This window comes from Rhinoraja longicauda, chromosome 4 (assembly GCF_053455715.1).
Source record: "Rhinoraja longicauda isolate Sanriku21f chromosome 4, sRhiLon1.1, whole genome shotgun sequence".
In the NCBI taxonomy this organism is placed as follows: Eukaryota; Metazoa; Chordata; class Chondrichthyes; order Rajiformes; family Arhynchobatidae; genus Rhinoraja; species Rhinoraja longicauda.
The window spans coordinates 78,273,251-78,345,339 of NC_135956.1; the positions used below are offsets into that span (position 1 = coordinate 78,273,251).

The following is a 72,089-nucleotide window of genomic DNA, read 5'->3' on the forward strand; positions in this document are numbered from 1 at the left end:
TACCTTCAATCAGAATGGCCTTCCCAATGTTGCTTGCAATGCTTGCCTAAAACTGCAGAGTGTTCCCAGCATTTTCTATTTTTATTTAACTTAGGATATTTTCAGGACAGGAAGGATGTGGGGATTTGGGGAATTGTCCATAAAGGGCGATTGTGATGGCCGCTGGGCCTCATTTAAATGGGTCTACCTCTCTTTTATCTAAAGTAAATGGGAATAATGTGGAAAGAGATGAGAAACTGAGTGGGGAGCTGATGCAACTGGGAACCAGTCTCTTACATTAAGTTTATTGCTGAGAGATCATCACAAAAGAGATGTCCACACTGGAAAGAAAAGGGAAGGCTGGATTTTGAACTGGGCATTTGGACAGGTACACGGATGGAAAAGGTTTATTTGATATAGGTTATAAAGAGATTGGAAGGAGGATACGGGAAATTCTGTCTATCAAGAATTGTCCAGTTGGACAGCAAAGTGTTTTTGGTTTCTGGTGAGTGTGGGAAGGTGAAATGTTATGAGGCTGAACGTGACAGGCGACCGACAGAATGAGCAAATGGATCAGATCAATAGACATCATATGGAATACTTTTAGCTTCTGTGATATCATGAGAGGTAGAGTCATAGAGGGGAGATACATTTCCTCCCGGTGGATGCAACAAGGACTACAAACCATCATGGCTGCCAGCAAAAGACTACAAAACCCATAGTCAGCAGGGCTGCCTGCCCTGCTGACACTGATTGCTGCTGACACTGATTGCTGCTGACACTGATTGCTGCCCAGCTGAACCAGATGAGCTGATTGCCTCAGTGAGAGAGCTAAAAGGGAAGGGAAGCAGTGTATTTAAAAAGAGAGACAACGACTGGAGCAGAGGGGGAGAGAAGCAGTGTTTGAGTTATATTTTGTAAGAAGGCAGCAAGCTACAGTTTTGATTTAACTACCTGTTTTGGTTTTGTGTACCTGTCTGCAAACAATTAAGTCTACCTGTTTTTGGAAAAGACTAAATATATGGAATTTAAGTTTGAAAACAAGAACTTTTCTGTCTTCATTTCCGGCACCCACCTTCAAGAGAAAAGCTCCCGACCTCTCAAGACATCACACTTCCAAATATTCATTCAACCTGAACTGGCAGCCCTGGTTTGCTAGTCATTTTGGTGTGAGGGCATGCAATAATATCAGGTAAAAATCACTTGGATGTCATCAAAATTCAACAACGGCTCAGCAAGTAGGCCGTTGCTTTTCTGGAACAGGTTGCTTAAAATCCTTTGTAAATAACAAAATTAGGGAATACATCAGATCATGTCCCAATCACACCAATCGCTACTCTGCTGCCAGAACAGGCTCTGTGGGATGTGTTAAAAACGGGCTTTCATTTCTAACCTACGACTATCCATCAAGTTACTTTAGTTTATTGAAGCTTTCAAAATATGTTCCCAATTAAGATAATCATAGTGGCATGTCCTTGTTTTGATAAGAACTGGATCATGAAATAGCAACCAGTAGAAAGAGGAGATTTTAATTGGGAGATTTTAATCATGCTTTAAAGCCCAATAACATTTGGAAGCAGTTACTGTAACTGTCTGAGCAAATGCAGTGAGTGTCCTTACCGCTTAACATTTTGTGAATGTATATACTCTGCATTACTAATCTTTGTATGATGAGCTAACAATGCACAGAAAGGGTTTAAGACGTCAAGGGTAAATGAGAAATGCATAGAAATTGGATTCATTTGCATCTGATTTTCATGGGCAAATCAACAAAGGTGATTTAACCCCTGGGCAGATCGCACATGTGATCATGTCTAAGTAAACTCACACCCATCAAGAAACTGGCCTGGGCTCTTCATGCACAATGTACTTCAAAGCACTTAATGTTTTCCTGGTAGACACAAAATGCTGGAGAAACTCAACGGGTCAGGCAGCATCACAGGAGAGAAGGAATGGGTGACGTTTTGGGTCGAGACCCTTCTTCAGACTGAGGTCATTTGGCTCAGGTGGTGACAGCACAAGTCGCACGTGGTACATTTCCTCGCTTACTGGCTAACATTGGAGAGAGTACGGCCTATGACCTTCATTCAATTAAATAAACCTCAAGATGCATTTTATACTGAGATCACCAAGGAAATGTCAATTAAAGACTCTCCATACTGACAATGATGTCTTACCGAAGCCATCTGCCAGTCTTGAGTATAATGCTTGGGATATTTGAAGCCTCCTCATTGTTTGTTCCATCACAAACTGTGTTTTCTTCATACAATGCACAAACGGTGAGCAATATGCTGTGATCTCAGCTCCATCCATCGATCATTCTTCGCCTTGCAATGATGAAAAACCAAACACAGCACAGATCTCCAATGGGATAGAAGGAACGGCAGATGCTGGTTTACACTGATGATAGACACAAAAAGCTGGAGTAACTCAGCGGGTCAGGTAGCATCTTTGGAGAAAAAGAATAGGTGACATTTCTGTTTGATACCTTTCTTCAAACTTACATAGTCTGAAGAAGGATCTCGATCCAAAACATAACCTATTCTTTTCTTCCAGAGATGCTGCCTGACCCCGCTAAGTTTCTCCAGCACTGTGTCTAAGTCCAATGGGATATTGATCACACAGGAAGCGTGAGGCATAGGAGATTGCCGTGTTTGCCCCCAAGCCCCCTCCCCAATAATTTTTTGTCTCACCCTCCATGGTAATCTTTACGTAATGTTTTTGTGCTGTCGTGGGAAGAGTTGTTACAAGGATCGTCATCCTTCCCAGTAATCAGCATTGCTATGAACGGCAGTTTGTCATAAAACTTTTCATAAAATTCCCTTTGGGATCTGCACAGTACCATTTCAGCATATGATTTTCATTTAAAACATTACTGTGCTGTTTCAAAAAAAGTTATTGGGTCTAATTTCACGTATTTTTCAGGCGGATCCAATTGAGCGTTACTACAATAAGTTCATAGGTTCATAAGTTATAGGAGCCGAATTAGGCCATTCGGATCATCAAGTCTACTATGCCGTTCAATCTACCTTTCCCTCTTAACCCCATTTTCCTGCTTTCTCCCCAGAACAACTGACACCCGTACTAATCAAGAATTTGTCAATTTCCGCCTGTAAAATATCTAATGACTTGGCTTCCACAACCATCCGTGCCAATAAATTCCACAGATTCACCACCCTCCGACTAAAGAATTTCCTCCTTATCTTCTTTCTAAAGGTACGTCCTTTTAGAATAAGGAGGCCATGGCTTCTGGTCCTAGGCTCTTCCCCTAGTGGAAACACCCTCTTCACATCCACTCTATCGAAACCTTTCACTAATCAGTATGATTCAATAAGGTCCCCTCTCATGCTTCTAAACAATATGTAGCACAGGTTCAGTGCATCAAAAAGGATGAAATCCTGAGTATTCTTCTGTAGAGTTTATTTAAGTACTTTGTCATATTGTTTGCTTTATGTACACAGTTGTGAAACAATAAAGCAATGAATTTTGTGTCGTAGCAAGGTATAAAAAATATTCCATATGAGGAAGAATTATATGTTGTTGCTACACTATGATAGATTTTAACAAGCAGGAGGCCACATGAAACAGAATGTGACTTATTCTGAGTGGAAGCAGGAAAGTTCCATCACAAGGCAAACTGGATGTTTGACTAGAGTTAAGGAGTGCCATCTGCTGCTGAGATCTGTCATGTCACCTTGCAGCAGCATCTTATGATTTGTTGCCACAAGATGGTGCTCATAGAACATCGGATAACTCATTCATTCACTAGAGGTTGTCTGGTGTATGGAAGATCTGCAGATGCTGGTTTACAGTGCTGGAGTAATTCAGAATGAAGAACAGTCCCGACTCAAAACGGTCACCTTTCCATGTTCTCCAAAGGTGCTGACTGACCCGCTGAGTTACTCCGTAGCGTTACGGTTCCTCGCTTGCCTGCTGTATGTTAGGATAGATTTTCGAACCAGCTGCAGGAAATCGGCTGTGCGGCATCTGGGAAATAATAACCTGTAAATTGGATTTTAGCCTTTTTTTAGCGTGCTAAAACACCTTTATATTTAAAGCTAATGATCATAAAGGCAAACTTGCCACAGCAATCGGTAAGAGAAAGGGAATCTCCCAATGTTGTAGAATTTAATATTGAGTCCTGAATGCTGCAGTGTTTTCAGAAGGAAGTTTGCATTGGATCTCATTGCAACAGTGCAGGAGGCCACAGACAAATAGATCACAATAAGAGTTGGATGGAGAATTACAGTGAGATTGGTGCTCCTCAAAGTGATCATCCAATCTGTGTTTGGCTTCTCCAATGTGGAGGAGACCGTATTGTGAATATACCAAATACAGTCAATTAGTCTGGACGAAATGCAAGAGAATCATTGCTTCACCTGCATGATGGGGAGCATAAGGATAGGTGTGGCATTTGGATGAGGGAATTGAAGGCTTTGTGGCCAGGTTTGCAGATGATACGAAGATAGGTGAAGGGGCAGGTAGTGTAGAGAAAGCAGGAAGTCTGCAGACTTGGACAGGTTAGAAGAGTGGGCTGAGAAGTGGCAGATGGAATACAATGTAGCAAAGTGTGGAGTTGGGCATTTTGGTAGTAGGAATAAAGACATAGACTATTTTCTAAATGGGCAGCGAAATCGATGCAAAGGGACTTGGGAGTGCTGGTGCAGGATACCCAAAAAGTTAATTTGCAAGTCGAATCAGTAGTGAGGAAAGCAATTGCAATGCTAGCATTTATTTCAAGAAAGCTAGAGTACAAAAACAGGGGGGTAACGCTGAGGGTTTATATGGCACTGATCAGACCACATTTGGAGTATTGTGAGCAGTTTTAGGCCCCATACCTGAGGAAGGATGCGCTGGCGTACGAGAGGGTCCAGAGGAGGTTTACAAGAATAATCCCAGGAGTGAGTGGGTTAACATATGATAAGCATTTGAGGGCACTGGGCCTGTACTCACTGGAGTTTAGAAGGATAAGGGGGGGACCTCATTGAACCGTACTGAATAGTGGTGGGCATTTACTGCAGGGTGACTCTGAACTGGTACAAGCTCTGGAACATTATTTATGAAGACTGATTGCAATGATTCTGTCACTTATGTGACTCTTAAGGGCCTGTCCCACTTAGGCGACTGCCGGCGACTGTTAAAGTCGTAGCAGATCGCCAAAATTTTCTTTTACCCTACGACAATGACCACGATAATGCCGAGTCAGGTCGATACAAGTTTTTTTTTTGTGAAACTAGCACCTGGCTAAGAGATTACACCGTCTTCGGAAACATTGCGAAATTCCCATGCTTATCAATGCTTCTCTGGTGTCCTAATTTTCGCTGAAATCACTGACAAGTCTTAAATTACTTGAGAGTTTTGAAATATAACATCTTGCCCGGGTTACTTGAAAACCAAGCTTCACGGTAACAAGGCATAAACCGGATTGACTTCCAGTTTACTAATAGCAGTATTAAGAAATTTTATTTTAAACGTGGTTAAATGGATTTTTGTGCGAGTGTGGGCATTCTATGAAAATGTACGGGAGATGCATATCTGGTTTCTGGGTTGCATATCTGGGTTGGGAGCCTACTTTAAAAGTAATCGCTGATGGCCATAAACATCCCAAAATTCCCACGCTACCTGACCATCAAACTGTCGCCTCCAATCTACCTGTCAAATGGCCTGACGGTAAATAAATTGGTTAAACACAAATATTTTATGGTATCTTCAAATGACTTTACTTAATTTAATATTACATGCTTCTAAATGTATCTGAGACAACCTAGCAAACCTGGGGACAGCATGCGACAGCGCCCACAAAAAAAATAAATACCTGGCAACAAGCCAGCTGTCGCCGAGAAATTTCAATCCGGTTAATTTTTCAGCAATGCGCCAAGATCCACTGCGATTCTTTGAAGACTCCTCACGATCATGCCCGTGACACCCCGGCGAACTGTCGGCGATAGCCTAGTCGCCGGCAGTCGCCTTAAAATCGCCTAAGTGGGACAGGCCCTTTATTGTACCTAAGCTAAACATGTAGGAATGAACTGCAGATGCTGGTTTAAATCGAAGATAGACACAAAATGTTGGAGTAAATCATCGGGACAGGCAGCATCTCTGGAGAGAAGGAATGGGTGACGTTTCAGGTCGAGACCCTTCTTCAGTCTGAAAAAGGTCCAGATTATGGCAAGCTAATAGTTTTCAGAACCAAATGTTTGATGTAGAAGGTCAATTTTCGTCAAGGGTCACAGAAAAGTTCAACTCAATTTGGCAGAGTGACGTGCAAGGAAATCAAAGGACATCATTTTCAACGTGGACAGTGAGCTTGCCTGCATCAGCAGCTCTGTGGACTGACTCTCCATGAAGCAATGTCATATATTCAATGTAAAACAAATTGTTCCAACTGCAGCAAAAGCAATTTTCACCACACATCTGAGTGCTGGATACAAAGCTAACTGCTGTCACCATGGTTCTGGGTACCAGGAGATTGTAATAATCCATCAGCTTGTTATCGCATACTGCAATGCGATTGATGAGGTGCCATCATGTAAGCAACATTTTTCAGCACAAGATTAAATGAAATAATTAAATGAACAAAAATGTACTCTCAGAGCAGCCAGACTAGTCTGGTTTTCACTTTTTTGCTAAATATAGAAAGGTTGCAAGATTACATTCGTAGTTAAAATAACTATTCCAGGAACTAAGTTGAATACCTCAAATGGTTCAGGGAAGGGTGCAATGTGATGCTCCTTTATCCACAATGTCAGTTTAAAACAGGAACAGGGATGCAGATAAGAAGTTGAAAATGGCACCTGCAGCATCAGATCACAATCTCACATTGTTTAGTGTTGTCTTCCCTTCCCTGTGGCAGAGACTTCCACACTCCCAACAATTCTTTGTATAGATAGACATCTCTCACTCTCTTGATGGTAAATTTAAGTCAATACCTTCTCCTCGCAGGCTCTCCAGTCAGGAAAACAGCAAGTTCCTTCCCATTCAACCTCCAATTTTTTTGTTCAATATGATGTCTCCTCTTAGCTTTCCATTTTGCTGTGGAAATAGTCCTGTCGTCTTATCTCGCTCTTCATATTTTTAGTTCCCCATCTTGCATTAGCCATTTATTTAATGTTCTTTCCATCAAGACTACATGTCCACTTGAAGGCTCTTGACCCGAAATGGCCACATTCCATTTCCCTCCACAGATGCTGACTGAAGTCACGCTGAGTTCCTCTAGTAATTCACCTTTTTTGCACACGGTTCCCTACATATTACCTAGCCATTAATTGCACAAGTTTATCGTTACACTTTATAACTGTGTGCCACAATGGTATTAATGTCACCTAAGATGTTGTAGGCCTTTTTGTTTCCTGAATTTTTCTGTCTGTCCCAGGATTTCAGGGACCTATCATTGTTCTCCTGCATCTCGAGATGTCTCGGTAATTCTCCGTTGTTGAGAGCATATTTTCATTTTTTGCTTTGCCCCTCAAAATATTTTGCCTCGCACTCCTCACACTCATCCACATTAAAGTCCATCAACCACTTATCTGCTCGATTCACTATTTAAATATTTTGGTAATAATTACTAAGTGGAAGAAAGTGGGAAGGATGAGTAGAAATCCTAAAGTGAGCAATTTCCCCAGGTCATTACAATTTGTTTTTGGTATTTACATTCTTATTGGTTTATTATTGTTACATGTACCAAGATACATGTCCGCATAAGGGCATTGAATGTAGAACATTGAATAGTATAGCACAGAAACAGGCTTTTGGCCCACAAAGTCTGTGCTGAACATGAAGCTGTTAAACTAATCTTTTCTGCATGCATTCGATCCATATCCCTTCATACATCCCTGCATTTGTTTCCTATCTTTTTGCTCCTGGTTATGATGGAGACCTGATGGAAAAACAATGGAAGCACAGTAGGCACAAGTAAAAGGCAGCCTGGAGTCACATTCCCTGGTTCGAACAACAAAGGTAACCAAGACCAGAGAATATGTATTTTCAACAAATTATGAGGGGTAACTTAGCAGTAATACAGGGAGACACAGTGGTGCAGTGGTACAGTTGCTGCCTTACAGCAATGTTCAATAACATAACATAACATAACAACACTTTATTGTCACTCGGCACAACACCGAGCGAAATTTCAGCAGTCACACAAAATACAGCAAAAAGAAAAGAACACAGGACACCCGACCCCAACACAAACATCCATCACAGTGACTCCAAACACCCCCTCACTGTGATGGAGGCAACAAAACTTCCCCTCTCTTCCCCCCGCACCCACGGACAGGCAGCTCGACCCCTACCGAGGCTAGTGGGTGCTGTCTGCATGGAGTCTGTACGTTCTGCCCATGAACTGTGTGGGTTTTCTCCGGGTGCTCCGGTTTCTCCCACACTCCAAAGATGTACAGGTGTAGTGCTAGTGTGCGGGGATCGCTGATCAAAGTGAACTCAGTGGGCCGAAGGGCCTGTTTCTGTGCTGTATCTCTAAACTAAACTAAACTAAACATACAGTAAAACGTTACATGGTGAGTGATGAAAATTTGGAATGCACTGGCTGAAAATTTAGAGGATGCAGATTCAATTGTCAATTGGAAAAGGGAATTGGGTTAATATCAAAGATTTAAAAATTCACAGGACCTGGGGGGTAAGAGCAGCTGAAAGGAAGTGAATGAATTGCTCTGTAAAGAATTGGCACAGACCTGATGGTCCAAATGGCCTCCTTCTGTGCTGTTAGGATTCGACATTTCCAGCTAATCTGTGCTACTGAAGAGTTGTTTTCTTGAGGGTGGTCCACGCAGAATATTAGTTACATATCGTGAAGCATTTTGTCAAGGAAAACTTGGATTGAGCTATATGTGGAGAATGATATCGCCCATGTGTATGATGACATGCCAACACATGTAGAAAGGTGTGCAATTTAGAATTATGTAATAAGATATGTGTGCTTCAGCCACAATCACATTTGCAATTAATTTTATGACTCAATTCAGAAACATAATGAATAAAACCATGTCCCATGCCATTGAATTTCCAGGTGTTTAAGTTGCTTCATCATGTCCCCGAACAATTTAGAAACAAATGGGTTGTTTTTCAATCTTCTAATTGCGCTTGTTCTCAGATACCTGAGGTTCCTTAAGGAGGTCAAAAATACACAAAAGAGTTTAAATATATAAATTCCACAAATTTAATTTATGTTTTGAAAATGTTTATCTATCCATTTGCAATTGGCGTCCTCTTATGCTTCTGAATTGGGTGATGAAATTAATTACAAATGTGATTGATCACCTTTGATTAATTATGAAACTTTTCGGGAAGTTGATATTTTATGTGGCCTGTGCTTCTCCTATTGCAACTTTGAAAAGCAGTAATAATCTTCACCCCCGTCAGCCAGACTAATTAGGTTCAAATGACAGAATGCACACCAGGTTTCCATAACTTTCTCAAATAAGTAGATCACTGTCACATGAGAAGAAATTGTGGGTATTGGTTTTGAAACAATGGAATAGTTCCTTAACCACGACAAAGCAGCACAAATGAGCAGAAATCCAGGGAGTCCAAAAGGTTCTGCTGGTTTCAATGTCACTTTCCTCTGCTGCCCGATCTGCGGCCGCCCAGATTTGTAGTGAGGAGCTACAGCTGATGATCCCTGTGGATTCTGTAGCATCTTGGGACCCATAGTGTTTGTGGCACAGTGGCGCGGCGGTAGTGTTGCTGCCTTACAGCACTAGAGACCCGGGTTCAATCCTGACTACAGGAGGTATCTGTGCGGAGTTTGTACGTTCTTCCTACGACCATGTAGGTTTTCTCCAGCTGCTTCGGTTTCCTCATACACTTCAAAGACATACAGGTTTATACGTTAATCAGCTTTGGTAAAATTGTAAATTGTCCCTAGTAGTGGTATAGTGTTAGTGTATGGCATGATCATTGGTTGGCGTGGACTCAGAGGGCTGAAGGGCCTGTTTCCATGCTGTATCTCTAAAAGTTTAAATGTTTGAATGGTGGGAGTGGGGCTATGGAATGGTTGAAGGTAAGGGACTGGGTGGGTAATGGTGGGCCACTAGTGGCAGTGAGCAGTTATCAAGGTTCACAAAAGGAGGGAGAGACTCTTCCTGCTCTTTCAAGTTCATCACTGTGCTCTGAAAAGCATCTCACAGCTGTAGCCAGCTGCTCCTCTTGTCGTTTGGCTGCTGGGAAAAAAAGCAGCCTTCAGCTGTTAAGTTTTTAGCAGGCTCTGAAGGGCACTAGAGAAGCCTGATTAAAAAGTTACAATAAAGAGTTTTGTCATTCCAAGATGGGACCCTCACACTCTACTTGCTCCCCAGTTTTTCACATTAACCCAATCTTTCTGATTTATCTCACCTGTTGGAGGGGAACATTAATATTGTTCCCAATGGATGCAAATACATTTTTCACATAAGACCACGCACTGGTTTGTTACAAAAATATGTTCTAAGAAAACAATTAAAACTTACAACTTGGAGTCCTTTTCAAGGGTACTTTGTTGAAATGTTAGAAATTGCCTACAAAAGGTGTCTTAGTGCATTCTTTTCCATTTTGATTTTTTTGCTGATAGAGATTCCAAAACCTAAGTAATCTCAAGGCTTAATCTCAGATGAACACATACATTTCTGATGCAGAGTTTTGCTCATTGAGAATACAGGTCAGGCAGTCAGACATGGAGGGCAATGTGCTCTATTCATGTCTCTTCTGATTTTTGTATCAACAATATTTATTATCCCAACATTGGGAGGACCACAGAACAGACACACTGACATCATTACACAGTGACTAAACGATTCTCCCATTAGGTGGAAGCAAAGAATCGTAAATGCCTCATCCATTCATATGATGTTTACAGGCCAAACTCGTTTTATAAAGCAATCATTTTTATTCTAGCTTTATCTTCATGTGTTTCATGAGTCTAGCATCTGCATCAGTATCTGGAGTTATGCTTTGTCTACTGGCAGATAACTGGTTCCAAATGGTGTTAAGATATATACAGTGATTCAAATGTCCCATTATGACTGGAAAATATATCACACGTGTATTATATTCCACATACCAATTCTGTCGAAGCTTCCACTCTCACGATTCAAAATAAATTTGTTCATGCATATGTTTGGATTTCCCAGACTACAGAGACATGTTTCAAAGAGGATGCTCTGGAGTTTTACCAGTTGATCCATCAACAATATGCCAAGTACCAGAAGCATTATTTGGTCAAATAATTGACAAAAATTTACATTGACAAATCCGCTCTATCAATCCATGAGGCAGAATGTTATCTCTGCAGTTAGCACTGAACGAGTAAATGGACCTGTCTCAACAACCTCCCCCAGCAGCTCGTTCCATATACCTACCACCCTTTGTATGATAAAGTTGCCCCTCAGGTTCCTATTAAATTCCCCCCCCCCCCCCCCCCCGTCAACTTAGAACTATATCCTTTGGTTCTTGATTCCGTTGCCCTAGGTAAAAGATTCTGTGCATTTACCCTATCTATTCCCTTCATGATCTTCATGATCTTTTACACCACTATAAGATCATCCCTCATCTTCCTGCGTTCCAAGGTATAAAGTCCTAGCCTGCGCAAACTCTCCCTCTAGCGTAAGCCCTGTCCTGGCAACAGCCTCGTAAATCTTCTCTGCACCCTTTCCAGCTTAACAACATCCTTCCTATAACAAGGTGACCAAAACTGAACACAATGCTCTAAATGTAGCCTCACCAATGTCTTGTACAACTGTAACATAACCTCCCACCTTCTGTACCCAATACACTGTGCATTTACCCTATCCATTCCTACCCTATCTGTGGATGAAGGCCAATGTGCCGAAAGCCTTCATGACTACCTTACCTCCCTGTGATGCCACTTTCAAGGAACTATGTACCTGTTCTCCTAGATCTCTTTGCTCTACAAAAAAAGGCATGTGCTCCACCCGTTTCCTAAAGTCAATGACCAGATCCTTCATTTTGCTGACATTAACGGAGAGTCAATGCTCTGATACCTTGACACTAAGCTCTCTATCCTCTTCCTGCACTCTTCCTTGATGTTTATGGTGTGGTCCACTAGTGTTATCTGCAAACATATAGATGGAATTGAAGTAGAATTAGGCCACACGTTAATGAGTCTTTAGGCAGTATAGTAAAGAGCTAAGAAAACAGCTTGTGGGGCAATAGTTGAGTCCAATTGAGGACTATTGTAGAGAAGGCGTCGTTGCCTATCATTACTTATTGTAGCCTGCAGGTGAGGAAGTTGAGGATCCAGTTGAAGAAAGGGTGCTAAGTCCAAGGTCCCAGATATCCCTCTGTGTTGGCCTCAATTCCTCCTCTGTGCCAGCTCCCCATAATCCTCAATTCTTTCATCTTTTAAATAGTTATCTATCTCCACCTTAAATGTATCTAATGGGCTGGCATCCACCACCCTCGGAAGCAGAGAATTCTGGAGATTCTCTACCTGCTCAGAGAAAAAAGAAGAGTTGTAAATGTGCGGCCCTTTATTTTGAAGCAATGTCCCACATTGACGACCCTCCCACTGAGAAAATATCAGCATCTACTCCATCAAGCCCCCTTACATGTTTAACATGGCTGTTATTCCTGCATCGGAACTGCTAGATCTATCTGAATTTCACTAATTTACAATCCATCTCCACCACCAAACGTTCCCACCATCCTGATCTCCAACATCCTGTCCTCTCTGTTACTGATTCTCTCATACCCTATCTCTAACCAAAACATCAGATTCCCCAAATCCCCAACACCTCAAACTCATCGAAGATAGACACAAAATGATGGAGTAACTCAGCGGGACAGACAGCAACTCTGGAGAGAAGGGAATGGGTGACGATTCGGGTTGAGACCCTTCCTCAGAAATGTCACCCATTCCTTCTCTCCAGAGATGCTGCCTGTCCCACTGAGTTGCTCCAGCATTCTGTGTCTATCTTTTGGTGTAAAATAGCATCTGCAGTTCCTTTCTACACAACTCCAACTCACCAAACCATGCCCTCAGTGTGATCTCCAGCTTCTGTGATCTCTCTTGTGCGAGGTTATTTAGGGCAGAAGAAAGGAAACTCTGCTTCATGCAAAATGTTGTTAAAAATCTGGAATTCTTCCTCTTTATGGGATGTGGCTGCTGGGAAAATTATGAGTCAGGCACATCAAGAGAGACGGAGCTCAGATGGGTAAGTGTAGCTGAGCTATCCGTCAGCTATGATCTCGCTGAATGGCTCATGGTTGAACAATCTGCAGCTGTTTCTATGTTCCACTACAATTTGCGGCACAATCTTTCATGCTGGTCATCAGAATAATTATTTATGTCTTTTGTCATAATACACTGAATACTTCTCTCTAATCGTATATTAGATATTAAATTTATACTACTAGAATGAATTTGGACATACCTAGCAAACAATTTCTCTGAGTTAATTTTTTTTAAAATAGGGGTTTGTAATATTGATATAGCTTGAAAGGTTAGTACTATTTACAATATAATAATTTAACTGATGGTATGGAAAATACAGCATTGAAGTTGTAGACAGTAGCAAATATTTACAGATAATTTACCCTATTTCGTTTCTGATTGCAGACTGATATTTAGTCATTTTTATTTTGGAAATTGAATTTCATTTCTTTAACTTTCATTCCACAACTGATCATTCATAAAACATTTGGAAAGTACTATATCTTCAGTATAATGTTTGTTTTATTCTGGAGCATATTAACCAGAACTCAACCAGCTGCAAATAAATACTGGATTAAGCAGACAAAAACTAATATACTCAGTTCAAGCTTCGAGCAGTTAGACAACCCAACAGGGAATACGTTTTTGTTGATGTTGCAGCTGTTTGAGTTCCCAAAACATCATTAACCAGAAAAGGCTATGGTGCTTCTTATGTACAGAATTATCAATTCGCCAGACATTTTGAAAATCTTTTTTTCCCAGCTGAGCTGTAATTGTTATTGTACATCAAAGAGAATTAGTTAAATGAAAACAGGTCTTTGCCGGTTACAATGCTTAGTTCAAACCCCAGTGAGGAGACATGGGCAAAAAAACATCTCTTCATTGTCTTCCCTTATTTTTCCTCATTGTGTATTTTAAAATGCTCTTGAGCATTTTGAAGGAGTGTTACAACTACTGGGACTAAATTTGGACAGGTCTCCTTGATCTGATGGTCTGTATCCTAAGGTTCTCAAAGAGTGGCCATAGTGTTTGTGGATCCATTCATTGTTATCTTCCAATAATTCCCCAGAGTCTGAAAAGGTCCCAATTGTTTGGAAAACAACACATGAGGAAAAATGTGAGGATATTCACTTAACCAGGAAAAAAATAGTGAAACAGCATTCACTAAATGGAACAAAATGTTGCTGCTCAAAAAGATTTAAGCGACCTTGCACAAAACTCACTGGAAGTTCTTATGCCAATGTAGGAAGTAATTAAGAATTCAAGTAGAAATTTGGCCGTTAATGCAAAGGCATTGGATTACAAGGATATGGAAGTCTTACTTTGACTGTGAGGAGCAAAGGATTAGTGTTCTTGATATGCTCACTATGACTCAAAAACAGGTTGGTACTTGGATGGGTGACCACCAGGGAGTATCAGGTTCAATGGACTTGATTCCTCCGGAAATAAATGGTCCAAGTAATTGGCTGAGCTTAGTGAGGGCCTTCGTTACGTTGTAATGTGCACGTATAAATGTATATTCTTATTCAAACCATTCTGGCCTGTCAACCACGCACAACAAAACCATAACATTCAGTTAAACTCTACACGAATGCTCCGTAGAGAGTAGCAGGGTCTCCAATAATTCCCATAACAGTGAAGGGATTTTGCATACAGTACACATTGCCTATTTTGTTAGAGTAATAATTGCTCTTTATCTTTGCTTTTCAGCTGTTATACCATTGAAATAAAAATACCTTTTCCTTTTAAGGTGAACAGTTGCCTTTAAAAGCTTGCCTGCCAGTTATTTATTCATTTAAACAACTAATTGAATTATTTACACAGAGCTTTTAATCACATTTCCATGTTTTTTTCTACGTCAGTTCACTTAATTTTCTTTTTTAATTTCACACGGTAAATTTGTTTACATCTGCATTGTGAGATGAAATTTTGCATATCAACAATTGCATACATTGTAAATTGGTTAACTAAGAAAAACAATAGTTGTGGTTAATCCTGAGCCTCTCTAGTTTAGATATAGGGTTAAGGCTTGATACGTTAACAGGACTTTGTAGGACCATTAGCTATCACACTTCATGAGGTTCATTTTATTTGCTTTGATGTCATTGTTGGCCACATCAAAATGGAGGAGGATGAGGGGTGATCATATAGAGGTGTACAAAATCATGAAAGGAATAGATCGGGTAGACACATAGAGTTTCTTGCCCAGAGTAGATTTTGATATGGGCCAAATGCAAGCAGGTGGGATTAGTGTAGATGAGGCATGTTGGTCGGTGTGGGCAAGTTGGGCAGAAGTGCCTGTTTCCACACTGTAACACTTTCACTCTATGATTCTATGACTCTATGAATGAGTATACCTCTTCAAGCTCTTTTCATGCTTCAAACCAACTCATCCCAGGAATCAACTTAGTGGGCCTCTTGTGCACTACCTCCATTGCAAGGAAATCCAATGTTAAATATGGAGATAAAAACTGCACCTGGGGCTCGAAGTCTGGTCTCACCAATGTCTTGCAATTATATATTCAAAATTCCCTTCCTTTGTACATCACAGCCCTTGCAACAAAGTCCCACATTCCATGAGTCATGCTGGCTACTTACTTTATCTGCATTGCAAGCCTCTGTACTTTATGTACTAGGACCTCAAGATTCCTTTGTACCACATCATTCTGCAAGCCCATTCCAGTTAAATAATATTTTGCTTTTTCATCTTTCCTTCCGAAGTACAAAACCACAGATCTCCCCATATTGTAGCCCATCTATAAATAGTTTGTCCAGTCAGTTAACCTATGTATATTTTTATGTCCTCTTCACAACTTGTTAACCCATCTATTTGTGCATCATTGGCAAAACATGGCTACAAGACACTTATCCAAATCATAAATTACAGAGATGTGGCTGCAGGAGAATCGGGACTGGGAAATGAATATTCAGGGTTATACGTCCTATAGAAAGGACAGGCAGGTGGGCAGAGGAGGTGGGGTAGCTCTGTTGGTGAGGGATGAAATTCAGTCCCTTGCAAGGGGTGACATAGGGGCTGACAATGTCGAGTCACTGTGGATAGAGTTGAGAAATTGTAAAGCTGAGAAGACACTGATGGGAGTTATCTACAGGCCCCCAAACAGTAGCCCGGATATAGGGTGTAAGTTGCAGCAGGAGTTTAAACTGGCATGTAACAAAGGTAATGCCACTGTGGTTATGGGGATTTCAATATGCAGGTAAATCTGGTTGGTTCTGGACCCCAAGAAAGGGAGTTTGTAGAGTGCCTCTGAGATGGATTCTCAGAGCAGCTTGCACTGGAGCCTACCAGAGAGAAGGCAATTCTGGATTTAGTGTTGTCCGATGAGCCAGATTTAATAAGGGAACTCAAGGTAAAGGAACCGCTTGGAGGGAGTGACCATAATATGATTAGTTTTAATCTGCAATTTGACAGGAAGAACGTTAAATCAGAAGTGTCAGTGTTGCAGTTGAACAAAAGGGACTATGAAGGCATGAGAGAGGAGCCGGCCAAGGTCGACTGGAAAAGGATCCTAGCAGGAATGACGGTGGAACAGCAATGGCAGGAATTTCTGGGCATAATCCAGAAGATGCAGGATTATTTCATTCCAAAGAGGAAGAAAGATTCTAAGAGGCAACCGTAGCTGGCAATGGAAGTTAGGGATGGAATAAAACTGGAATAACGGCACATTTGGATAGCAGTAAAAGGATTGGTCCAAGTCAGCATGGACTTATGAAGGGGAAATCCTGCTTGACTAATCTTCTGGAATTTTTTTGAGGATGTGACAAGTAAAATGGATGAAGGAGAGCCAATGGATGTAGTGCATCTAGACTTTCAGAAAGCCTTTGATAAAGTACCACACGGGAGGTTGGTTAGCAAAATTAGAGCACATGGTATTGGGGGTAGAGTATTGACATGGATAGAGAATTGGTTGGCAGACAGGAAGCAAAGAGTAGGAATAAAGGAATCCTTTTTCGAATGGCAGACAGTGGCAAGTGGAGTGCCGCAAGGCTCGGTGCTGGGGCCGCAACTATTTACAATATATATTAATGATTTGGGTGATGGAATTAGAAGTAACACTAGCAAGTTTTCAGATAGCACAAAGCTGGGTGGCAGCGTGAACTGCGAAGAGGATGTTAGGAGGCTGCAGGATGACTGGGACTGGTTGAGTGAGTGGGCAGATGCATGGCAGATGCATGGCAGATGCAGTATAATGTAGATAAATGTGAGGTTACCCACTTTGGTGGCAAAAACAAGGAGGCAGATTATTATCTCAATGGTCTCAGTTTAGGTAAAGGGGAAGTGCAATGAGACCTGGGTGTCCTTGTACACCAGTCACTGAAAGTAAGTGTGCAGGTACAGCAGGCAGTGAAGAAAGCTGATGGCATATTGGCCTTCAAAGTACAGGAGCAAGGAAGTCCTTTTGCAGTTGTATAGGACCCTGGTGAGACCACATCTGGAATATTATGTGCAGTTTTGGTCTCCTAATTTGAGGAAGGACATCATTGCTATTGAGGCAGTGCAGCGTAGGTTCAGGAGGTTAATCCCTGGGATGGCGGGACTGTCATATGAGCAAAGATTGGAAAGACTGGGCTTGAATTCACTGGAGTTTAGAAGGATGAGGGGATCGTATAGAGACATATAAAATTATAGAAGGACCGGACAAACTAGATGCAGGAAAAATGTTCCTAAAGTTGGGGGAGTCCAGAACCTGGGGCCACAGTCTAATAATAAAGGGGAGGCCATTTAAAACTTAAAACTGGGGTGAGAATAAACTTTTTCGCCCAGGGTTGTAAATTAGTGGAATTCTCTGCCACAGTAGGCAGTGGAGGCCAATTCACTGGATGGATTTAAAAGAGAGTTAGATAGAGCTCTAGGGGCTAGTGGAATAAGGGGGTACGGGGAGAAGGCAGGCACAGGTTACTGATTGTGGATGATCAGCAATAATCACAATGAATGGCGGTGCTGACTTGAAGGACCAAATGGCCTCCTCTTGCACCTATTTTCTATGTAATTCTATGTAAAAAATACCGATGATGGATAGTTGAGGCCCCAGCACTGATGCCTGCAACAGCACACTAGATATTAATTTCTAGTCTGAAAATGATCCATATATCCAGTCCCTTGGTTTTCTGTTAATTAGGCAAACCCCTTCCATGCCAATGTTTTAACCCTAATTCTGCGCTCTGAGTTTGTGTAGCAATCTTTTATGTGGCACTATCAAATATCTTCTGGAAATGCAAATATGTCTATTGATTCCCCTTTATTTATGCCTTGTGTTGCATGCAGATAGAAATAAATTTGTCAAGTACTATTTCCTTCTCTGGAAATCCTGTTGATTCTATTTGATTGTCTTCTGATTTTCTAAGTGTTTGCTCTTGCTTCCTTAAAAATGGATTATAGCATTTTCCCAATGTCAAATGTTAGGCCAAGAGGCCAGTAGTTTCTTGGTTTATATTTCTGCACATTTTTGAGTGATAATTGTCCAGTCCTCTGGGACCTCCCCAAAAATGTGGAGATTTTGAAAAAGTGTCAACCTGCAATGTCTCTTCAGATACTCTGTTAAGACCTAAAATGCAAGCCATCAGCTGCAGGAGACTTGCCAAACTTGCCATACTACTTTTCTTGTGCAGTAATGCCTGGGATATCCTTCTTTTCCTTCCTTTGCTGTTCTCTCTGCTGTTTTATCAAGAATCTGGGGCAAACCCCCACCATGCTGCAATGAGTCGTCCATGACTAGTGTGCGGCACGGTGGCGCAGCGGTAGAGTTGCTGCCTTACAGCGAATGCAGCGCCGGAGACTCAGGTTCGATCCTGACTACGGGGGCCATCTGTACGGAGTTTGTACGTTCTCCCCGTGACCTGCGTGGGTTTTCTCCAAGGTCTTCGGTTTCCTCCCACACTCCAAAGACGTACAGGTATGTAGGTTAATTGACTGGGTAAATGTAAAAATTGTCTCTAGTGTGTGTAGGATAGTGTTAATGTGCGGGGATCGGTGGGCGGCGCGGACTCGGTGGGCCGTAGGGCCTGTTTCCGCGCTGTATCTCTAAATCTAAAAAAAAAGCAGTGCAGCGGACGCTAGTCAGGGCTAGAGTTAGTGGACTAGAGAGAGCACCACAATGGAGGAAGCACTGGAATGCGAAGTTCGGGGTGGCTGGAAACAAACAGACCACTCGGATCCTTCTGCTTCCCACATTACCTCCTGTTGGAAGTGATGGATACTCTGGCTGCACAGCTCTCCCCAGCCTGGATATTTATCTATTAGACAAGCTGAACAGTGATCGCCAACCATTGAGGTTACCATACAGGAATCTTCAGTTAGGGATAGATAAAACAAAGGGAATATCTGTTTCCAGAGTTGTCATGGGGATAAGCTGTAGAGGATAACAGGGCGGCACAGTGGCACAGCGGTAGAGTTGCTGCCTTACAATGCCAGAGACCTGGGTTCGATTGACACAACAGGTGGTGTCTGTACAGAGTTTGTACTTTCTCTCTGACCGCTTGGGTTTTTTCCGGATGCTTCCGTTTCCCCCCACTCTAAAGACGTACAGGTGTGTAGGTTAATTGACTTCTGTAAATTGTAAAATGTCCGCAGTGTGTAGGATAGTACTAACATACAGGGTTATCGCTGGTCAGTACGGACTTGGTGGGTCAAAGGACCAGTTTCCATGCTGTATCTCTAAAGTCTAAAGTTCATATTGTAAATAGGAAGAATAAGAGTGTGAGAATTCAAACTATGCAGAAAGTAGTGAAATGCATTGCTGTAGGATATGCAGTGCAAGTGAGGCTGTGCTAGCAGTGGAAAAGAAAACTGAACCAATACCACAAATGGATAACTTCAAACAGAATGGCCACTTGGTATGGACAGCGAAAGTTGGATAATTCATGATTAAGCCTGGAAAGATTAAATGTGGTCCGATTGAAGATAAGATGCTGAAAGAAGACCTCAACATAACATTGCAGGAGACCACAGGACAAAGGTATTTCATCTTTGTGTATACCATCCTTGCGTAGGCCAAAGTGGGAGATGTAGAGAAAATTTAAATGCCTAGCACAGGAAGATCAGGGTTACTCATGCGAACTGTACTAGGCTGCTCTGAACCGGAGTCAGTAAAACTATGTTTAGCTTCTCCAACATATTAAGAAGGTTTGGTCCAAACTACGAGGTCTGGAATTGGAGAATGCATGAAATCAAAGAGTCATACATCATGGAAACAGGCCCTTCGGCCCAACTTACCCATGCTGACCAAGATGCCCCATCTACACTAGTCCCACCTGCCCACGGTTGGCTAATATCCCTCTAAACCTTTCCTATCCATAGTTGTAAATTGCATCATTCATAGTCTCAGAACATCTCAAAGTACTTTACGTTCTGTGTATGATATTTGAAATGTATTAGATAATATCTAGTATATAAATCTGTATTTTAGTGTTATTGATTGGCAAGAATACTTTGAAGAATTCCTTGCTTTTTTTTAAACAATGCTATGGGATTTGTAAATCAATCAGAAAGAGTTGAAGAGGCTTCAGTTAAGCATATCATTCAAAAATGTTAGTGCACCAAAATATCAATTGATTTAGATGCTCAATTCTCTGGTTTGGTGTTTGAGTCCCGTGGCCTATTGACCATGGAAACAATGCTGTCCAACCAAAGACCAACACAAAAGAACATAGAAGCTCTATAAGAAAATAACTGCAGATGCTGGTACAAATCGATTTATTCACAAAGTGCTGGAGTAACTCAGCAGGTCAGGCAGCATCTCGGGAGAGAAGGAATGGGTGACGTTTCGGGTCGAGACCCTTCTTCAGACTGAAGCTCTGATGCCTACATGGTTTATATTTGGATAATACTTTTAACTACTACTTTCTTGGCATAATGATGTATTGGTAGAATTTAATTACCTAAAAATGTAATATTGTGTGACCAAAAATACATATTTTAGGTGTTATACGCAATGGGACTGAGGGAAGAATTTTTTTGTCACACGTTGGAAATGAGGCTTGCTGATGGTGACTGCACTGCACCCATGTTATTAGCCATTGCAAATCTGTCTTCACCCAGATTATAGAACACTAGTAAAGTGCAAAACGATTTCTAATCATGCTTACTTACTGCATTTAAATTTAATCAACTGGCAACGATATGATTGCAAATGTAAAAAAAACTACCAACATGGTTCACTTCGTTGTGAAAAAAACCCCTAGAACAGAATGTAAAATGCAGCAAAATATCAATACTTGATATAGTATTTTGGCTACAAGATTTTAATCTGTATACATATGATTGTTTAACAAGACCAGTTAAGGAGACACACAGTTGTTTGTTCTGTTTATACAGATACAAATACTCGGCTAAGGTTGCTGCACTTTTTGGCTGATTTTCTAATGTGAATTTGTGCAAAAGCTGTCAGAAAGTCATCGGGAGAGTGCAAGTGTCACAAATTACTGGCACCATTCAGTCTTCGCTGACAGTTATATCCAGCCTGTCATTTTAAACAGTTCAAGTTGAGGAGCTGTAAATTATAGTTTAATACTTTATTTGTAATCCCCTTCTCCATTGAATAAATATTTGTTTATCTTCCTACTAATTTCTTGATTGCAATCAGATTTATGACCAATGAAATAAAAAAATTCTTCTTGAGGCAACTACCTGCATGCCCATTAAAACAATTGTCTTTCATCTACAAAGTCTGTGGAAATTGGTCTTTCAAGCTAAGATATCACATATTAGAAATACTAATTCTTAATAATTATTTTCATAACCACTTTTTATATGATAAACCCAGAATATTAATAGGGAAAGGAAACACTTCTTTAATTAAATATTTGACAAATCATAAAATTACCATGTCCATTAAGCACATCTTACAGTCACTATTGCATTAGTTCTGGGCATACATTGATAACTTAGGATAATGAATTGCAATGGAGTGAAGTGCATTCTCTTCTGAAAGTGTATATTTTACTGCTTTATAATTGTTCATAGTACTTGTTTATTATTATTTTATCTCGCTCTATTATATAATTCAATTCAATGTAGAGCCTTGGAACAACTTTTCATACAGCATACCATGCGGTGGTTAAATAAGGTGATTTACTACCACAAAATGGTTAATCTAATAAACACTGTAGTTCAGAAGCATACTTACTGTATTATTTGAAATTTGTGACCAACATTTAACTTGTTCAGTGCCACCCCTGAGTATACTTGGGTCATGACCAATAGTGAAAAAAAACTTGGCAGTGAACAGGTTAAGGTTTATTTATACAGAACCATTGAAAAGAGGTTGACTTAGGGTTCCATTGTGAATTAATGTTTCTTTTAACATTGATCAAAATTAAAATAAGTAGCAAGTGTTGTCATTTTAACTAGCTTATTTTATTCATGCTGGTGTGTTGTAAATAAGTTGTGATGAGATAGTATTTTTATGGGATATTGCATTAGCAGCAGTGTAAGAGTTGACGATGGGTTTTATACCTTAAAAGTAAATATTGTATTAGTTTAATTCAGGCTTGAATAAGAAACCACAGATCTGAGAATATATAATGGAATTGGGACATAGTCGGCACGGTATTGGGACATAGGGCGGCACGGTAGCGCAGCGGTAGAGTTGCTGCTTTACAGCGAATGCAGCGCCAGAGACTCAGGTTCGATCCTGACTACGGGTGCTGCACTGTAAGGAGTTTGTACGTTCTCCCCGTGACCTGCGTGGGTTTTCTCCGAGATCTTCGGTTTCCTCCCACACTCCAAAGACGTACAGGTATGTAGGTTAATTGGCTGGGTAAATGTAAAAAAAATAAAAAAATTGTCCCTAGTAGGTGTAGGATAGTGTTAATGTACGGGGATCACTGGGCGGCACGGACTTGGTGGGCCGAAAAGGCCTGTTTCCGGCTGTATATATATGATATGATATGATATGATGATGATGATAGTCTCTTGGTGAAAGATAACTTTAATGATTTTGTTCCTTTTACACATTAAAACATTAATAATGGGACAACTGGCCATGGGGACATGGGGTTATTTTTGCCTGTGGTTTATTCCATCTACTTTAACAGAGCGCTAACACGTGTTGCTACCCTGTTGAGATGAGTTCACATTTACACATTTGCTAACTTCATGAAGCAAAAATGAGAAAATATAAGTGCTAGGGCATAGACTGTGGTTGATTTTCCAGACAGCGGTAATTTTAACATCTTCTCAGGTTGTGGCTAGCACCAAAAGAAGCAACTTTTAAAGCATATCCTAAGACAACATTAAGAAGGACAGAGTCAACCTTCATCTTGCACAATGGAAGTCCAAGTGGTGAAAATACTCCCACAGTGTGTTTGGTAGAGAGTTCAAGGACTTTGACTCAGCAGCAATGAAAAGTCCACGACTTGTGTCTTAGGATGATGTGTGTCTTGGTGGAAAACTTGGAAGTGGTAACATTTCCATGCAGCTGCTGAGCCTGACCTCCTTGATGGAAAACGTCGTCAGTTTGTGAAATGCTGGTCAAGAAGCCTTTGGGCACTGTAGGTCTAATGGACAATGTGCCATGCAATAACATCACCATGGTTCTTGCATTAATTATTTGCACCATATAACATCCATAAAATACACACACACACGCTCAATGACAGTGAAGTCCTCAGTTGTGCTCCAAAGCTGAAATTTAGTTTCATGAAACGATGCAAGAACAAATATATAGGCTAGATCTCTGAAACTCACAATATACAGGTTTAAATTTCCAGAGTTTTGAGATTCTGTGGACACAAATTCAAACCATTGCGTTTAATGTGAAAATCTTACATAATAAGCAATTTTTTGATGGACAATATGTAAAGTGCTATTGTTTCTTTTTATAAAGTTAATTAAAAAAAAATAAAACAACAACAAAGACCTTTTTTACATAAAAGAACTCAAACTGTACATTTTAAAGAGTAAACCATAACCATACAATATAAGGTTACGTGCTTGAGCACTACTCAAAATACCAATTTCTAACAAAATACTGGAGGCAATAGTGGCGCCTTCATCCAAGCAGTAATATACAAGAATACAAAAATAACTACTATACTGTACATTGCTATACAACTATACAACTACGATACATTAAGTGAGACTTCCTTCTCCTCCGTGTTGTCATGATTAATCAGCATTGGTTAATACTGCTAAGTCTTCAACTTTTAAAAAATTGGTGAATGTACTTTCAGTGCGTGGAGTTCAGCTTCCTGGTATCTTAACCCATGGTGTGTGTGAAAAAGATCATCCATAAATGGAACAGGACTGGAAAATGTTCTGGACGGTCGGTTGAGGCAGGCGTTCAGTGCACTGTAACTTTCCTCATCCTAAAACAATTACATTTCAACAAGCAATAGCTTTGTCCTGCAAAGCGTGCAGTCAAAACACATTTTTTTTAAAAAGAAAAGGAAGTAGTGATGCAATCCTCCATCATTTCCATGGAGCATCCGCGTGATCAGTTTGGCCAAACTTTAGCTGCTGATGGGGGAGTTAAGATGGAAGGCGCTTATTTTGTTAAGCTGTCGTCCCACACAATCTGGAGGTGGTAGAGAGATCTTTGCTATCTACCTCTGATCTTCCTGAGACCACAAATGGCCAGGTCTGAAATTTGAAACAAAGTAGTTAGAGTAATAATCCACTTTTTTATAATGAGATTGTGAGAAATTTCCGCGAATTGGTTCTATGAAATAGGAAATCTAGATTTCTTCTTGAGATCTTACCGCAGATTTTGAATTGAATTTCATTAACTCAGATAATGTAACATCCACCAAACACAGATTGTTACTCGATAAATCTATACGAGACGGCAGTTTCAGTTTCAGTTTAATTTATTGTCACTTGTACTGAGGGGCAGCATTATCTATTTTTAATATAAGATGGGAATTAGTGATGGAATAGTAAACAACAGCCTTGTGATCTCTTTTAATAAAGTGGTGGATTGGAGACTGATGGTTTGTTACTATCTGGACCAACACTGAAGAAAGCCCATTCATCCTAACTAGCATTTTTTTCCTGAATCCTAAAACAATTAAAACAAGCAATTAGTCAAAATTCAAATGCAGATGAACAATCAGTTTCTATATGTCTGTATCCATTAGTTTGTCCTGAAGGGAAAATGGACCACATCGGTTTAACCAATATCAGGCATATATTATCTTTATTTTGAACCTTAACATGAACTTGCTAGGTAATTAGCTGGGTTTGTTGTTGACCATTCTGAAGCAATTTAAATACAAAAAAAACCACCGATCTTTTCAATGTAAGATTCAGACAAAGCATTCCAGAAATGCAGTCCACTTGCTGCTGTTGGGTAAAATACTCTGCAAAATTATAATAGCTATTCAGAAGCAGCAGATCTTAAGAGTTCCGCACATAAAGCTCCATTTATCCTATTTTTTCCAGAGAATATCAGAAAACTGTTTGAGTTGACCAGTTGTCTTGTAGCTCCGTAAACTAGCTTACAAAACACTCCTCTCCTGTTGGATCAGTCAGCGGCCTGAGACAAATGGAGCTGGCACCGCACAGTTCAATACACAGATTATAATGCCACTTCCATTGATTTATCCCGCATGTTGACATTTTAGAAGTTAGTAGCATGATTGCATTTGCAGAAATAAAAGGAAGAGAAAATAGACCTTATTTGAAATATGTATCTGAACTTCAGTGCAAATGAAATAGTTCCTTTTGTTCAGAGTCAGGTTAAAGGTTAGTTGCGTTAACTGCAACTATAGAAAGTTATCTTAATATTAATACTGTAACATATATTAACTTATTTGATTAATTTTGACTTATGTTTGCCATTCCGGATTTGTTAACAAGTAGGATCTACCGATCCAGGGCAGGACATCTTCGGTTTGTTTTAAAGGATCATTGATTTCACCTTATTTACAAATTCCTTTAAGAATGAAGACTGCTCTTTTATTCAGATTTCGCCAGAGAAGAAATTATTATTTAATTGGTGACAATGAACAATACTTCCAAGAGTAACTGAGCGTTTAAATATGATCCGGCCTGGCTTTGAGGTTCGCGAATTTTATCGGAAAGTATTTATGTGAGGGAGCTCGGATTTCTTTCTTAACGTACCGCAATAGCTTTTGGTTTTCCATGCTGCAAAACGCTTTCGAGAATTTTATTTAACGGGTATTTGCACTTCATGGTTTTTTTTTTAACGACGTGCAAATGTTGAAGATGCACCTGTGTGTATTAGACAATAGACAATAGGTGCAGGAGGAGGCCATTCGGCCCTTCGAGCCAGCACCACAATTCAATGTGATCATGGTTGATCATTCTCAATCAGTACCCCGTTCCTGCCTTCTCCCCATACCCCCCTGACTCCGCTATAATAGACTAAGGTCTATTCTAAGGTTGCCATTAGTTGGAATAATAGTCAGAGGTACCACTCATTTCACGGTACCACACAATTTTAAAGCGCAAAAGGCGAGATCGTATTTATTAATTAACGCCAAGTCTATTAAGAGAATTACATTTGTTTACTGAATTATATTGTGTATAATTTCATGGCTTGAAATCTCCGCTGGAGCGCAACAAGAATTTACTGAAGATAGACCAAAAAAAAAACTTGGAGTAACTCAGCGGCTCAGAGAGCATCTCTGGATAAAAGTAATAGGTGATCTCCAGAGATGCTGTTTGATCCGCTGAGTTACTCCAGATTTTCTTATCTATCTTCGATTTAAACCAGTATCTGCAGTTCCTTCCGACACTAAGAATGTTGTGATACTGATTTAACATGTTCCCTAGTAAACATTTTTAATTATTACGTTTAGCAGAATTTTCAGGTATGAACAGAATGCAGTATACGAATGCAGTATAATACTCTATTCTCAATGCCAATTGCACCTTGTGCCTCGATCCCCTGGTAGATTTTGTTTTTCTCATGTTATCTATCAGCGAACTATCAACTCATGTGAACTATCAGCAGATCTTACCAGATTTACCGGATGAACGTATCCATTTTCGTATTTATCATTTGCTAAGATTTGCCTTAAATGTGCGATGTAACTAGCTGCCAGTCTGAGGGTGTCAAGCTTGGAGAGTTTGGTGTCCGAGGGCACCCAGGGCAGGGTGGTCTTTAACCTGGAGAAGGCTTTGCTCAGGACTCGCATCCTGGCTCTCTCCCGGGCGTTGGCGGCGTTTCTCTGTGATTGCTTGCCCTCTTTGCCCAGCCTGGCCAGTTGCTTTCTCCTCACAGCCCCTCGCCGCTTCCTCTTGGAGCCGCAGTCGGAGCTCGACTCGTCAGTGTCTTCAGCAGAGAGGTAGAATTCCGCCTCGTTCGACTCGTGTTTCAACCCGTTACACTTGAGATGAAGCCCCTGTAATTCCATTTCCTGAAACTCCTCGGTGTCACTGGGAGATCCAGTAGACATGATACCTCTGGAAAATTGAAATGAACCTCAAGTGAAAAAGGTCTTCCTGTACAAATTCGTTAAATACCAGGGAAATAAAAAAATCTCAAAAAGACTTCCTTTGTCGAGAAAAGAAACCCCACCTCCCCTACTATCACTTTTAAAGTGGAAGCATTTGGTCTATGTGGGTCTAACCATTCGGGGATGGGAGTGACAAAGACTGACAACCGTGTCCACACGTCAGTGGGGGCGCCAAGGAGAGTCACTCCTTCCATTTCTATTGTGGACATGTTAAAACATTTCTGTGCCTGACATTCACTTCCAGAGGCCGATCATTTAATCAGCGTCCTGAGGTTTTATCGGGCGCTCATTGGTATATCCCATGTAAACTGGGATTTGTGTTGGAAGCCTTCAATCAATCGCTGTTAAAACAAACACTAATTAAACAGCTCATTCGGTTAACGAAGAGGTGAAGCACTACCGCTGTCGTTCTTTTTAATATCTGACCTCCCGAAATACACAGGGGTTTTGAATAACGTGAAATAAATACAGCTACCACAACTAATAAATGAAATGACTGAGGCGCTTTAGTTTTAAGGTAAAACATAGACAAAATATATATGGTATCAAATTGTACCCCCTTCAATTCTCAAGTCTTCAATTCTTCAATTCTCAACTGTAAAATTATATATATGATATCAATTTGCTCCTAAAAGGTACCATGATATTATCGGATGTACACTTCACTGGATTTTATTTCCGAAAAGATTATTTTTTTGAGTTAATTATTCTGTTTGCGTAAATTATCCGAATTTAAATACAGTCAAGGATTGCGAATTTGAAATTAGATTAGACCAAATTCACCAATGCTCAAACCCTGATTTTCTTTGCAATTCATTTAACTCCTCGCTGTTTACTAGGTTGGCCAAAATCCTGTATTGGGTTGCTGTTCAACTTACAGAATTTCTTGTGCTCTTTTATTGCCGTGCTATGGCCCAAGAATTCCCAAGGCTAGACTGAGAATTAGTCAAATTCGTTTGATGCCAGTCAGTGAAACCAGATAAATTAAGATCCTTTTTTAAAATAACGGATTCGAGGCTCCCTCTCAACGTTGCATGTGTTCCTTGTAGGAATGTTTTCCTGCAGGAAACATTTGCACCGTTGCAATATACATACAGAAACACAAATATGAGGGCGGGGAGAGATTTTCTACATTTACATGGTCTTGCATTGAGTTTTGCAAAATATTTTATTTTTTAAAATAAATGGGCATCTCTGAAAATTCGACCCCCCCTCCCCCTCCCCATCCTGATTGTTTGTGCAGGTGCGTTTTGAAACAAGCACCTCCTAAAGATTGTATAGGAAGGAACTGCAGATGCTCCTGAAGATTAATGGTAGAATTGATTGATTTTGTAAACATTGCAGAGATCCCATCGATAGCAGAACGAATGGAGGCCTTATTTTTCGAATCTGGGTGTTTCTTCAGCGACCAGGACCGTGGAGACTTTACAGGAAAGAAATTGACCCCAGTTACATCTCTGTGGCGCAACGGGACCACGAAGTGTCATCGCATCGACCTGTCAGAAGTGGCAGCACTCGTGACCTCGATAAATCACAGTCTACAAATGGGAAGTGCTGTCGTCCTGAAGCAAAGGAGACCTGAAGAACCCAACTTCGAAGTTTCCAGCTCCTATCCAGTACTCAAGTACTCCAAACTGAAATTACCTTCCAAAAACTGACCACAGATTCGATTACAACAGAAAGATTGGACTGTGCTTTGACTGGGTGGAGTGCGTTTACATGTTCTAATTATCTCCTTACAAATAGCCAAATAAACACATTTTACTGTTTTTAAACTTAAGAGGAGGATATATCGTGAACATTTTTTTGTGACGAATCATTCACCCAATGTATGGTGGGTCGGGTTCCCGTGCAAGGACATGCTGCATACATATATTCTGGTTCTGGGAGAAGCTCAGTGTTTAAATGTCAAGAACACAGTCTGACCGTTTGCAGCGCAAATCGCTAAACTTCGGTTCTTTTCATGTCAGACACCAACGCATAACTAGTTATGTCTCATGTAATTAATGCCAACGTGGGCAATACGAAATGTCGGGCTAAATTTCACCGGGAAAGTATGGGGATTAAAATATCAGAATTTACGAAGACCGCAATACGAGAATTCGCAGTTGATCAAGGAAATCGAACCTGCTTGAATGGCTTAGTATGGAAAAATGCTCGATGCTGCATCTCCCCCACGTTTTTCAGATCCGGTTACATCTACCGAGACAAAGTCTTATGAAAGCAGAAAATCGATCGGCTCGGGGTTTCTCATGAGGTCAGACTTGCTTTCTCAAGGCCGGGGGTATTGTTAAATACTCCACAGGCGAACTTATAAACAAACTGAAGGTCCTTAATTATACCCCTGCCGCTGAAAACCTGCGCCGCGTGGACAGCAACATTGCTTTTAAAAACCTTTCTAAAAAGCACGAGACCATTTCAAATTGCAAATTAAATAATAAGAGCTGTTAAATAAACAATCCCTTCTGTTGTATTCCACGAAAATGAATTTAATCAATTTAACAATGCACGAAGCACATGGCGTTTGTTATTGTAAAGGATGGCATATTGTAAATATGTGATATATTTCAGTATAAGATTTCGGTGCAAGTGACATTTGCTATTCCTCACTGCATTCGTTTATCGATGGTATCATTCAGAGGATTAACCTGGCCGATTTGGAACTGTTGAGTGCTGGTTTTTAATGTGAACATTGAGATCTATTTGTATTTATACGAAAACTCGGCAAATTAACCATGCCCGGTATAAATGTGTAACAAATAAAATATATTTCGTTTCAAATGTGCTTCGGTACTCTAAAACTGCAGCGCTGTGAATTTATCATGTGTTGAAATAGAGTGGTGTTTCATAGAGATATGCAAGCGTCATTGAGACATATAAATAAATTGTCAAGCAAGCTTCATTTTGAGATACAGGAACCAAAAAGCGGAAAGTGCAAGAGTAACTCAGCGGTCAGCCAGCATCTCCAGAGGATATTGATAGACGACGTTTCAGACGGGACGCTTTTTCAGACTACAGAAGAAGTAGGGGAGACCCTTCGTCAGATTTCTTGACCTGAAACATTGCCTATCCATGTCTTCCAGAGATGCTGCCTGACCCGCTGAGTTAATCCAGCACTTTGTATATTTTAAGCTTAATTATGAATTGGCTGCGCTGAATTCTATGAAATGCTTTAACTTTAAAACCATGGACTGACAACAAAACTGATGTTATCCGTGTCTTAATTGGAATTTGACGTTTAATTTCATAGCCAAACAAACTCAAATATAGTCTGAAGAAGGGCAGGAAAAAAAGATTTTCTTCTGCTATCAGTCATGCAGAGAAATAGGCGGAGTGATGGAAATTTGAAATAAAAACAGAAAATGCCGGAGACGTACATAGGTCAGGCAGCATCTGTGGGAAGAGAACCACAATTAACTTTTCCTGTTGAGGACAGTGCGTTAGAACTCTCCAGAATTCTGGCACAAGCAATTTCTTTTCTTAATTGAACATTTGTTGTGATAAGACATATATTTTAAAAATATCTATTAGCGTGAAAGTTAGGTGTCCATGCTCCAAGCACCAATACCATCAAAATCAGATCCAAACCAGGTTGGACCAGCAAATACTATTGTTGGACAGCCAATTAATAGACAATAGACAATAGACAATAGGTGCAGGAATAGGCCATTTGGCCCTTCGAGCCAGCACCACCATTCACCGTGGTGAATTGATGCACAATCAGTACCCCGTACCTGCCTTCTCCCCATATCCCCTGACTCCACTATCATTAAGAGCTCTATCTAACTCTCTCTTGAAAGCATCCAGAGAATTAGCCTCCACTGCCTTCTGAGGCAGTGAATTCCACAGCTTCACAACTCTCTGAGTGAAAAAGTTCTTCCTCATCTCCAAATGGCCTACCCCTTATTCTTAAACTGTGGCCGCTGGTTCGGGACTCCCCCAACATCGGGAACATATTTCCTGTCTCTAGCGTGTCCAATCCCGTAATAATCTTATATGTTTCAATAAGATCCCCTTTCATCCTTCTAAATTCCAGAATATACAGGCCCAGTCGCTCCAGTCTTTCAACGTACGACAGTCCCGTCATTCCGGGAATTAACCTCGTGACCCTACGCTGCACTCCTTCAATAGCAAGAATGTCCTTCCTCAAGTTTGGAGACCAAAACTGCACACAATACTCCAGGTGAGGTCTCACTAGGGCCCTGTACAACTGGAGAAGGACCTCTTTGTTCCTATACTCAACTCCTCTTGTTATGAAGGCCAACATTCCATGGGCTTTCTTCACTGCCTGCTGTACCTGCATGCTTCCTTTCAGTGACTGATGCACTAGGACACCCAGATCTCATTGTACTTCCCCTTTTCCTAATTTGACACCATTCAGATAATAATCTGCCTTCCTGTTCTTAACACCAAAGTGGATAACCTCACATTTATCCACATTAAACTGTATCTGCCCACTCACAAAACCTGTCCAAGTCACCCTGCAACCTCATAGCATCTTCCTCACCGTTCACACTGCCACCCAACTTTGTGTCATCTGCAAATTAGCTAATGTTACTTTTAATCCCTTCATCCAAGTCATTAATGTATATTGTAAATAGCTGTGGTCCGAGTACCAAGCCTTGCGGTACCCCACTATTCACTGCCTGCCATTCTGAAAGGGACCCGTTAATCCCCACTCTTTGCTTTCTGTCTGCCAACCAATTTTCTATTCATGTCAGTACCCTACGCCCAATTAACTCTCCAGGCATGGCAGCATCTCCGGAGAGAAGGAATGGGTGACATTTCAGATCGAGACCCTTCTTCAGAACATCAGTCTGAAGAAGGGTCTTTACCCGAAACGTCACCCATTCCTTCTCTCCTGAGACGCTGCCTGACCCGCTGAGTTACTCCAGCATTTTGCGTCTACCTTCGATTTAAGCCAGCATCTGCAGTTTTTTTTCCTATCCAGGCATGGTGCAATTGTTTAGCCATTAATGGGATAAAGACATCCCTTATTGTTTACAACATACACAGTCACAAAGCACAGAACAGAGTTATATTCAAGGCGAAGATTTCTGTCTTTCAGGAAAACACATTTTTTGATGCATTGTATCGGTTGTCGGTCAGTATAGGTGTAACTAGGAGTAAACCGAGGAGGAATAAACCTGATCAAAGAAGCGCCTGATCGCAAACAAGCTGTGCATATCTTGCACTAGATTATAACGGAAGCATCCCACTTGGTTTCCCATGTGATAAACATCCTGGTTGGCAACATTCGCAATCCTTCATCGTTCATGCGCTCGACACCCAACTGAATTGAATTGAATATTGAATTGAACTGGATAAATTTTATTACCGAATTATACATGTATACAAGGAATTTGCCTTTGTGCTTTGCTCGCAAGGATAACAACACAATATACAGTAGACAATTAAAAATAAAACATTATTATTATTATTATTATTATTATAATTTAAATGTGAAGAATAAAATAAATTACCAGAGCAAAAGGAGGCTACAGACTTTTGGCTGTGGAGTAGAGCTACTGCTCGTGGAAAAAAAGCTGTATTTATGTCTGGCTGTGGCGCCTTGGCAGTCCGGAGTCGCCTCCCAGAGGGACATACTTCAAAGAGTTTGTGGCCAGGGTGAGAGGGGTCAGAGATGAACTTACCCACTCCTTCCTGGCCCTTGCAGTGGACAGTTCATCAATGGGGGGAAGGTTGCAGCCAACAACCTTCTCGGTTGATCGAACGATGCGCTGCAGCCTCTGGATGCTGAGCCAAACCAGACCATGATAGAAAAGGTGAGGACAGACTCTATGATGGCAGTATAAAACTGGACCATCATTGCCGGAGGATAAGGAAGGTGAGGGAGCAATGGAGTCTGAAGAAGGGTCTCCACCCCAAACATCCCCTCTCCATATTCTCCAGGGCTGCTGCTTGACCCACTGAGTTTTTCCAGCACTTTGTTTCATTTTCAATGGAATATAATAGCCTGGCAATGAAATGCTTTCCATATTAAATTATTACTCATGTTGCTCATTTTTAATCTTGAAGGTTTTAACTTTAAGAGCTTCATTGGTTAAACATTACAACTTAAACTTTATTGCTAACGACCCCTGCATTTAGCAGGGTTCCTTTTAATGTGAGCCACTGTTACATTTAAAAAAAAAATCCCATGCACAGTAACATTTCAGAAAGAACAGAAGATAACCAAACTATTTATTGGGGACGCTTAAAAAGGAACGTCAGAACTGAAATACGCTTTGCACTTATTAGAACTCAAAACCCCTAGCTAATACCATACAATATATCTTTATTGTCATTGTACAGGGTACAACGAGATTGGGAATGCGCCTCCCATACGATGCAATAATTTAATGAATTTAAACAACAACAACCCAACGAAACAAATTGTAACTGTTTTAAGACAGAATAAAGTGCAAGTAGATCTGTGCCGGATCACTGTGCGTTTTGACCATCCGGCTCAGCAGGACCGGTTCATAGCAGCTATGGCCCTGGAGATGAAGCTGTTCCTGAGTCTGGAGGTGCGGGCGTAGAAGGCCTTGTATCGTCTGCCCGATGGTAGAAATTCGAACAGACTGTTGCAGGGGTGTGAAGAGTCTTTGTAGATGCTGGTGGCTTTTCTGAGGCATCATGTGTTGTAGATGCCCTCCAAGGCTGGTAGCTGTGTTCCGATGGTCCTCTGAGCTCTATGGACTACCCGCTGAAGAGCTTTCCTTTCTGCCTCCATGCAGCTGAGGTACCACACAGGGATGCCATGTGTTAGGATACTCTCTATGGTGCAGCGGTAGAAGGTCGTCAGCAGCTGTTGGGGTAGACCAGACTAATCACCTGCAAAAATACTTTAATAAGTTGAAATAAGCCGACAACAATTGAGGATAGGGCTTTGGGGGTAGGGTATTGACATGGATAGAGAATTGGTTGGCAGACAGAAAACAAAGAGTAGGAATAAACGGGTCCCTGTCAGACTGGGAGGCAGTGGCGAGTGGAATGGCGCAAGCCTCGGTGCTTGGGCCGCAACTATTTATAAAATGTATTAATGATTTAAATGATGGAATTAAAAGTAACCATTTGCAGATGACACAAAGCTGGGTGGCAGTGTAAACTGTGAAGAGGATGCTAAGAGGTTGCAGGGTGACTCGGACAGGTTGAGTGAGTGGGCAGATGCATGGCAGATGCAGTATAATGTAGATAAACGTGAGGTTATCCACTTTGGTGGCAAAAATAAGGAGGCAGGTTATTATCTCAGTGGTGTCAGATTAGGTAAAGGGGAAGTGTACAACGAGACATTGGTGTCCTTGTACAACAGTCACTGAAAATAAACATGCAGGTACAGCAGGCAGTGAAGAAAGCTAATGGCATGTTGGCCATAACAAGAGGATTTGAGTATAGCAGTAAAGAGGTCCTTCTGCAGTTGTACAGGGCCCTGGTGAAACCACATCTGGAGTATTGTGTGCAGTTTTGGTCACTTAATTAGAGGAAGGACGTCCTTGCTATTGAGGGAGTGCAGGGTAGGTTCATGAGGTTAATCCCCGGGTTGGTGGGACTGTCATATGAGGAAAGATTGGAAAGACTGGGCTTGTATTCACTGGAATTTAGAAGGATGAGAGGGGATCTTATAGAAACATATAAAATTTTAAATGGAATGGACAAGCTAGATGCAGGAAAAATGTTCTCAATGTTGGGGGAATCCAGAACCAGGAGCCACAGTCTAAGAATAAAGGGGAGGTCATTTAAAACTGAGAGGAGAAAAAAAACTTTTTCACCCAGAGAGTTGTGAATTTGTGGAATTCACTGCCACAGAAGGCAGTGGAGGCCAATTCACTGGATGAATTTAAAAGAGAGTTAGATAGAGCTCTTGGGGCTAGCGGAATCAAGGGGTATGGGGAGAAGGCAGGCACGGGTTACTGATTGGGGATGATCAGCCATGATCACAATGAATGACGGTGCTGGCTCGAAGGGTCGAATGGCCTCCTCTGCACCTATTTTCTATGTTTAACACTCGGCAAGTCGGTCAGCGTCTGTGGAGAGGGTAAATGTTTTAATGAAGTTTCTGACAAGCCTGCTGCTTTTTTCACAGACAAGGAATGCCTCCGGCCTTTTTCCATTCCCTTTCCGATTTGCATCATCTGGTTTTTTTTGTCACGTTCGTTCATGTTTTGTTTTCTCTCCCTTCAGTTCTTATTGACCATTTTTTCTAACGCCGAAAGTTGTTTTGTACAATATGAGACACAAGACAGTGCAGGTGCAGATACTGGAATCTTGACTAAAACACAAAGCCCCACTTCAGATGCTGCCTGACTCGCTGAGTTCCTCCAATACTTTGTGCTTTATAGAATGCGATGTGGTTAACACTTTGTTGTATCGAAAAAAAATAGATGCTAAGCCTTTTACGGCTGATAATACCAAAGAGACAATAGACAATAGACAATAGGTGCAGGAGGAGGCCATTCGGCACTTTGAGCCAGCACCGCCATTCAATATGATCATGGCTGATCATTCTCAATCAGTACCCCGTTCCTGTCTTCTCCCCATACCCCCTGACTCCGCTATCCTTAAGAGCTCTATCCAGCTCTCTCTTTAATGCATTCAGAGAATTGGCCTCCACTCCCTTCTGAGGCAGAGAATTCCACAGATTCACAACTCTCTGACTGAAAAAGGTTTTCCTCATCTCAGTTCTAAATGGCCTGCCCCTTATTCTTAAACTGTGGCCCCTTGTTCTGGACTCCCTTAACATTGGGAACATGTTTCCTGCCTCTAACGTGTCCAACCCCCTAATAATCTTATACGTTTCGATAAGATCTCCTCTCATCCTTCTAAATTCCAGTGTATACAAGCCTAGTCGCTCCAGTCTTTAACATATGATAGTCCCGCCATTCCAGGAATTAACCTAGTATACCTACGCTGCACACCCTCAATAGCAAGAATATCATATCATATCATATCAAATATATACAGCCGGAAACAGGCCTTTTCGGCCCTCCAAGTCCGTGCCGCCCAGTGATCCCCGTACATTAACACTATCTTACACCCACTAGGGACAATTTTTTACATTTACCCAGCCAATTAACCTACATACCTGTACGTCTTTGGAGTGTGGGAGGAAACCGAAGATCTCGGAGTAAACCCACGCAGGTCACGGGGAGAACGTACAAACTCCTTACAGTGCAGCACCCGTAGTCAGGATCGAACCTGAGTCTCCGGCGCTGCATTCGCTGTAAAGCAGCAACTCTACCGCTGTGCTACCGTGCCGCCCGATATCCTTCCTCAAATTTGCACACAGTACTCCAGGTCTCACTAGGGCCCTGTACAACTGCAGAAGGACCTCTTTGCTCCAAAGAGGTGCGATAATTGAAAGTCACCAGTCCCCAGAAAGAGGTGTTGCCAGCTGGATGGGCAAATTAGAGTTCAGGGTGAAGAGTGATATTGGACCTTGTAAGTATAAACAGGGAAAGCAAGCAAACCTAATTGGTATTCTTGTAAATAAAGAAGGCCAGCAGAACCTCATTTAGAGCACCTGCGGGTGAAACTTAAAAAGGGGTGGGCAGTTGATAGCTTCGTAGTAAAAAAAAGCAGGGGAGTGCTGTGAAATTAGCACATGGGCAGTGTCAAAATGCAGTGGCTGTTTCTGTAGAGTATCGCACCTCAGAAGGGATAAACTAGGAATATAAAACCTGGACAAATTAAGATTTTGCTGCAATATGGAATGTCACTTATAAAGACTGGAGCCAGGTTTGGGACAGGGGAATCTAAGAACAGAAGATTTCAATTGTAATAATTTAAGTATTATTCCTCCTTTGTGTTTTTAGTTTTTTGTTTTAGTTTATCTCTATTTTTATATTATGTGGGGGGGGGGTGTTGGGGGGGGAGTGGGGGAAACTTTTTAAAATCTCTTTCCTCGACGGAGATGCGAGTTTTTCCGTGTCATATCTCTGTCTGCACTGCAGCCTAACATTGTGGAGCTGGTGGCCTCTTGCTGGGACCTTGGGAGCTCCAACTGCGGGAGCCTGTGGACTTAACATCGTGAGCTGGCAAACCCTTTGCCAGAGATCGACCTCGGAGCTCCAAGCGCGGGGCCTTACGGACTTTAATATGGTGGAGCTCACGGTCTCTGGTTAGAGACCGACTTCGGGTGCTCCAAGCCGCGGGAGCTTTGACAGCCCTGATGCGGGAGCTTCAATCGTCCCGACGCGGGAGCTTCGATCGCCGGCTGCGGGAGCTTCAATCACCCCGACTACGGATGGTTCGACTCCCCCGACCGCGGAAGAAAAGCAGGAAAGAAGATAAGACTTTATTGCCTTCCATCACAGCGGGGAATGGAGAGGAGTCACTGTGGTGGATGTTTATGTCAAATTTTTATGTGGTTGTGTATCTTGTTGCTTTTTTTGGTATGACTGTACGTCAAACCAAATTCCTTGTATGTTACAAAACATATTTGGCAAATAAATTACGATTATGATTATGATTATGATTATTTCCATTAGTCACCAAGGCACAGTAACATTTCTAATAATAAGGAAGAAATATATTTCAGTTTAGTTGTTTATTGTTGTGTGTACCAAGCTACAGTGAAAAGCTTTTGTTGCGCGCTAACCAATCAATGGAAGGACTATACATGATTACAATTGAGCCATCTACAGTGTACAGATACAAGATAAAGGGAATGTTTAGTACAAGATAAAATCCAGTAAATTCCCATTAAAGAAAGTCCAAGGGTCTCCAATGAGGTAGATAGTAGTTGAGAACCACTCTCTAGTTGTTGATAGGATAGTTCAGTTGCCTGATAACAGCTAGGAAGCTGTCCTAAATAAGACTTATACTGGTTTAGATGGAAAGCTGCAGATGGAACATAGACTAGGACACTATAAATATAGTACTGTCGTCGAAAGATACAAGAGTTATGCTCATGCAGAAAATCAAATCACGAGTTAAGAGTGTTTTATTGTCATATGTACCGAAAAGAAACAATCAAATTCTTAACTTGCAGCAGCACAGCAGGTTTGAATAACACAGTACTCAATAGATTATATAATAAACAACCATAAAAAATAAGTTTAATAAATTAAAAAACACAATTTCTGCAAACAACAAAGCAAAGCCCAAAGTCCCTGGTGTAATCAAGATGATTCTTATTTAGGCACTTTACCTGGAGTTTTGCATATTCAAAAGCCTAACGATTGTTGGGAAGAAGCTGTTCCTGAACCTAGATGTTGCACTTTTCAGGCTCCTGCACCTTCTATCTGATGGCTGGAGTGAAATAAAAGCATGGCCAGTGTGGTGTCAGTCCTTGATGATGCTGGCTGCCTTTTTTGAGGCAGCGCCTCCTGTAGATGCTTTCAATGGTGTGGAGGTCAGTACTTGTGATGGATTGAGCAGTGTTCACCACATTTTGTGATCTCCTTTGTTCCTGTGCATTAGATTCGCCGACCCAGGCCGTGATGCAACCTGTAGAAATTCAAGAGAGAATAGTCAAGTCAAGTCAAGTCAATTTTATTTGTATAGCACATTTAAAAACAACCCACATTGACCAAAGTGCTGTACATCTGATTAGGTACTAAGGAAAAAAATGAAACATACAGTAGCACGCAAACAGTTCACAGCGCCTCCTCAATGAGCCTCAAACGCTAGGGAGTAGAAATAGGTTTTGAGCCTGGACTTAAAGGAGTCGATGGAGGGGGCAGTTCTGATGGGGAGAGGGATGCTGTTCCACAATCTAGGAGCTGCAACCGCAAAAGCGTGGTCACCCCTGAGCTTAAGCCTAGACCGCGGGATAGTGAGTAGCCCCAAGTCGGCCGACCTGAGGGACCTGGAGTTAGAGAGGGGGGTTAGAAGATTTTTGATGTGGGGGGGGGGATGTCCATTTAGGGCTTTATACGTGAATAGGAGGAGCTTGAAGTTGATTCTGTACCGTACAGGGAGCCAGTGGAGAGAGGCCAGAATCGGGGTGATGTGGTCCCTTTTACGGGTACCCGTCAGGACTCTCGCTGCGGCGTTTTGGACCAGTTGCAGGCGGGACAGGGAAGATTGGCTGATCCCAGTGTATAGTGAGTTGCAGTAGTCTAGGCGGGAGGAAATGAAAGCGTGAATGATTTTTTCTGTGTCGTCGAATTGGAGGAAAGGTTTGATTTTAGCTATGGTTCGAAGTTGGAAGAAGCTGGCTTTTACCACAGCGTTGACTTGCTTATCAAATTTTAATGCAGAGTCAAATATCATGCCGAGGGTTTTGACATGCGGTTTGACTAGGCAGGATAGACTTCCAAGACTGCCTGTTATCGATTTGATGGAGTCGGGGAGGCCGAATAGGATGACCTCAGACTTGCTTTCATTTAACTGGAGGAAGTTCTGTGCCATCCAACATTTTATGTCCTCAAGGCAGTGTAAGAGGCTGTTTAAATTTGACTGGTTGTTGGGTTTCAGGGGGAGGTAAAGCTGACTGTCATCGGCATAGCAGTGGAAAGAAATGCCGTGCCTTTGAATGATTTGGCCAAGGGGGAAGCATGTATAGAGAGAAGAGAATGGGGCCTAGGATGGAGCCTTGTGGAACTCCGCAGGAGAGGCTAGCTGGAGCAGAGGAATAACTGCCTATGTTGATGGCGAAACTCCTATCTTTGAGGTACGAAGCGAACCAGCTCAGGGCAGTGCCATCAATGCCAACCGCGTACCGGAGACGGTCAATAAGGATGGTGTGGTCCACTGTATCGAACGCTGCGCTGAGGTCGAGAAGGAGCAGGATTGCACAGTCACCGGTGTCGATGGCGAGAAGCAGGTCGTTGTGTACCTTCAACAAGGCAGACTCTGTGCTGTGGTGGGCTCTGAAACCTGACTGGAAACTTTCCAGGATGGTGTATTGGTGCAGGTAGGGCACTAATTGGTTTAGAATTGCCTTTTCAAGGACTTTTGACAGGAATGGCAGTTTGGAAATAGGTCTGTAGTTGCTAGGCAAGGTGGGGTCTAGGTTAGGTTTTTTCAGTAGGGGCTGGACCACCGCGTGCTTGAAACTGGTTGGAACAGTGCCAGTGGCCAGAGAACTGTTGATAATAGAGAGGATGCTGGGACCGGCTATTGCAATGACATCCTTCAGAAGGGCAGTGGGGGCAGGATCAAGGGGGCAGGTTGCAGGTTTCATAGCGGAGACAAGCTTTGCAAGGGAGGATAGAGTGACGGGTTGGAAGCAGTCCAATTTAGATGAACAGACTAGTGAGACAGCTAGGTCACGGGTGGGAGGGGAAATGTTCATTCTAATGTTCTCAACTTTGTTGGTGAAAAATTTAGCGAATTCTTCGCACTTAGCAGGGGACCCAACTAAGCTGGTACTGGGGGCGGGACATATGACAGAGGTAATTGTTCTAAATAGGACCTTGGAGTTATGAGAGTTTTTGGAATAGACATGATCTGGAAATTACTGCTTGTGAACATGGTGAAAACACTTGACCACGTGATCTCCAGAAATGCTGCCTGACCCACTGAGTTACTCCAACACTTTGCATCTTTTTTATTGAAAACAATTCGCAGGGCTTTCAAAGGAGAACTGGAGAGGTAATAATATCCAGCACATTGGAGAAAACAGTGTGGCAATTAGACTAAAGAGTTTGCTCTACCAGGTGCTGGCGTAAAGATGCTGGGCCAAATTTCTGTAACAACTTTGATTCTTGGATTCTCTGAAAGTTGAGAAAGATAATCCTCAAAGTTAGAATGTGTTGAAATATTGGAATCTGCCACTAATATATTTTGAAAAGGAATTCATAAATTTATTTTAAAGGGCAACAGATGCTTGAAGGTAACCAAACATTAATAGACGTGAATGCCAAAGATTGCCCGATTCGGTCAGATAGGTCACATGGAGAAATCATTGTGATTTCAGGGTAGAGAATATGACGAAATGGAAGGCTGGGTTGAAGGAGGCACATTTCAAGGCAGGATATTTTGATCATGGGTCTGCCACAACAAAAATAAGTAGCTTCCAAGTCCTGAGACATCAGGGACTACTGAGCAGACTTGATGAATTTGTTTTTACAGGCTGCGCTATTTCACTGCAACAGAAAAAAAATAATCAGGTAAGTCTGTGATGGCGACTATAGATTCACAGGAAGAAGGGCTGGTAATCAGGGCTCGGGGCTGGAGGTGGCCCATTGACAAAGATAATGTTGCTAGTGGTGATGGAGATATGGGGTGGTCAAAGTTCAAGACTGATTGATAAGTGATGGGCAATGTAAGCACCTTGGAGGGAGGAGAAGGTAATGGGTAAAGGAAGCTCTCTGAGTTGGTACCAAGTACCAGGCTGTGACTTGCTCGGGGAGCTGCACTGCAGATAATTTGAGTTTTCCCCACCACAGGTGCAACTCAGAGTGATGTAACATTATTAAATCTTGCTTGGAAATTCTGACACATAAATCACCTCATCGACACAAGCAAAATTAGTGATCAGACATGCCATGTCAGATTTTCAGGGAGATACAATAATCACAATGTTACTAACTTTTGTTAGTAACAGAATTTCACAGATAGAGCACTCAAAAGCACAGCATTCTTGGAAATAAAATACTAGTCCTACATCTCTGATACGTTGTGAGAACTTATTTGTTGGAGAGAGAGAAGGGAAGATAGTAACAAGTAAACTAGAAGTAATTTAGATATATGTGGATCAATCTTCATTGATCTAAAATTACTTAATGTTACTTGGATCTTATAGGCCTTGTAGGAAAGTAGCCTTCACAAATAAAGATAATTAGGCACCAGTTCTGTCGCACAGTCATTAAGCTAAAGTTGAATAAGTAATAACAGATAATGCTTGAACTATTTACTTTATACTGTTAAAAGAAAGATCACAAATATTAAGTTAACATTGAGTTCCCTAAGAATTGGAAATTTAACAATGTGTTATAAGATGTTGTCATCAACGGTTTAGTTATTAGAACTCATGCCCATGAGCTGGAAGGTTTGCGTGTTCAAAATCTGGGCAGGTATTTCAATGTCGTACTGGTTAAACAATATAGTGATTACTCAGACATTAAAATAAGTCGCTGTCTTCATTTAGATGTGAAGAATCTCATGGATGTAATGAATACTTTGGGGACTGTTTTATAATGCCCTAGTCAGTATTTTTCTCTCAACCAACATCACTGAGAAGTCATGGTATTTTATCATTATTTCTATGCAGTCTCTGAGACCTTGCTGTGAAAAATTTCTTGGTGCATTTCCTAAAACTTACACCAAAACATTTAACTGGCTGTGAAATACTTTTGAACATTCTGAGGTCAGAAAAGGAGCAACATGTATAATTATTTATTTAAAAAGATGAATTAATTAGAGTTAGAAAATTATAGGCAGGTAATTTTAACACAAATTATTAGCAATGTTTTACATGAAGAGAAGATTAACCTAGTTTCTGATAAAGGAAGCCTGACAACTCAATCTGAGTCAGACCCATTGTTTTTTGATGAAGGCAGTCAGGTAGACATGACATATGAGGAGCTCAAGTTAGCAAACGTTCTGTACATCCGTGCCTGGCTGATGAGCAAACGCAGATGAGCTGGTCAGACCATGTCCACAAAAGTCCCAAACACTCCCTTAACCCATTCTTGAAATCTTTCAACATAGAACCAGAGCTTGGGGAGTATCTTGCTCATGATCTTCCCACCAGGTAAAGTCAATAGACAATAGACAATAGGTGCAGGAGTAGGCCATTCAGCCCTTCGAGCCAGCACCGCCATTCAATGCGATCATCCCATTGGAGCTGGTCAATGAACAGAGGAACCACAGAAGCAGGACAGAAGCCCAAGCAATGTAAATTTTGCAACCATGCAAGCAGCACCCTTTGGTCAAAGTGTCACGGATATCCTGCCACTGACCTATGCGATAGGCATGGATTTATCTTTTGTACATCTGTCAACGTCAATTTGTGTTCTCAACTCAGCCTAACCCCCAATAGTAAAGCCCTAAGCTGTGGCCAGAACCTGCTTAGCGAAATGTACCAACTAATGCCAACTATTCAACTGTAGCATAATGACTGTGTGACAGAACTGGTGTCTAATTATCTTTGTTTGTGAAAACTACTTTCCGACAAGGCCTATAAATCCCAAGTAACATTAAATAATTTTGGATCAATGAAGATTGATCTACGAATATCCAAATTACCTCAAGTTTACCTTTGAACTTAGAGGCCAAACAGTGGTGAGTATTAAAAAAAAACATGTTACAGAGTCCTTGTGAATAGTTGTGCCTTTGTGGATTGGTGGGCAGATATTTGGCAGAATAATTTGGATAGAATTTAGTGATAAACAAGTTATGTTACATCCTTTTGTTTCTACCAATTTTATAAGTGATCAGAATTAAGTTATTGGGGAAGCAGTCCCATAACTGGTCAATGAAACAAGAATAAATCCAGATGTTTGGACCTTAGATAAAGGAGTGTGCAGATGGAGTGAGATGTACAGTAGGAATATATGTATTGAAGGTATGTTTCAATGCAAGCAAGTGCAACCAAGAACCATTTTGTCTGTTCCACATCATGTGGCTTAGTTTAGTTCAGAGATACAGCGCGGAAACAGGCCCTTCGGCCCACCGGGGCCGCGCCGCCCAGCGATCCCTGCACATTAACAATATCCTACACACACTAGGGACAATTTTTACATTTACCAAGCCAATTAACGAACTAATCTGTACCGAAGATCTCAGAGAAAATCCACGCAGATCACGGGGAGAACGTACGAACTCCGTACAGGCAGCAGCCTTAGTCAGGATTGAACCCGAGTCACTGGCGCTCCATTCGCTGTAAGGCAGCAACTCTACCGCTGTGCCACCCTGACCGCCCATTGTATGTTTAAAAGGTTTAAGTAGGAGATAATGTCTTGAATCAATGAGTGCTCCTGATTAATGTTCAAAACTGGTGCAAAAGTGAAATCAGTGCCATGACTTATATCTCAGACAGTAAAATAACTTCAATTGGAAATAAGATGCTTACCTTAGTCCGAGACTATACACACCAGGATATGCCATCCTTTTCTGTTCGTTTACTTATTTATCTATTTATTTTCTTCTCTGTTTCAGTAAATCCTGTAAAGCGTCTTTGAGTGTTTAGAAAAGCGCTATATAAATGTAATGCATTATTATTACTATTATTATTATCCTCTGAGTTAAAATGTTGCCTAAAAATCTCTCCCCTCTCGCCTTAAACCTATGCCTGCGATTTCCAGATTCCCCAACTCTGGGAAAAAGACTGTATGCATTCTAATGCCTCTCGTGGTTTTATGCATTTCCATTAGATCAGCCCTCAGTCATCTACTCTACAAGGTACAAAGTCCTTGCCTGCCTAACCTCTCCCTGAAATTCATTTCTGTTAAACCCAGCAACATTCTCAGAAATCGTTTCTGCATTATTTCCCGCTGAATGGCACCTTTCCTCCGGCAGGGTGACCCAAACTGAACACAAAACTCCAAGTGTGGCCTCATTAGCATCCCATACAATTGCAACATAATCTCCTGACTTCTATACTCAGTGCCCTGACTGATGAAGACTAGTATGCCAAAAGCCTTCTTCACCATCCTGTCTGCCTGCTACAAAATAAATTGAATTATACCATGTTACAGCTCTAAGACAGAGACGTATTCAATAGGCAGAAGTTGAATTGCTACACATTGGGCTCAGTAACTAAATGCCTTTGTGAATGGAAATGTGCAACTTCCGCTCTCATCTGGCTGTGTTTTCATGTTGGTGAAGCAGGAGCCAGAGTTTCTACTCTTTCTAAGCACTGTTCCTGGATAATAATATTTCAGGTGCTCAGTCCTGGGCCCAGCCAATAGATCTAATCGCAACAAAGCTTCACCAGTGCCTCTACATTCTTCGAAGTTTAAAGATATTCAGATGTCACCGAATATTCAAACTTCTCCAGACACGCTGTAGAAAATATTCTGGTTGTTGCCTACACTCTGATAACCAATTCCGACGCGCGGGAATGTGAGACGCTTCAACCACTGAAGGTCACCTCACCTTCTGTCTCCTTTCTCTGTTCATTTATTTATTTACTTATTTATCTATTTATTAATTTCCCTATGTTCTCAAAATCTCTGTAAAGCGTCTTTGAGTATATGAAAAGCGCTATATAAATAAAATGCATTATTATTATTATTATTATTACAGACAGAGGTGGACTTAGCCTGGTCCGTCACGGGCATAGCCCTCTTCACCATTGAAAGCATCTACACGAGGCACTATCTCAAGAAAGCGGCATCCATCGTAAAGGATCCCCATCATCCAGGATAGACCCTCTTTCACTGCCTCTACCGTTGGACAGGAGGTCTGACGTTGCACCCCACCAGGTTCAGGACAGCCGCTTTCTTATAACGATCAGGTTCTCAAACCATCTTCACAATCCTCATTCTGCCTTGGTAATAGAACACCTCTTGCACGACAATGGACTTGTTTTATAATTGTGTATTTTTGCACTAATTTTTGCACAGATCTTTTGTAGAATTTATGTGCAATTTATGTATAATTTCTTTTTTTGTGCATCATCTGCCTATGATGCTAATGCAAGCAACATTTTTTTGTTGTATCTGTACCTTAACATGCTGATGCACATGACAATTAACTCAACTCGATTTGACTTGAACTACACAAGACCATTTTGAACACATAGTTTTGCACCATCCAGAAGTCGTACTGTGCCTATCACATTTTTCTTTGCAATTATAAGATTCAGCACAGCTTAGTTTACTTTAGTTTAGAGATACAGCGTGGAAACAGGCTCTTCGGCCCATCGAGTCTGCGCCAACCAGTGATCCCCACACACTAACACTATCCTACATACACTAGGGACAATTTACAATTTTACCAAGCCAATTAACATAAAAAACTATTTATTCACAAAATGCTGGAGTAACTCAGCAGGTCAGGCAGCATCTCGGGAGAGAAGGAATGGGTAACGTTTCGGGTCGAGACCCTTCTTCAGAACGTCACCCATTCCTTCTCTCCCGAGATGCTGCCTGACCTGTTGAGTTATTCCAGCATTTTGTGAATAAATCGATTTGTACCAGCATCTGCAGTTATTTTCTTATCTTAACATACAAACCTATATGTCTTTGGAAAATAGATATCCCGGAGAAAACAGAACTCCCGGAGAAAACCCACGCAGGTCACAGGGAGAACGCACAAACTCTGTACAGACAGCACCCGTAATCAGGATTGAACCCGAGTCTCTGGCGCTGTAAGTTATGTAAGGTAGCAACTTTACCGCTGCACCACTGTACCACCCACTCAGTACAGTTACTGGAAATTATCCCAGAGTTTCCAATGGATGCATGTTGACATGACTTGCAAGATGTGTATCATTTTCAAATAATACAACACATGAAAGAAGTTAATTTCAATGCCAAATTTGCAGTATAATTAGAGTTTCACTTAACAAAAGAGTAAATACACTTTGTAGGTTTAAACCTAATAGTCTTATTCAAGTCCATTAATATTGCTTCAGTGCAGTTTATTTATAGGCTTGGGCATTAAACAAATGATATAATAACATTTGAATCCATCATAATGTTGCCCAGTTTGTTTTAAGGCAATCTGCATATCCATCCCAAAGTTTCGTTGTTTTTCAGCATGTAGCCAATTTAACAAGTGCAAGGTAATGAGATGGAATTTATGTTATCTTTCGACACAGGGGATTGCACCACAGGCTCAAGTTTCCATTATCTCCATTAAAAGGCAATGGTAAATGACGTTTATTGATCAAAGAAAAGCTGAAGAACTCAAGCTCTCCCAGTGCTCCATCCAGCACGACTGATCCAAACTTTTCAATTTGTTTAACTGAAGCTTGAATTACAGCCGCAATAGATTTATTAGCGCAAACAACAGTGCAATTTTCTTTGTTTTCTTCGAATGGTTCGGTGCTATGTAGCCATTTAAAAAAGATGGCATGCATTTAAAAAATAATCTTATATGCACCTTTTTAAATTATGATTCTTCGTAACTGCATACCATAAACATTGTTGATTATCCATGGTACATATTTAGGTTGATATATTAAAATTAATTTCACAGTTTACCAAGATATCAGTCACCATCTCTGAACAAACTGCAGTTAGACTGAAGGTTCACATGTAATCTTCAGCTGTAGGGGTGGGGGTTTGATGTGGAGAATTATTCATCTTGATTCTGATACATGGATTAGTCAACTGTTCAAGGCCAAGCTAGATCCCCCAGGAGCGGAGAGGATTCCTTGGAATTCTGATGTGGAAATAGGGCACAAGCATAACAGTACCATGGAACCACAAAAGTGCTTGAGAAATCTCTGAGTTTGCCAGGTGGCCAGCCCATCCCAGCAACTGTTGAATTACAGAGTGTAATTATCAAGGGCAAAGTCCAATTCATTCTCATCTATGTAGCTGATCAACAGAATAAACAAAGTAACAGAAGCGAAAAGGTATGGGACACATTCAGTCACCATTGCATATCAGAGGTAATATAGCAGCTTTATAGAACATAATAAGGACACCAATTTTAGTTTGCACAATTGCTCAGATCTAATTTGTCTTTCTCTTTGCCATTTTTGACGTTCTTAAATCTCCACGCACAACTGATGCTGTGGAGCTTTCTGTAATGGCAATGAATAAAACGCTTTCTCGAAAACGCTTTCTGGAATTTCCACGACCTCCTTCCTGCTTTATAAAGCCTTCTAGATTTGCCGTAACGTAAACTCCAATCTTTTTTCCCTTAAAAATATATTTGGACAAAAAATACACACTCTCTCAATTGAATCTATTTTTGAAATCACACCTACAACAGCAACAATAAACTATATGAATGAAGTCCCTTCTGTGAATAATAGCCCAATAACATTCAGAGGAACCTTATCAAAAGCAAGGTGAAAAAGCTGGGTTTTGAGGCACATTGTAAAGGAGAGTGAGAAAGAGAGGCAGGGAGCTTCAAGGGAATTCCAGAGCCAAGAACACAATAACTAAAGTGATTAATAAGAAGGATGATTGAAAAGCTGAATCTGGAGCAGCACATAAACTGCGAAGTTGAAGCGACGAGTAAAACAGACACTATAGATTTGAAGCTATAAAAGGATTTAAAAGCTATAAAGAGAATTTTTAAGTAAAGATATGTTTTAAGTAATATGCCAATGTAAGTTAGCAAATGCAGTTTAAAAATAGCAAACAGTATTTGATTGGACACCAGGAACAGAGTTTTGGATAATATCAGGTATAGAATTTTAAATGTGGACGATGTCGGCAAATTTATGTCGAGATGTAACAAAGTGGCAGACTTTTCAAAACCACAAATGCTACCTCAGGGTGCGGATTCACCACCTCCACAACCACAATCATGGAGAACAACACTCCACTATCTCTGCTATCTCTGAATATTCAGGGGTACACAACGTATAGAAAAGACAGGCAGGTGGGCAGAGGGGGTGGGGTCGCTCTGTTGGTAAGGAATGATATTCACTCCCTTGCAAGGGGTGACATAGAATCAGGAGATGTAGAATCAGTATGGATAGAAATGAGGAATTGTAAGGGTAAAAAGACCCAAATGGGAGTTAATAATAGGCCCCCCAAACAGTAGCCTCGACATAGGGTGCAAGTTGAATCAAGAGCTAAAATTGGCATGTCGCAAATGTAATGCTACGGTGGGTTATGGAAGATTTCAACATGCAGGTAGACTGGGAAAATCAGGTTGGTAATGGACCCAGAAAAGGGAGTTGTGGAGTGCCTCCGAGATGGATTCTTAGAATAGCTTGTACTGGAGCCTAACAGGGAGAAGGCAATTCTGGATTTAGTGTTGTGTAATGAACCTGCTCTGATAAGGGGCCTTGAGGTAAAAGGGCCATTACGAGGCAGTGATCACAATATGATAGGTTTTACTCTACAAATTGCGAGGGAGAAGGGAAAATCGGAAGTGTCAGTATTACAATATAGCAAAGAGGATTACAGAGGCATGAGGCAGGAGCTGGCCAGATTTGACTGGAAGGAGGCCCCAGCAGGGAAGACGGTGGACAGCAATGGCAGGTATTCCTGGGAATAATGCAGAAGTTGCAGGATCAATTTATCCCAAAGAAGAGGAAAGATTCTAAGGGGAGTAAGAGGCACCCGTGGCTGACAAGGGAAGTCAAGGACAGCATAAAAATAAAAGAGAAGAAGTATAACATAACAAAGAAGAGTGGGAAGCCAGAGGATTGGGACTCTTTTAAAGAGCAACAGAAGATAACTAAAAAGGCAATACGGGGAGAAAAGATGAGGTACGAAGGTAAGCTAGCCAATAATGTAAAGGAGGATAGTAAAAGCTTTTTTAGGTATGTGAAGAGGAAAAAAATAGTCAAGGCAAATGTGGGTCCCTTGAAGACAGAAGCAGGGGAATTTATTATGGGGAACAAGGAAATGGCAGACGAGTTGAACCGGTACTTTGGATCTGTCTTCACTAAGGAAGATGCAAACAATCTCCCAGATATTCTAGTGGCCAGAGATCCTAGTGTGACGGAGGAACTGAAGGAAATCCACATTAGGCAGGAAATGCTGTTGGGTAGACTGATGGGACTGAAGGCTGATAAATCCCCAGGGCCTGATGGTCTGCATCCCAGGATACCTAAGGAGGTGGCTCTAGAAATTGTGGACGCATTGGTGATCATTTTCCAATGTTCTATAGATTCAGGATCAGTTCCTGTGGATTGGAGGGTAGCTAATGTCATCCCACTTTTTAAGAAAGGAGGAAGAGAGAAAACGGGACACTTCCCATTCCCCTTCCCTCTTCCCCCCGAGATTGATCAGACTTAATCACCCATTCATCATGGCTTCCTCTCCACAGGCACAGTGGGAGGAGGAAAAGCCTTTCCTTTTTTAAGGTCAATTCAGTAGAGTTCAATGCCTTGGTCCCAAGTGGTACTGCACTGAATTTAGAAGCAACAGAGTTGAAGCAGAACTGTTGTACATACACCACATAGTGATGAACATACCTCTGCATTTGCCAATTAATTTCTTTTCCCTAGAAAGAATAAAAATTCCGGTCATTTTATGAGTGGCAGCCATAATGATTTTATGTGTTTTGCGCCACTGATGTTAGTTTATGTAACTGTGCTGAATGTTTATTTCTAACTACTGATATTGTGTTCACTGATTTGAAACAATTTTACATTGGTGGCTCTGTGAATTTTCTTCCCTCCTTTTACATTTTCTCTCTACCATGCACATTATTTCTGACTGAGGACAAAGAACCAGAAATATCTGCTTTCTTTTCAGCTAGCTGCTAATAATCACAGAAAACCATTGAAGGCTTCCTATGTACACATTTCCCCCACTCTCTACTGAAAGGATTTACCTTCATATTTCCTCCAGGAGTTTACCTGCTGGAGTAACTCAGCAGGTTCGGCAGCTTCTGTACTGACTGGTTGGACCAATACAAGTACATTCACCAGGTATCCAATGTCATAAGGACACTGCATTAGACCTGACTTTATTGGATGGAACAATGTGTTGATGAGCTAAGGCCACTGAGCTGGCTCAGCTGAAAAAAAAAGAAAATTATTAAGGGTATATCCCTCACAACAACACCAGGAATTAAGCATTGGGGTCATGTTTCAATGCCATAAGCTTATGGCTGAAAATAATAGATGGACTTTCAGTTTGACCCTGTGGGAAAGATAACATTCATGGCCTATTCACATCAAAAATATATCCTACTACAAAATAAGAAAACACAATCAATATGATTAAAATAACTCATCATTTTGGTAACAACTTCCCAATGCTCTTTAAGAAGTTTTCAAGATTCAAGATAATACCAGTAAATATTTGCTTCTTGATCTGCTCCATGTGTTTTGTTTAACATTTGTTTTCAAAAGTTATTCTTTGTTGATTTCCAGTGCGAATAATAGTTTAATAGTAAAGTCAGAAATGCAATCAATTATAATATTGTACAAGAGTGAAATTTCAAAAGTAGGTATTTTAAGGACCATATACCGAAAAATGAACTTTACAAAATCACACATCCCTCAGGCAAGGTTTTTCATTGGAAATTCCAGATATGGAACACTTGTTATGAGGGGCATGCATTCAAAATTGTCATTGCACAACCTGCATTTGAAGATCCCAACAAGAGTGTAATTTCAAAAGTTGCTTCACAGACCATCAATTGCAAAGCAGTATTTTTGTCCCTTTTTCAATTTAGTAGATTCTTAATGTAGATTAAACACATGGGGTTGAATAGATCAGAGTTGTTTTCACTTTAAGTTGTTGTTATTTTCTGCAGTTGGAAGTATAGGTCCACTTCTGATTTTCCAACACCCTTGGTTCCAGAGCCTTGCTGGGATACCCATTTTGCCAGACCAACAGAGGTCACGGCCTTGGGGGAGCTGAGATACTGGCCTGCAAAATTGGCCTCGGAAGTCAGCTACGGGAACTGACCATTTTCAAGGGGACACAAAAAAGTAATTTTATCCTTATTAAAGGAGGCACTGGACCACCAGTTGCCAGAAAATTGCTCTTCTATTTAAATCATTTGGCATTTCACTTACAGGTGGCCATAGTGTGAATAAATAGATGCTATCTACTGAAAATGGCAAAGAACACAAAGTACTGGAGTAACTCAGCGGGTCAGGCAGCTTCTCTGGAGGACATGACTAGGCCACGTTATCAGTCAGGACACTTCGGGAATAACAGCTCGATGTCATGGCTCGGAACGAGTTGAGGTGTGGGTGTAAGGCGACAAATATAAGGTCTCTGCTGAGGACAGACCTTTCTGTGTTGGAGTGGGAGGAGGTCGGCGGGGGGGAGGGGGGGATCGGCAGGGCTTGTGAAAACGTGACAGGGATTGGGCCTTGGGTTAGATTCAGACTCTGAGAAGGTACTATGGAGGGAGGATGGGAGCTCAGAGGGGATTTCCCGCAGAGATGCTGCCTGACCCGTGGAGTTACTCCTGCACTATGCAAAATCCCAGCACCTGCGGCTTCTTGTGTCTGAAAATGGCAGATATGTGAGGTCATCCTATTTCACTTTAACCTATCGATGAAGGCCTGTCCTAAAGTATTGAGTTTGACTGCCAGCTCCGATGAAATCCTCAAGAAGGCACGGTTGGTAACTGTGTTTAGAGAGAATCTATTGCCTTTACGTTATGTATGAAATTGAAAAGTTGATGTGCCTTTTGTTGTTCTTTCTTAGGAATTTGTATTTTAAAACTTAGGTTCAAAGCATAATTTTGATTTGTTAAGAATGTATGTTCGGTCATCTTTCCAAGACAGTTTCCAGTACACATTGTACAAAGTAAGGGTTTTGGTTATGATTCAAAGTTCTTCTACCCCCTATTGAGATTTTGGTCAGGAACCATTTACACTCTTGGATCACAGTCCATGTGAAGTTCACCAGTGGAAAAAGATAGAGATGCTGATTCTATGAGGATATCCGGTATAAAAATACGAAACCATAACAACATGCGTGATATACATGCATTGAGATAGACAAGAGCTAATTAGGGATAGTCAGCATGGTTTTGTGCGTGGAAGATTGTGTCTCACGAGTCTTATTGAGTTTTTTGAAGATGTGAGCAAAAACATTGATGAGGGCAGAACCGTAGATGGTGTATATATTGATTTCTATACGGATTTCACCAAGGCATTTGATAAGTTTCCACATGGTAGGCTACTCTGCAAGGTTCGATCGCATGGAATCCAAGGAGAGATAGTTGAATGGATAAAAAATTGGTTGCATGGTAGGAAGAAGAGGGTGATGATGGAAGGTTGTTTTTCGGACTGGAGGCCTGTGACTAGTGGTGTGCCTGAGGATTCAGTGCTGGGCCCATTGCTGTTTGTCATCTATATCAATGATTTGGATGAGAATGTACAAGGCATGATTTGCAAGGATGCAGATGACACTAAAGTGGGTGGTATTGTAGATAATGAAGATGAATGTCAAAAATTGCAACAGGATCTCGATTTATTGGGCAGGTGAACTGAGGAATGGTTGATGGATTTTAATACAGATGCAAGATGTTGCATTTTGGGAATTGTAACCAGGGCAGGACCTACACAGTGAATGGCAGCACTCTGTGGAGTGTTGTAGAGCAGAGGGATGTAGGACTGCAGGTACATAGTTCCTTGAAAGTGGCATCACAGTTGGATAGGGTAGTCAAGAAGGCTTTTGGTGCTTGCTCTTCATCGGTCAGGGTATCGAGTATTGAAGTTGGGAGGACATGTTGCAGTTGTACAAGACATTAGTGAGGCTAGATATAGAGTATTGTGTTTAGTTTTGGTCACCCTGTTAGAGGAAAGATATTGTTAAGCTGCAAATAGTGCAATGTTGCCAGGACTCAAGAACCTGAACTAACGGGAGAGTTTGAGCAGGCTAGGACTTTATTCCTTGGAGTGCAGGAGGATGAGGGGGTGTATAAGATCATGTGGAGGTGTATAAAATCATGAGGGGATTAGATAGGGTAAATGTACAGAGTCTTTTACCAGAGTAGGAGAATCAAGAGCCAGAGGACATAGGTTAATGTGAGGGGGGAAAAGATTTAATAGGAAACTGAGAGGCGACTTTTTTTACACAAAGAGTGGTAGGTATATGGAACGAGCTGCCAGAGGAGATAGTTGAGACAGGTACTATCACAACATTTGAAAAATATTTGGAAAGGTACATGGATAGGATAGATTTACAAGGATATGGGCCAAACGCAGGCAGGTGGGACTAGTGAAGATTGGGCATGTTGGTCAGCTTAGGCAAGTTGGGCCAAACGGCCTGTTCCTACACTGTATGACTCTATGACTGTAACATACTTAGATAATGTGGGTCCAAGCAACACATATAATAACATATGACAACTTGATAACTTTGTAAATGAGCTCGAACAATTATTGTACTGTAAGTCATTTTCTCCAAGGTTATTGAATTTTGAATGTGTGGAAAGCCAATGAATATTTTGACCAGATAATTGTTATTTTCTGGCATGGGAAGATCAAGTTCTTCATATCTGATAATTACCCGTGACGGCTTAATTTCGATCTTTGACAACAAAACATCAGAACAGCTGCTCTCCGTGATATAAAAAAAGGAAATGCAAATATATAAATTTCATTTTCAAAGCCATTGTCTCACATTGGGATCTAGTTTAATGTGAAGACAAACAAGTGTTCTATTACCCCCTGTCATATATTACTCATCTAAATTCCATGTGACTCCATGCTTGGTTTGTACTACGTAATGTGCATTAATGCAAGAGGCTCAGTTGTGAGGTATAACTAGCCCATTTTGAAACTCGGACTATTTTGAAATCTAGGAATCTGACATAGGGAGCTGAAATTCTCTTCTAATGGATAACTTAAATAGCTTAATGTCACAAAGCTTTTTTCTAATGAATCAATATTCCTTAATTTGAAGTGATTTTAGACAACTTTGTAAGCCAAGTGGAAAATCCGATTGAGGCTTCCTTGATGGTAGGATAGTCAAGGAGAAGATTGTACTACAGCATTCAGTAGAAATAGCTGTGCCCGGAAATTGGAGGAAAAAAAATGGAATTATAGAAAATATGGAAAGTGCATTATTTATCATCAATATTCAAATTAACAAATTAAGTATTTGTCAAATATTTCTGCAGTGTTATTTTCCATCAAATAATTATCCTTTGACTTATTAGACCTGTACTTTCAAAGTTGTTCTCGATCCCTTCACCATGACAAAGTATTCTTATGCTAGGAGCAAATTCTGGTCAAAATATTAATTGGCTTTTCCCCACAGTCAAAATTCAATAACCTTGGAGGAAATGACTTATGATAATTGTTTGAGCTCATTTACTTTCTGAAACTTGGTTATGTTGCTCAGGTATCAACAACTTTCAGCACACATTCCCAGTGGAATTGTAGAGCAAATGGCCTAAATACCTCACGGCGCCAGAAGAAAGTTCCCATGTAATAGATACCTCTCGGTGTTAAAACTCAGGTTCTCTTCATTTTGTCAGTCAACTGTTTGGATCTTGATACATTTTTTATTCTATTGATGTAGAATAAATGGGTTCATATGTATGAAAAATTAAATTTGTTCTCTTTTGGACTGAGTTTGATGGCTGGCAATTTTAAGTTGCAGCAGTGCATTGAAGCTCTGGTGGTCTGTAATAACGGGAACCACACAAACAGCTACAAGTGAAATAATTACTTGAGTTCAACAGTGGGAAATGACACGTTACAAGTTCTTGTGTTACAATCTTTCGCAATCTCAAATGGGAAATGATATGTTATACTGCGGAAAAGATAGAGCAAGATAAAAATGACTTTGTAATTTAGATGCGTGCAACTTTCAGTTGCATTTCTAGATGATAAGTGTATTTGATAAATACTTGCCCTGAAACAAAGGCGAGCTGTATTGTGTTTACTATGACCTAATGGTTTGAGAGTTAAATAACTGTGCTCATATAGGCTTAGCCCTTTGCAAGACAAGTAAATGTTGTTTTTTGTGAATTATTTTAGGTGGTTATTCAGGAATCCAGGATGTATTATAGGATCTCCATGATTTTGATGATCATAAAGAAGTCTGAATAATGCCCAAAACCTGAATAATTACAAGAAACAAGTTGACTTTGTGTGATATTACTGCAGGAGAAAAAATAAACCAGGTACAGGTTTTAAAGGTAGTCCTAACTTTTAATAAGCATGGACACTCCGCATCCCTCTAGTCCATTGTAATTATTGATCAGACTGAGTTCTTCTACAGGTGCCTATAAATCTACCCTGATACTTTGGCTATGTAATTTTCACAAGCATCTTAATAAGAAGTATTTGGTATATCTCCTGAACTATGCCCTACCTCTGCTATCACCAGATTCGTTTGGACTATTTGAAGATTTGTTAGCAAAGATGAAAACATATCTGAGGAACCTATTATTTGTTTTTCTTCATTTGTGGCATCCAGGTGTCTTTTAATCACAAAGAAAAACAAAGGATTGTTTTTGAGAGATCTCTAAACACTGGAAAATGCTGAATCTAGAGTTGATCCAAGTGGAAAGATTAGTCACACTAAATTAGAAAAGTGAATTCCCAGGGAAATTTGACTAGGTCTCTAATCATGTTATAATTAATACAGGAATAACAAAACTGATTTCTGCCTTGTTTCATCCTTTCCTCTAGATTGTTTCTGAACATTGCACAGAAAAATATATATTTCTAGCATTAAAACAATGGTTTTCGTGATGAAAGACACTAAGAATGCAAACACTTAGATTGGTTGTAGCACCAGGGAAAGCTTAACATTCACTGTAGTTAAGGAATGATAAATTCAAGAGTTTAGACTTTTGACAGAATCAATGATCTACCCACCAATTGCTCTCAAGATTACAACAGTATTCTGAAGCATTTCTTTTTCCTTGAAACTTCCCCCAAATGTGCTTCGGTATCATTACATTCAAAGGTTTTCAGGAGCCATTGGAACGTGACAGTATTTTAACCCCAATTTTTACTTTAAAAGTTTTTTGCTGTAAAAGTATTCCTCGATTTTATTGAAATTGGTTATTTGTTGCAGTTTTGTTCATTCTGCTAATATAGTTTAATCATAAACAGGATTGCATGTGCCTTTAAATGATATGATTAAAAACAACTTTAAATCATTTCAACAAATTAGAGAGCATCTTTGATAGTTATTTTATGCACAGTAGTCAGTTTTTTAGTAAACTAAAAATCAATAGCTTAAAAAAGGAGTCCATGATTCTTTGCGCCTCAAACAAGAATGATTTTAAGAGCCTCTCTGAGGTTTAAGTGATGGAAAGTCACAATGGTGATTAATTTGAGCTGGGGAATAATCACCTTTGTAGGCAAATTCAGCTTCAGTACAAAATATCCTGAAAACGCAGTCCATATTAAATGTAAATCCAATTTAAATTGCTGCAAACTCTTGGGCTCATTCCAATGATTTGAAGTGAATTGTGCTGGAAATTTAAAAAAAAAAAAAATTGGCAGAATGGACGAGGAAATTTTCATGCAGGTTTCTTATCTGCGATAATTGCACAGATTGATCAATCAGAAAAATCTATCAGTTTGATTAATTTACTTGTTAGGGAATTTTATACTAAGTCTGGCAAGTCACAACAATATTTTGTGAATTGGATACAGATGTCAAAAGTTCCTGTGGGCTGTTCGATCCATTATGAATAACGAATCTTATCACACCTTTGACATCACATCTCTGACATCACTTATCTGGACCCGATATCTCCCGTGAGCAAATATACGCATGTGCAAGTACACAAAATACATAATTGTATCTCTTTTCAGCCTGAATCATTTTGGTATTCATTCCATTATGATTTAATTCAACTGCACAGAGCCCATATGGACTCAACAAGCTGAATACCCTCCTCTTCTACTCTAACTGTCTGTGATTCTATGATTCTAGCCACCAAAATTACAAAAGCACACAAAAATTATTTGTTGACAGTCCTGTTGCATATAAAGTAATTCTATATTTTGAAACTCAATTAATTTGTGTCAGGGAATGGAACTCTTTCTGACTTTGGATTAGGACTGTGCCAATTTCATGATTAACATTTCATGTTTCATTTACAGCATTTGTTAAATGTACAGTAAAGCTTCATCAAGCTACCCTGGAGATCTGCATGGTGGAATAAATGGTCTAAGCTATGACCAATGACTTCTTGCCAGCACCGCCATTAAATGTGATCATGGCTGATCATCCACAATCAGTACCCCGTTCCTGACCTCTCCCCATACCCCCTGACTCCGCTATCATTAAGAGCACTATCTAACTCTCTCTTGAAAGCATCCAGAGAAATGGCCCCCACTGCCTTGTGAGGCAGAGAATTCCACAGATTTACAACTCTCTGAGTGAAAAGGTTTTTCCTCATCTCCGTTCTAAATGGCCCCTGGTTCTGGAAAAGTGGTGGTTGTTCATACGAGCAAGTTAGAACAGAGGATGCAAAGAGGGAAAGTGAATTTCAAAATCCAAGAACCACTGATGTTGCAGAATTATACATGTTTATGTACTTCCTCCTACACTCTGGCTCCAAGATAAAAATCCATGAGTTCTCCGAGAAAGGTATGCCAAACTTAAAATATATCATCCACATTCATGAATAAAACGGTAGGAAGGCTGCAGTGGAAAAGGAGGCCATTTAGTCCTTGAAATCTGCCCCAACTTTATTTCAGAGGAATTCAACTCATCCCTCTTCCAATTCCAGCCCCAATGAACACAGAAGTAGCAAAGTGGAACTTTTTACTTCAAGCAGTGATTTTATTGGCGATTGTTTCTTCAGTTTTGCAGAAGATTGCTTGAAATCATATGTTTTAATGCTTGATTCATGATAAATCAGTGATTTACTGTGATTTACACCAATGGTGCAATTTTCCTTTCAAATCGTCTGTGACTAATACACTAGCAGATGGATGAGCCCAGAGGTGCAGGATTTTCATCCACATGTAGGATTGCTAAAACTATTTCCAAACAGTAAAGGGCGGAATGTGGGTAGAGTTTGAGGAGAGTCTGTTGCTGAATCCTCTAATTTGATAAGAGGGGCTGCACAGCGGCGCAGCGGTAGAGTTGCTGCCTTGCAGCACCTGACATCCCGGTTCGATCCTGATCACAGATACTTGTCTGTGAGGAGTTTGTGCGTTCTTCCTGTGAACACATGGGTTTTCTCCGGATGCTCCGGTTTCCTGCGACATTCCAAAGACGTACAGGTTTGGCTTCTGTAAATTGTCCCTAGTGTGTAGGATAGAACAAGTGTCTGGGCGATTGCTGGTCGGCGCGGACTCAGTGAGCCCAAGGGCTTGTTTCCGCACTGTATCTCTAAATTAAACTAAACTAAACTAAGGGTCTCAACCCGAAACGTCACCCATTCCTTCTCACCAGACTTGCTGCCTGTCCCGCTGAGTTACTCCAGCATTTTGTGCCTATAAAAACTAAACTAATATGTCCCATTATAAAACTGAAGGTGCCATTAACCTAATACATTAACTTAGAACATTCTTTGTTGCAGCTTTAACATCATTCTTGACCTGAGTCACAAATAATCAGAGAACATTCTCCCATGATTATATTTTAGAATAGAATAACTGAAACCACGTTGGTATCAAGACAGGACCAGGGAAAATTGAATTCAGACTCTGGGATAAATTGAAGATATGGTCACGGAGCTGAATAGATTGGTCGCAGAGAATTTATCCAAATCCAATTCAAAAGTGTAACACCTGACAGATCTGTCTAACCTTAGGTTTTGAAGGCTTGAGAGATAGCAAAACTCTCACGCTGGTAACAAGGAAAGTGTGCAAGTAAGTAGACTAATACTCACTTGGTAAATGAGTAGAAATGATAAAAAAGATAAAAACTGCCCTTGGAAATCAAACACAAAATTTTGGTTCCTGCAACAAGGATTTTATGTTCATATGTCTGGAAGATATTGGTTATGGGAAACCATAGAATAGCAGAATCATCAAAGGGTGATTTACTGACCTGTAAATTCAGTGCATGACAATCACTTTCCATGAACACTGCTATGAATCTCTCACTTGTCTCTGCCCCTGTATCTCGTTTCTTCTGCATGCCCTTATATCACAGTTCAAGAGATTCTGCGTGGACATATTATTCATGCAATTTTGCTGTTCCTAATAATGCTGAATGATATTCTGAGTTTAATTTAAAATGTAATAACTGTTAATATTCTTACAGCGTGTTATATATATGTAATTAAAGAATATAAATTATCGAGCCTAGGAGGCTGCAAGTTGTCCAGATGATCGGGGTGGTGTTCGTCAGACTTACATTGGGATTGGTGTAACAATCTTGACTCTTGATGGTGAATTAAAGTCGGAAATACCCATACAGAGTGTGAGGAAGCAGTCACCCTGCTAACGTTCCAGCAGCAGTAATCAATGTGCCTGAGGACCTAAGAACTCCATTACTTGTGGAGCCAAAGAACTCCATTATCCATCGGGTGGCGCCAGCAAGTAGCTGCCTCGCCAACAGTCTGTCTGTCCTTTCTTCTATTTTTATTATTTTAAGTACGTGTTAAAGAGTATGTTTTAGTGTTCCTTGTTTGTTTTATGTGGGAGTTGGGGAGAGGGGGCTGGGGGAAACCTTTTTCAATCTCTTACCTCGATGGAGATGCGGTTTTTTTCCGTATCGTATCTCCGTCCCCACTGCGGCCTATCATCGTGGAGTGGCGCGGCCTTTCCTGGAGACCGACCAGGCGCTTCAACCACGGGCACGGTGCGGACTTACCATCGTGGAGCTTGCGTTCCCTTTGCCGGGGATCGACTGCGGAGAGCTCCAACCGCGGGCCTGTGGACTTTAACACCGTGGAGCCCGCGGTCCCTGGTTAGAGACCGATTCGGGAGCTCCAAGCCACGGAGAGTTTCAACCGTCCCGACGAGGGAGTTTCGATCACACAGACGCGAGGGCTTCGGATTACCGGCTGCGGGAGCTTTAAGGGCCCCGATTGCGGATGGTTCCACAGCCCCCTTACCGCGGGAGAATAAAGAGGGGGAAGATTGGACTTTATTACCTTCCATCACAGTGAGGAATGTGGGGAGCCGATGCAGTGGATGTTTATGTTCACTTTTATTTTATGTGACTGTGTCTTGCTGCTTTGCACTTAGTATGGCTGTATGGTAACTCAAATTTCACTGTAGTTAATTAGTTCATGTGACAATAAACTGACCTTGAAACCTTGATGCCTACACCGGCTGAGATCAGGTCTTGGGTATACCGCGTATGTAGAAAGATCACAACCCAAAATGTCATCTGTCAATTCCCTCCACTAACCCATTGAGCTCCTCCAGCATTGAGCTTTTTGCTCAATATGTTAGCATCTGCAGTTTCTTGCGTCTCTGAAAGTAAGTATTTGATGTGCACAAGGCATGAAGTGAGCTCCATCTTTGGCCAAAGCAAAACATAATCACTCATACCCAACATAACACAATTAATCTGAGGCTTTGCATATTATTTGAAGGAAAGAGAATATCACATTACCACCCTGAATACTATGAGTATTTATACTTTGTATTTTCTGCACCTTTTATAGATGTGGATCTCTTCCCCACCACATTAAATAAAATGCCCAATCACGGTGTCCTATCCACCATATTCAGGTAGTGTGATAGCACTATGGAATTTTACTATCTTGTGTCCAATCTACTTTATGTTACAGAATACAGAATACAGACCTTTATTTGTCATTCGGCACCGAGGTACCGAACGAAATTACATTTCCAGCAGTCACACAAAAAAAAAGAACACAAGACACATAACCCCAACACAAACATCCATCACAGTGACTCCAAACACCCCCTCACTGTGATGGAGGCAACAAAACTTCCGCTCTCTTCCCCACGCCCACGGACAGACGGACAGACAGCTCGTCCCCGACCGACCCGCATGATGTACAACATCATACATAGAAATATTATGAACCTGTAAAATGTAGCATTCATTGTTTCTGCTCGATTGTCCACTTACTTATTAATAAATCTGTTTTATTGTGAAAACAAAAATGCTAGTCATTTCCAAAATGGACAGCTGCCATTCATGGGACCATATGATTTGACTAGGCTGCTGGAATGCCTTATTCAAAATTGCCCAACCATTACACAACTGCACTGAGAACAAGGCTTGGCGTTTGGGAGTAGCCTGGTTCCAAAGGAAAGTATTCAAATACCCACAAACATAACAGGGATGGCCCCAATATAATAGTGTTAACTCGCTGATCCTCAGGCTATACTGGCTGAAGGAGAAAGTTTGAGGCAACTGAAATTACATAACATTGTACAAGCACTCAAAGGGTGTAAATGAGATAGCAGTGTGGTAGGATTAAATAAAATCCAGATCTGTAGGTAATCAGAGAATCCTTCAAATAGTATTGGTGGAGAGTGGAGGGTAGGATCTAGTGGAGATGGGGCTTGCTCTAGATGCTAAACACCAGGTTCTCAGCTAAGGTCTGACACAATGGAGATGGATTTTGCAGCCAAATTTCCACCATCTTCTTTTTAACTCCTCTCTGCAGAGAGATGAGACAGTAATGACCTACAAGCAAGATGGTGATACATTGACTTACCAGCTGTTTTTAAGTCATGTCCTTGGAAAATGTGGGAACATCTAATCTTAAAGAAGAGCAAAATAAGGAGAGGACAGTCAGTTCTTGCAATGGACAATGTACAATTTGTCTTCTTTTGTACTGTGCCTATTTAATCTTCTTGTTTTGACAAGAACCACAGATAACAAACTCAGAAAGGGAACATTTTGTTAAAATTTATATGACTTAAGCTTAAAACCACAGAATATGAGTTCTACGTAGGATCATCAACACATTGGAGGCAAATCGCAATTCAAGCGATTTTAACAAAATAATGCCTAATAACCTGCCAATGCGATGTCTAATTACAGGATGTTTAATCATGTACCATCTGATTATATGACTTCCACAAACATTTTTTAACTCTACCTTGGGTTTAACATGACAACACCTCTCAATTAAAGCGTTTATCCTCTGCATTAACCGTGAACAGGACGCTTGAAGTGCTAACCTAAATATGTGTCAAATATGGTGAGAGTTCCAGCCTCCACCAGCCACTCTGGCAGCTTCCAAACTTACACCCAAGGTCACATTGAAAAATTGTTATCAAATTCCCCTCGATTCGTTTGGGTTTCAGGGGTTATGGGGAGAAAACAGGAGTATGGGATTGAGTGGGAAAGATAGATCAGCCATGATTGAATGGCTGGGCAGACTTGATGGGCTGAATGGCCTAATATGCTCCTATAACTTATGAACATGAAATCCCTCTCAAAATTCTACTAATTTCCTTAAAGCAATGACCTCTAGTCACAGATACCTTTACTAACTGAATAAAATCTCAGAAAGGTTTGCTTCACCTATTGTCTATTGTCTATTGTCTATTGTCTGCAGCGTAGGTTCACTAGATTAATTCCCGGAATGGCGGGACTGTCGTATGTTGAAAGGCTGGAGCGATTGGGCTTGTATACACTGGAATTTAGAAGGATGAGGGGGGATCTTATTGAAACATATAAGATAATTAGGGGATTGGACACATTAGAGGCAGATAACATGTTCCCAATGTTGGGGGAGTCCAGAACAAGGGGCCACAGTTTGAGAATAAGGGGTAGGCCATTTAGAACGGAGATGAGGAAGAACTTTTTCAGTCAGAGGGTGGTGAAGGTGTGGAATTCTCTGCCTCAGAAGGCAGTGGAGGCCAGTTCGTTGGATGCTTTCAAGAGAGAGCTGGATAGAGCTCTTAAGGATAGCGGAGTGAGGGGGTATGGGGAGAAGGCAGGAACGGGGTACTGATTGATAGTGATCAGCCATGATCGCATTGAATGGCGGTGCTGGCTCGAAGGGCTGAATGGCCTACTCCTGCACCTATTGTCTATTGTCTATTGTCTATCAACTGTCTATGTCTCTGGGAAACTTGAATATCTCAATCAGGTCCTGCTTCAGCTTTTTTTATTGGAGGGAAAATAAATGCAGCCTATCAAGTCTCTTCCCTTAGCTCCATTTCAGACAACATCCTAGTTAATCATTCAAGATTCAAGATTCAAGATTCAAGATATCTCTACACCCTCTCCAATCCTACCTTCTGATAATGTGGTGGCAAGAATTATGTACAATATTCCAACTGTTTTGTACAGTTGTATCATAGCCTTCCTGCTCTTATATTCTAACCCCTGATAAATGTCTGTAATTACCCCGTAGATCTACCTAACCATGTTATTTACCTTTCCTACTGCCTTCATGTATCATTGGACACATATAACAAGCTTCCTCTGTTACTTGGTATTTCCTGGGGTTCTACCATTAATCTCCAAAATTGGGTTTGCTCACATTTTGCTGGATTAAATTCCATTTGCCTTAGATATTCTCATCAAACCAACTCATTGATATCATTCTGTGGTCAATGGCTGCGCTCTTCACAAGTAACAATATCACCGTATTTTATTTCATCCACCTAGTCAATCCACTGCTGAATATTGAATTTATAAAATCACCTCCTATTCCACCATACCAAAGAGTAAAGGCCAATCTTATTTAATTTATTTTCAGAGTAAAACAATTGACATCTTGTAAATGAATTATCGGCATGGAACCTTCACTGAAGGATGAAGCTAAAATAATAAGAAGATAAAATAGATGAATTAGAAAAACTAAAATAAGTTAAAACCCCAGCTCTGCATAATATATACAAGGAAGCTAAAGGTCTGAGAAAGGGACTAGATTATCTCACACAGGTATGTGAAGATAGGACCAGGAATAGAAAGATCTAAAATCTATATTAAAGCAACTTACAAAAGAAGATCTATAAGTTTATATATTATAGGATGAATTCTGAAACCTGAGGGAATTCTTTGACCTCAGAACAGAAAGCGTGCACAACAACCAACAATGCACTAGATATCATGCACAAGCATTTACAATTAGAAATTAGACTTCCCATTCTTTCCTGTGCTGTAATATTCATTGATTTCCTACCTGAGTGTAGGAAAGTACGGCAACCCGGCCTAACTCCAAACACGTCTGAAGAGTCTCTCTCTCCCTCTCTCTGGCAAATAGGGCAGCACAATGGTTCAGCGGTAGAGTTGCTGCCTTACTGACATATACACAAGTACAGGCCTGATTAGATCCTGACTACGGGTTCTGTCTGTACACAGTTTAATACATTCTCCCCATGACCACGTGGGCTTGCTCCGGGGACTCCGGTTTCCTCCCACACTCCAAAGACGTACAGGTTTGTAGGTTATTTGGCTCAGTATTATTGTAAATTGTCCCTAGTGTGTGTTGGATAATGTAGGTATGCGTGGATCGCTGGTCAGCATGGACTCGGTGGGCCGAAGGGCCTGTTTCTGTGCTGTATCTCTAAACTAAACTAAACTGAAACTAAAAATCTCTTCGACGTAGAAGGACATGTGAGTGGCCCTCTCATGCACTGATGATGCAAGCATCAAAAGAGAATCCCCAAAACAGTCCATTCAACAACTGACACATACACAAGACGAGAAGAAAACAGGAGACGCCACCTGGACCTGAAACCCTACCCTGGGTTCAATATTTTCGTGGCTGATCTGCACAGGACTCAACTCCGCTTCTTTGACAGTTCTAGATGGCCCTCAATTCCCTACCTTCTCTTTAAATACTTGTATTGATCCAGCCTCTACAACCCTCCAGACATTCATCACCCACTACAAGAAGAAATTCCAATGCCCGGCAGTTTTAAGGGGCTTCATCCTGTAATTATGAGTACTTGTTCAAGACTCTCCCATTAATGGAAACATTTTTACATCCACCCTGTCATCTGCTTCAGGATCCTACATGTTAAATAGTATCACGTCTCATTCTTCCAAATTCTAAAGAACACAGATCCTATTTTCTGCCCTTTATTAATTTATTAAAAAGGAATCTGTGGGAAAATGTACCAGGCTTAAGCAATCCAAATGTTTATTTTAATTGATTGGGGTCTTGGAAACAGAACAGTATTAAATTCCATCACAGAATGTAGGAAGATTTAGGAATTCAAACATTCATCCAATTATCAAAAATGGCAACATACTGCTTCCTTTAAAATTATGGAATGTGTCAAATATGTTTTTCTATGCACATTGCAGCTACACTTGCAGATTTGAAAACTATACAAGGAATTACAGTACAGTTAATTCTATAAACAAAAAGAAGACCAAAAGGCTCACTCGATAGTAACACCAGCAAGAGAGTAAGTATGTTTTTATGCCAACAAAACCACATTGGAAGCCTTCTGTTTCAATGCTAAGTAGTGATGAAGCATGAGTATACTGTGGGAGAGCTGTGTTGCTGGTTGATAGACAAAGAATGGCCGCCCTGCCATCAATTCATTATAGAATTATAGAAGCATATAAAATTCTTAAGGAATTGGATAGGCCAGATGCAGGAAAATTTGTCCCGATGTTGGGGGAGTCCAGAACCAGGGGTCACAGTTTAAGAATAAGGGGTAGGCCAGTTTGGACTGAGCTGAGGAAAAACTTTTTAACCCAGAGAGTTGTGAATCTGTGGAAGTCTCTGCCACAGAAGGCAGTGGAGGCCAATTCACTGGATGTTTTCAAGAGAGAGTTAAATATAGCTCTTAGGGTTAACGGAATCAAGGGACATGGAGAAGAAGCAGGAACGGAGTACTGATTTTGGATGATCAGCCATGATCATATTGAATGGCAGTGCTGGCTCGAAAGGCCGAATGGCCTACTCCTGCACCTGTTTTCTATGCTTCTATGTTTCTATTCAGGTTGTGTAGGAAAGAACTGCAGATGCTGGTTTAAATTGAAGGTAGACACAAAATGCTGGAGTAACACAGCGGGACAGGCAGCATCTCTGGAGAGAAGGAATGGGTGACGTTTCGGGTCAAGACCCTTCTTCAGACCCTTTCTATTCAGGTTCATTGGCTCATTATCTACACGTATCTTTGATTGGACAACTGACATGATAGATGTTTTGAAGAATCTTTTCGGTTAAACAAGTAAGGAGACGTTGCAACTTGTTGCCAATCCATTAACATTTCTCTGAAAATAGACCAAAATTGAAGCAAAATAACTTAATGTTATTGTTTAGTTTAGTTCAGAGATACAGCGCAGAAACAAGCACTTCGGCACACCGAGTCTGCACCGACCAGCGATCCCGCACATTAACACGATCCTACACACAGTAGGGACAATTTACATTTATACCAAGCTAATTAACCTGCAAACCTTTACGTCTTTGGAGGTGGGAGGAAACCGAAGATCTCGGAGATAACCCACGCAAAAGTGGGTGGTATTATTGATAGTGAAGATGGTTGTCGAAAATTACAGCAGGACCTTGATCTATTGGGCAGATGGGCTGAGGAATGTTTGGTGGAATTTAATACAGAGACATATGAGGTGTTGCATTTTGGGAAGACTATCATGGGCAGGACCTGCCCAGTGAATTGTAGGGCTCTGGGAAGTGTTGTAGAAGCAGAGGGATCCAGGAGTACAGTTATATGGTTTGTTGAAAGTGGCACCATAGGTAGCTAAGGTGGTCTAAAGGGCTTTTGGCACATTGGCCTTCATCACTCAGAGTATTGAGTATAGAAGTTGGGAGGTCATGTTGCAGTTATATAAAACATTGGTGAGGCCACATTTAGATTATTGTGTTCAGTTCTGTACACCACATAATAGGAAAGATGATGTTAAGCTAGAAAGGGTGCAGAGAGGATTTACAAGGACATTGCCAGGACTCGAGGGCCTGTGCTATAGGGAGAGGATGAGTAGGCTATTCATTGGAGTGCAGGAGGATGAGGGGTAATCTTATAGAGGTCTCCAAAATCATGAAAGGAATAGATCAGGTAGACGCACGGAGTCTCTTGCCCAGAATAAGGGAATCGAGAATGAGAGGACATAGGTTTAAAGTGAGGGGGGGAAGATTTAATAGGAACTAGAGGGGTAACGTTTTCACACAAAGGGTGGTGGGTGTATGGAACTTGCTGCCGGAGGAGATAGTTGAGGCAGCTGATCGCAACGTTTGAGAAACATTTAGACGGGTACATGGATAGGACAGGTTCAGAGGAGTATGTGCCAAATGCAGGGAGGTGGGACTAGTGTCGCTGGGACATGTTTGTCGGTGTGGGCAAGTTAGGCTGAAGGGCCTGTTTCCAAGCTGTAAGACTCTGTGGATGGTCTCTCTGTGCTTTTCTTGTATTTGTTGTATCGGATGAAGCAGCAAAGGAAGTAGTTCGACCATAAAAAGAACCTGCCCATCTTCTCCCTTTGGAGAGGCACTCTAATGAGTTAAATCTGAGATCCTACAGCTGCTAATTGCATCTGTTTAGGGAAAGTTAATCACCTGTTAAAGCTAACATGAAACAAATTCCCTCTTTGCCTTGGGAAGTTATCGGAATGAGTGTCAATTGAAAACACCTGATTTTATTTTACTTTTTAAACTTTTATTTTTCAAAATATGCCATTGATTGTTAGTCTGCCTATCGTGTAATTTAGTACACTAATCTTGCAATATCACTCCTCAATGATCTGCCACCCGCACCCTGCCACGACCTGCAGACTGACCCAGACAATTGAAAACACCTGAGGGCGTGCAGCGTAGGTTCACTAGGTTAATTCCCGGAATGGCGGGACTGTTGTATGTTGAAAGGCTGGAGCGATTGGGCTTGTATACACTGGAATTTAGAAGGATGAGGGGGGATCTTATTGAAACATATAAGATAATTAGGGGATTGGACACATTAGAGGCAGATAACATGTTCCCAATGTTAGGGGAGTCCAGAACAAGGGGCCACAGTTTGAGAATAAGGGGTAGGCCATTTAGAACGGAGATGAGGAAGAACTTTTTCAGTCAGAGGGTGGTGAAGGTGTGGAATTCTCTGCCTCAGAAGGCAGTGGAGGCCAGTTCGTTGGATGCTTTCAAGAGAGAGCTGGATAGAGCTCTTGAGGATAGCGGAGTGAGGGGGTATGGGGAGAAGGCAGGAACGGGGTACTGATTGAGTGATCAGCCATGATCGCATTGAATGGCGGTGCTGGCTCGAAGGGCTGAATGGCCTACTCCTGCACCTATTGTCTATTGTCTATTGTCTATTGACAACCTCTTGTGTAGGAAGGAACTGCAGATGCTGGTTTAAACCGAAGGTAGACACTAAATGCTGGAGTAACTAGTGGGACAGGCAGCATCTCTGGAGAGAAGGAATGGGTGATGTTTTGGGTCGAGACTCTTCTTCATCAGTTCATGTGATAGGAACAGAATTAGGCCATTCAGCCCATCAAGTCTACGCCATTCTATCATGGTTGATCTATCTTTCCCTCCTAACTCCATTCTCCTGCCTTCTCCTCATAACCTCTGACACCGGTACTAATCAAGAAGACTGGGAAGAAGGGTCTTGACCCGAAACATCACCCATTCCTTCTCTCCAGAGATACTGCCTGTCCCGCTGAGTTACTCCAACATTTTGTGTCTATCTCCAGAGAACCTCTTCCTGGTCTCACTCTGCCTGAGGGTAGTTACTCACTAGTCCAGGTCTGGTGAAATATCTTGGTAGAGCCTGGGCTGCTGCAATTGGAGGTCAATCACTGTTGCACAGGCCAGGAAAGTCAGAGCTCCCAGCGGCAGAGCAATGGACCAGCTCCACCGCAAACAGGTCAACAGAATTTCACTGGCAAGCAAATGGTGGGAAGGCCACCAGCCTGGTGATCTGAGATCACCCATCCAAATGGGAAAGAAGCTCAATGCCCACCGCTGTAACTGCAAATACCAGTTGTCTGGTTAGAAGTCCCCAGGCCGATGGAGTGGCACTGCGGAAACATAAATCTCTTCATTTAAAAAAATCTTACAATCCGAACAATCATTATTTCCTTCAAGAAATTTAATCAACAAATAATGCGCAAAAGCTGCAATATTTTAGGAATTCATGGGGACGTTGAGGGGCGACTGTAATTTTGACTAAACCAACAAAGGAGCAGCAATAATCATCCTTCAGTCTATAACAGTTCATGGGACCCCTTCAGTTGTACAGGGCTCTAGTGAGACCGCACCTGGAGTACTGTGTGCAGTTTTGGTCTCCAAATTTGAGGAAGGACTTTCTTGCTATTGAGGGCGTGCAGTGTAGGTTCACTAGGTTAATTCCCGGAATGGCGGGACTGTCATATGTTGAAAGACTGGAGCGACTAGGTTTGTATACACTGGAATTTAGAAGGATGAGAGGGGATCTTATTGAAAGATATAAGATTATTAAGGGATTGGACTCACTAGAGGCAGGAAACATGTTCCCAATGTTGGGGGAGTCCAGAACCAGGGGCCACAGTTTAAGAATAAGGCCATTTAGAATGGAGATGAGGAAATGTTTTTTACACTCAGAGAGTTGTAAATCTGTGGAATTCTCTGCCTCTGAAGGCAATGGAGGCCAATTCTCTGGATGCTTTCAAGAGAGAGTTAGATAGAGCTCTGAATGATAGCGGAGTCAGGGGGTATGAGGAGGGCAGGAACAGGGTCCTGATTGTGAATGATCAGCCATGATCACATTGAATGGCGGTGCTGGCTTGAAGGGCCGAATGGCCTACTCCTGTACCTATGGTCTATTGTCTCTCTTCTATTCACCACAAGCTGCCCTCACTTATTATAAATCTTTGTTAAGTAGCAGAAAAAATAATTTCACACAATGAACATAATTCCACATCGTGCCATTTTAGATGCCAAAGCACACTGACATTAAAATATCGATTGTTCATTATTTAGTTTAGAGATACAGCATGGAAACAGGCCCTTTGGCTCACCAAGAAAACACCGTCTTGCTATCCACGTGCACCAGCACTACCCTGCACACTAGGGACAATTTTACAATTTTACAATTTTGCCAAAGCCAATTAACCTACAAACTTGTATGTCTTTGGAATGTGGTGGGAAACCAGAGCAACCAGAGAAATTCCCACGTGGTCATGGGAGAACGTACAAACTCCAAACAGACAGCATCCGTAGTTAGGATCAAAGAGGGAACTCTGGCGCTCGGAGGCAAAACTCTACCGCATACACCACGCCTCCTTTATGTTAGCATAAAGGAATTCAAGATGCCTACTTGGATGAGGTTCAGTGAATAACAGAAAGATAGCGATTTCAAATGCATCTTCTAATGCTTTTGCAAATATCTAAATATATAAATGTAACTGACAAATTTTAGTGGTATAAAGCAGTTTGTAGCTGGTAACTAAAAAAGGGATGCCATGATAAACAATAGATTTAGCTCTTCATTTTTCTGTTGATAGATGCCTATGTTTTCTAGATGATAGAGTTCAGAGAATGTGGAAACTAATACCATTCAAGGCTAATCGTTTTACTGGGAAAAAAACTGGAATGTATGAAATCTATTGATTTCATGTTTTCATTACAAACTATTTAAACCACATTTTGGATCACAAGGATGAATGAATATATCAATCTCTGCTCTTGAAATAGAATACACTCTCACAAAACGAGAAAATGAATGATGAGAAATATTGTATGAACTACCAAAATTGTTCCTTCTCTGCTGCTTGAACTCATTAGATACAGCATCGGTGATTGTACAAGCCAAAACCTTTTTTTTTTAAATGCTGCTGCAGAAAAAAATTATGATTCGGAATTTGCCACCAAAATAACATTTTTTAATTTTGAATTAAATGTTATTACTGCACGAGTTGTTTGGCATGGTGTGACAAAGAGGAGATGACAATTTTCACAATGGCACTGCTGGTCTCAAGAAAATTACAATTCGCCCTTAGCTTCATGCCATTTCTGTATTTGAATATAAACCTCAGTTCAGAAAGTTCGGACCGAGAGTCTAAGTGCCTATAACTGCCTTTATTATTTTTCTAATGGAGAGCCTTATACTCCTTAAATACCACTCAACCTCTCTGACCCAAAAACTGAACAAATGGATACCTTGTTTCATTCCTACATTGTTGCCAGATATATTTAAAATTGTTAATGTTTTCTTAAATGCACTTCCTGTCATTCTATAAGTGTAGTTATTTCTTTGCTTATTTTACTTACGTATTGCATT

At 41.0% G+C, this 72,089-nt stretch overlaps 1 protein-coding gene across 1 annotated transcript; it reads right to left on the bottom strand.

Moving 5' to 3' along the window:
* Nucleotides 1–24,653: 24,653 nt before the first annotated feature.
* msc (musculin (activated B-cell factor-1)) lies at nt 24,654–27,523 on the bottom strand. The gene is made up of 2 exons (XM_078398714.1): nt 27,086–27,523; nt 24,654–24,740 (listed from the first exon to the last, which is right to left on the bottom strand). Exons 1-2 carry the CDS (start codon nt 27,521–27,523, stop codon nt 24,654–24,656), a joined length of 525 nt encoding a protein of 174 aa, XP_078254840.1.
* Between the last annotated feature and the right edge of the window lie 44,566 nt (nt 27,524–72,089).

Coding starts and splice junctions, on each gene's coding strand:
- msc (XM_078398714.1), bottom strand. CDS start 27,523: ATGTCTACTGGATCTCCCAGTGACACCGAGGAGTTTCAGGAAATGGAA. Junction 24,741..27,085: donor ACGTTCATCCGGTAAATCTG/GTAAGATCTGCT, acceptor TTCAAATTTCAG/ACCTGGCCATTTGTGGTCTC.